Below are 68,474 nucleotides of genomic sequence, written 5' to 3'. Positions count from 1 at the left end.
GGCCCCAGAACTGGATTTCAGAGACATTCAACAAAATGAAGGAGCAACTCAAAAGCACCTTCCCCTAACACCTGAAGGGCTGTCCCATGGTTCTCTGAGGCCCTGCAGGAACCAAATCTCATCCTTGTGCTGAGGACACCCTCCGTGATGGTCCAGATCTCCCCACACCCATAAAAATCCCACAAAGAAGACAGCATCCTCTTTTTTGTTCAAACTTGCCATTTAAGCTACACAAGACTTAAAAAAAAAAAAAAAAAGGAAGCCAGTGTTGGCTGGGCCTGTGCTTATTACAAAAACCCACACAACCACTGTTTCTTAGCTCCTAGCTAGCACAGTTGATACAGAAATATAATCCGCCGGGCGCGGTGGCTCAAGCCTGTAATCCCAGCACTTTGGGAGGCCGAGGAGGGTGGATCACGAGGTCAACAGATCGAGACCATCCTGGTCAACATGGTGAAACCCCGCCTCTACTAAAACTCCGTCTCAAAAAAAAAAAAAAAAGAAAAAGAAATATAATCCTAGCACTTAGGGAGGCTGAGTGGGAAAGACTGCTAGAGCTCAAGAGTTCAAGACCAGCCTGAACAACAATGACACCTCATCTCCACAAAATAATTTTAAAAATTAGCTGGACATGGTGGTACCTGCCTGTAGTCCAAGCTACTTGACTGGCTGAAGTGTGAGAATTACTTAAGCCCAGGAGTTCGAGGTTGCAGTGAGCTGTGATCGTGCTACTGCATCCCAGCCTGGGCCACAGAGCAAGATCCTGTCTCCAATAAAAAGGCTGGGGGGCAGGAGGCAGGGGCTGGGGGGAGAAAGAAGAAAATTTTGTACAAAGCCAAGTTCCCTTTCAGAAATAATTTGACTCTGCCAATCTCTAGAACACTACTCTAAGTGTTGAAGCAATAGCATCAGTATCACCTGAAAGCCTGTCAGAAATGCTTTCTTTGAGGGGAGGGCGCAGGGAACAGTCTTGTTCTGTTACCCAGGGCTGCAGGCTAGAGTGCAGTGGCAGGAACACAGCTCACTGCAGCCTCAATCTCTCCAGCTGGGACCACAGGACCACAGGTACATGCCACCATTTTTTTTTTTTTTTTTTTTTTTGAGACGGAGTTTCACTCTTGTTACCCAGGCTGGAGTGCACTGGCGCGATCTCAGCTCACCGCAACCTCCGCCTCCTGGGTTCAGGCAATTCTCCTGCCTCAGCCTCCTGAGTAGCTGGGATTACAGGCAGGCGCCACCATGCCCAGCTAATTTTTTGTATTTTAGTAGAGACGGGGTTTCACCATGTTGACCTGGATGGTCTCGATCTCTTGACCTCGTGATCCACCCACCTCAGCCTCCCAAAGTGCTGGGATTACAGGCTTGATAATGGAGTCTCACTCTGTCAGCCAGTCTCGATAGCACGATCTTGGCTCACTGCAACCTCCAACTCGCAGGCTCAAGCAATTCTTTTGCCTCAGCCTCCCAAGTAGCTGGAATTACAGATGTGTGCCACCACACCCAGCTAATTTTTGGTTTTGGGGATTTTTTGAGATGGGGTCTTGCTCAGTAGCCCAGGCTGGAGTGCAATGGTGTTATCTCAGCTCAATGCAACCCCCAATTCCCAGGTTCAAGCAATTCTGGTGCTTCAGCCTCCCAAGTAGCTGGGATTATAGGCACCCACCACCACACCCAGCTAATCTACTTGTATTTTTAGTAGAAATGGGGTTTCACTATGTTGGTCAGGCTGGTCTCAAACTCCTGACCTCATGATCCACCCACCTCAGCCTCCCAAAATGCTGGGATTACAGGCATGAGCCACCACACCTGGCCTCTACCAAAATTCAAAAAATTAGCTTGGTGTGGTGGCTCACACCTGTAATCCCAGCACTTTGGGAGGCCGAGGCAGATGGATCACCTGAGATCAGAAGTTCAATACCAGCCTGGCCAACAGAGTGAAACCCCATCTCCACGAAAAATGCAAAAATTAGCCTGGGTATTGTGGTACATACCTATAAATCCCAGCAACTTGGGAAGCTGAGGCAGGAGAATCGCTTGAACCTAGGAGGCGGAGGTTGCAGTGAGCAGAGATCATTCCACTTCACTTCAGCCTGGGCAACAGAGCCATTCCACCTCAAAAAAAAATTTTGGTAGAGACAGGATGTTGCTGTTACCCAGGCTTGTCTCAACTCCTGGGCTCAAGTGATCCTCCCACCTCAGCCTCCCAAAGTGCTGGAATTACAGGACTGAGCCACCACACCTGGCCTGAAATGCACATCTTGGACTCCACCTGGATCTGAGTTAGAATCCATATTTCGACAAATGATAAAGTTCAATTTATAAATTCAGCACAGATTATTATACTGTACTGAAACTGCATAAGGTGAAACCATAGATAAGGGAGGACTCCTACATATATATATTTTTTTAAATGTGTGTTTATGTGTGTGTTTGTGTGTGTGTGTGTGTGTGTGTGTGTGTATTACCTGCCAAGTTACAGAGGATATGGTCCAGCAATCTCAAAAAAAAAAAAAAAAAAAAAAAAAAAAAAAAAACAGGATAGGTTAACTTTCCCTGAAATTCTGGAAAATCAAAACCAGGAAAACAAGTGTGCAAGCCTAGGGTGGAATTGCCAGGTCTCCATTATTATGGTTTTTTTTTGAGATGGAGTCTCGCTCTGTTGCCAGGCTGGAGTGTTGTGGTATGATCTCGGCTCACTGCAACCTCCACCTCCCAGGGTCAAGCGATTCTCCTGCCTCAGTCTCCCAAGTAGCTGGGATTATAGGTGCACACCACCACACTGATTTTTTTGTATTTTTAGTAGAGATGGGGTTTCACCATGTTGGCCAGGATGGTCTCAATCTCCTGCAGGTCCCTGTGGGGAACCAGCCCCCACACCCCACCTATGGGTACCCCGAGTTTGGTGACGACGAAGTGAAGAGAAAAAGATTAAGAATAAAAGTGGGAGCAGGGGACCATCCCTTGTAATGGAGGCAGTGAAGGTCCTGAGCTTAGGTTCCCCACCGTATTTGTTGGTTACACTTTGAGCAATCAGCAGATGGTGGGGTGAAGGTGAGGTGATAGTGGGGAGGGTGTGGAATAATGGTGGGGTGAATTAGTGAGCCAGAACTCAATCAGTGAGCCAGAACTGGTGCATCATTCTAAGGACTGATAACAGTGGCAGTTTGGGAGTTTCACAAAACAAGAACACGTGGTTATCTACAGATTGCATTCTAGGGCAGCAGGAGGGAGGGAGTCTCACAAGGAGCAGACAAGTCTGGTGACTTTGTAATGCTACAAAAGGGGTTTTAAGTCCTTGAGCATGTTATGTACTATAACAGAGTCAAGGTCACTCTGCACCTGGAACATGAAGGCTTAGGGAAGTTTGCTTCCCCAGAGGCCTGACACAGTTTGCCAGTTTATTGTTCCCAGTACTTGTAACCATGTTATGTAGGCACTGTAAGCCCTTCTTCCAACATGTCTTTTTTTTTTTTTTTTTTTTTTTTTTGAGACAGTCTTGCTCTGTCACCCAGGCTGTAGTGCAGTGGCACGACCTCCGCTCATGGCATCCTCCACCACTCAGATTCAAGCGATTCCCCTGTCTCAGCCTCCTGTGTAGCTGGGACTACAGGCGCACACCACCACACCCAGCTAATTGTTTTATATTTTGGTAGAGATGGAGTTTCACCAGGTTGGCCAGGATGGTCTCCATCTACTGACCTCATGATCCACCCACCTTGGCCTCCCAAAATGCTGGGATTACAGGTGTGACCACCACTCCCAGCCAGGTCCCTATTCTTAAGTACACTGCACCCAACAGCGACAAGGAATCTGTGAGACTGTGCAATACTGCCACCCCCCGGCGAGGTGGACACAGGCAGTACGTCACATGGGAACAAACTCGGTTCCTGCCCAATTCATCCAGCCATCAAGTGCCCCTCCCACCCTTGCTTGGACCCTCCTCACCGAAACACAGAGACAGCACCCTCTCACAGGGACAGCACAGTCATCTGCAATCCAACCAACTCCTTTCCTCAGCCTCTGGCCCCTACACCAGTGGCCCTCATTTCCAGTTGACAGCCCCCTCATCTCATCCTTAGAGCTAAAGCCACAGTCCAAGGAGCTGAGAGCATTAGCCACCAGCAGAGAGCAGTATTTCCTCCAGCTCCAAACTCCTGCCCTCAAGGATAATAGATATTTTAGACTTGAGAGTCTCCAAAAGCTTTTATTACAATATCTCAAGGTTGTGGACCCAATTATTTCTACAACAAAATATCCTTGTCAGATATGCTGGCAAAACCCACTTGAAAATACTTTCTCTGTATATGCTAGCACCATTGAAGATTATATTTGCATAGGAAGATGAACACAATTGTAGGAACTTTCTTCTAAGTCAAATCATTTCAAAATAGCCAGGTGCAATAGCACACCTGTAGTCTCAGTCACTCCAGAGGTTGAACGATCGCTTGAGCCCACTGAGACTAGCCAGGCCAAAAGTGAGGCCCCCAACCCCCACCATGTCTTTAAAATTTCAAGATAAAGACGAAGGAAAAGGCAGCTAGGTGCACCGGCTCACACCTGTAATCCCAGCACTTTGAAAACCTGAGGCTGGTGCGTCACAAGGTCAGGAGTTTGAGACCAGCCTGACCAACATGGAGAAACCCCGTCTCTACTAAAAATACAAATCAGCCAGGTGTGGTGGCACATGCCTGTAATCCCAGCTACTTGGGAGGCTGAGGCAGGAGAATCACTGGAACCCAGGTGGTGAAGGTTGTGGTGAGCCAAGACTGTGCCATTGTACTTCAGGGCAGCAAGAGCGAAATTCCATCTCAAAAAGGAAAGAAAAAAAAGGATGAAGAAAAGGAGGGTTTGTCAGAACTGAGGATCCAAAGGTAAAAACGGAGTCTGAGGCTACCGGGGAGGGGTGACAGCAGATAGGACCTCACATTCCATACTGAGTTTAGCCTCTCTTGTAGGCTAGGACAGGCAGTGAGATCCGGTTAGACTCCATGGTGCATGGTCAAAAGATTTTTAAAAATGTCATCTCACACCTGTTAGAATGGCTGTATAAAAAAGATGAGAGCTAACTAGCAAGGATGTGGAGGAAGGGAATCCCTGCACACCGCTGGTGTTAATGTGGACTAACGTAGCCATTACGGAAAATAGTACAAAGCCTCCTCAAGTAACTATTTTAGAAGCATCCTATGACCTAGCAATACCATTCAGGGGATACACTGAAGTTAACTGAAATCTGTACATCAGCTGCGCATGGTGGCTCACATCTGTAATCCCAACACCTTGGGAGGGTGAGGCAGGTGGATCACCTGAGGTCAGGAGTTTGAGACCAGCCTGGCCAACATGGAAAAACTCCAGTCTCTACTAAAAACACAAAAATTAGGCCATGTACAGTGGCTCACACCTGTTAATCCCAGCACTTTGGGAGGCCAACGTGGGCAGATTAGCAGAAGTCGGGAGTTAAAGACCAGCCTGACCAACTTGGAGAAACCCTCTCTACTAAAAATACAAAAATTAGCTGGGCATGGTGGCACATGCCTATAATCCCAGCTACTCAGGAGGCTGAGGCAGGAAAATCGATTGAGCTGAGGAGGAGGTTGCAATGAGCTGAGATCACACCACTGTACTCGAGCCTGGGTAACAGGAGTGAAACTCCCAAAGGTAAAAAAGTTTGAGGGAAGCACTTCCCAATTAGGGGTTCAAGCTATGCTTGTGATGGCAGCTGTCTTAAAAACCCAATTTGAGGCCGGGCGCGGTGGCTCAAGCCTGTAATCCCAGCACTTTGGGAGGCTGAGGCGGGTGGATCACAAGGTCAAGAGATCGAGACCATCTTGGTCAACATGGTGAAACTCCGTCTCTACTAAAAATACAAAAAAAAAATAGCTGGGCATGGTGGTGCGTGCCTGTAATCCCAGCTACTCAGGAGGCTGAGGCAGGAGAATTGCCTGAACCCAGGAGGCGGAGGTTGCTGTGAGCCGAGATCGCGCCATTGCACTCCAGCCTGGGTAACAAGAGTGAAACTCCGTCTCAAAAAAAAAAAAAAAAAAAAAAACCCAATTTGAAAACCCAGTTAACTGCAGGCCAGGCGCAGTGGCTCAAGTAATCCCAGCACTTTGGGAGGCCAAGAGAAACGCTCTCTACTAAAAATACAAAAAAATTAGCTGGGCATGGTGGCACATGCCTGTAGACCCAGCTGCCCAGGAGGCTGAGGCAGGAGAACTGCTTGAACCCCGGAGGCAGAGGTTGCAGTGAGCCGAGATTGCGCCATTGCACTCCAGCCTGGGTAACAAGAGCGAAACTCCGTCTCAAAAAAAAAAAAAAAAAAAAAAAAAAAGTCAAAGTTTACAAGCACATGGTAAGAGGTTGAGGGGCACTAACATTTTAACTCACTGGCCACACCCCTCCCCTCTATCACTCATTCCCTGAGGGTCTTCCACCCTCCAATTAAAAAGTCAAGCAGCGCCAGGGGCGGTGGCTCAAGCCTGTAATCCCAGCACTTTGGGAGGCCCACGTGGGTGGATCACGAGGTCAAGAGATCGAGACCATCCTGGTCAACATGGCGAAACCCCATCTCTACTAAAGATACAAAAAATTAGCTGAGCATGGTGGCGGGTGCCGGTAATCCCAGCTACTAAGGAGGCTGAGGCAGAATTGCCTGAGCCCAGGAGGTGGAGGCTGCGGTGAGCCAAGATCACGCCACTGCACTCCAGCCTGGGTAACAAGAGCGAAACCACCTCAAAAAAAAAAAAGGGGGGGGGGGCTCAAGCCTAAAACCTCAAAATGCCAGTGACGTCAAGCCCTCTGACTACTTTCAGAAAGCGACCCAGGCAGACCAGTCTCCTTATAGATTATCTACCCAGGCCCTGTCCACCAGGCCAGCTAGGAACAGGTCAACTTGGCTCCTTTAAATTTAAGCAACTACCTCCAGCTTCCCTTCCCAGAAAACCTTCCCCTTTCTCACCATCTCCATTCCCAAATCTCTTCTCTGCAGCACCATATTAAGGCCTAAGTAAACCAAAGTCTGAGATCAGAATTTGTTGGCCCCTTCAGGACCTCCTGCACCATGGTTTCAGAACGAAAAATCCCGTAAAACAGAAATGGGAGTCTGAACAAAGTAGGACTCACTTCTGGCTTTCCCATTTCCTAGTTCTGAGCCTTGTAACTCCTGTACTTCCTTCTCAGCTGTCAAGCACCCAAGGGTCTCTCAGGGTTGAGATTAGATCCTGACTCCACAAACTGCAGCACTCAGCAGGCACTGTTACTCTCCTTCCCATGAAAGACCCAGAGTGGCAAAGAGCTATCCACCATAGTCAGATTTGAATAGTGCCCCATATAAACCCAATTTATTTGAGCCTCACCATTAAAAGTGCCAAAAGAGTTAAGAGTTCTTTTAAAAAGTTAAACTGCTGCAAATAAAAACTTGAAGACCAGTATGCAAATAAATGTGGTAAAGGAAAAACTCCCCATAGCTGGGCAGATTTAGGCCGACACCCATGACATCCCATGTTCTTCATTTCTCATGTATGCATCCAAGTTTGCCGTGACAGAAAAGTTTAATCTGTGCTCTCAAAGGTATCACTTGGCCTTCTCCCCTGGAACAAACGCTGTATTCCAGTTCCTGCTGAGCAGGATGATCTGTAACAGGGAAATTCCCAACCTTCCTGACTTGGACATCACTCTTCCAGGAAAGTGAGGAGGGGGAAGAGGACAAAATTTAACTAAAATGGTCATGTTTAATGGGAACCAGAGGTATGGTTACAATTACATAGTCCAACACAAAAAACCCCCTTGGGGTGATCAGGAGTTGGAAGGTTACAAAATAACGAGGGTAACACTGGGTACAGGAAGAAAAGCTGTTCCAGAACCTGGGGAGCGAGGCTAATACGGCCTCTCCCTGCGATCCTGTCTGTGCTCACCCCTGCAAAAAAAAAAAAAAAAGGTTATCCGTTATATTTGGGTTACCAGCCTCTCCAAGTTTAGATGTAAGTCTAGATATCCTATCTGGCCCTCCTACCTAACCCAGCAAGAATGTGTTATCTCAAGTAGGTCTACAGATTCATTCTTCCTGAGTTAACTTTCCTTCCCACCCCACTACTGGTTACAGTCTCCGGTCTTTCCATCCAGTCCTCCAAATGAAACCACTTTCTCAACAAAACCTTGTTAACCTATGGCCTTCTGTTCAACTACTCTGCTTTTTTATTCTCATTTAAAGTCTTACCTGGAGTCCATCTTGCCAGGGCCAAAGCCACCTCTGTCCCCACCACCCCGGCCCCCTCGGAAGCCTCCACGGTCCCCACCACGGCCCCGGTAGCCTCCTCGATCATAGCCTCCTCTGCCACCACGACGATCATCTCCGTAGTTGCCCCCTAGTACAAAAGAAATAAGATCTATCATATACATTTCCATCCCTCTACCTTCCCAGAGCCTCCCTGCTGAAAACTTAAGAACTCAGTGGTCCCAACTCCTCGGCATCAGGTCTGCCTTTCTTACCCATATGAGAGCCGCCTGGTCCCCCTCCTGGGCCATCTGGTTTAGGAGCTTTACACTGGTTGCATTCATTCCTCCAAGAGAAGTTCATGTTCTCACAGGTGCTAAGGAGAAAGACGACAATGGAGGAATGGGGAATAGGCAAGACCCAGAATTAGGAAGAAACTACCATGACTTCTGACATACAGTGAGAAACTGAGGCCTCAGAAAAACAAAAAGGCTTGCTTCCCCCAATCAGAACCTGAACAAAAACCATTATTACTGAACCCAATCCATTACCTTTCCCATTACATCAACCTTACATACATAAGCTTTTGGCTAAATCTGACCCCAACAGTGTGGCACTGACCTTTACTTCTTTGCAAACATCCACATACCTAATTACCATAATAAAAAAGAACTAAACAAAAACTGAGTTTCACTCACGGATTAGGACACTTCCAGTCACCAGCGCGTTGCTGTCCTCCACCGCCACCACCTCCACTGGGAAATCCTCCCCGGCCGCCACCACCACTGCCACCACCTCCGTAGCCTCCACGGCCCATGGGTCCTAATGCAGATAAAACAAGTATGGGTCTGTCTGCTCCCCGCCAAGTCTGGCCAACCTAACTCGTTCCAGGCGCCTTTACCATCTTCTGCACTCTCCCAAACCCCACTTTGCAACCACTAGTAGGTAGCTCCTCACCTCCTCGCCCTCGGCCTCCACGACCATTGCCACCACCCCGATTAAAGTCTGCCCGGCGAGTAGCAAATGAGACCTTGATAGGATTTCCGGAGAATTCTTTACCTAGAGAAATAAAGAAGTATCAAGAGACTTTAGATTCAAGACACATTAATCCAAAAATTCAAGCTAAGAGAAGCATGCCTTTCCGAAATGGTTTATTATCTACTGACACGTAAGCAAAAATGAGACTATACTTGAAACCATAGCTAAAGTGTTGGAAAACTCTGAAGAATCCTCAAACTATAGCCTGCTTCCTAAGGCTTGCTGTCCTAGCCCCAGCCCCACCTCTGCCAGCCTTCTTATACATACCATCAAACCAGTCAATAGCTGCTTTAGCAGAAGGTGGGTCATCAAAAGAGACGGTTGCCTCTCCCTTCAGCTTGCCAGTTTCCCTGTCTGTGTACAAATTAATCATGGGCTGTCCCGTTTTCTTGTTTGTCTGAAGGCAAAATGAGGTAACAATTTTAGAGGCTATAGTACTCCCATCTTCTTACTCCAGAACATGAGGTTTATCATTCTCAAATTTCAGCTCCTCTCTTCCCAGTTACTTCTTCCTACCTCACATGTAAAAGTCCATTAAAGAAAACTGTTTCTCACTCCAACATTGAGAAAGAAAACTATAGAGTACAAATCTCAGAATTTAGGGCACTCTTATCAGTTATACCTTTTGTGTTAAGATAGAACTTCTTTTAGAAAACAGCAAGTGGCCAGACGCAGCGGTTCACGCCTATAATCCCAGCACTTTGGGAGGCAGGTTGATCACCTGAGGTCAGGACTTCAAGACTAGCCTGGCCTACATGGCGAAACCCCATCTCTACTGAAAATACAACACTTAGCCAGGCGTGGTGGCGGGCCTATAATCTCAGCTACTTGGAGGCTGAGGCAAGAGAATCACTTGCTACTGGGAGGCAGAGGTTACAGTGAGCTGAGATCATGCCACTGCACTCCCATCCTGGGTGACAGAGCAAGCTCCACCTCCAAAAAAAAAAAAAAAAGCACCCAGCAACTAAGGCTCCTTCCTCAACAATAAGCTAGCAACAACCATTAAGACTTTTGTTTTTACTGCTAGCAACCATTAAGACTTGCTTTTACTAATGTGGGAAATCCAAAAGCCTGCAACACTGACAGAAAGCACCCACTCCACAAGTACCTTAATAATACCAATCTGCTTGAAGTAATCAGCCACAGACTCAATTGTAACATTCTCGCCCAGGCCTTGCACAAAGATGGTGTTGTTGTCTGAATTATCCTGTTCTGCTTGTTGAACAGAGGAGAAAATGCAAATGTGAAAAAGTAAAACAAATAAAAATAAACACATAAGGAAAAACCCAAAAGCAGTACACCTAGTATCCATCAAGCAACTTGTAGGATTTAGTTCATGGAAGAAAAATGAAAAGAAACCCACATTTCCTTTTATTTTGAGTGCCTATATGCCAGCCATGCTGATAAATTTCAGGTTTGGTTTGACAGTTATCCTTTGAAACACAATACACAGTACAGAAACCAGAGCTCAGGAGTGAAATGCCCAAGACCACACAGGCAAAGGACATCAGTGTTTATCAACTTTCAGTTAAGGTTCCCAAAATTTACATTAAAATCTAGTACAAACACCAACACAATCTAAACAAGAGTGAAATGCTTTCCTTCCTGTGGTCAGGCCTTGGTTCACTAGTTTTTGTTCACCAACTTGGACACGATCCACATTTTAAAATAACCACTGCAGTATACCAAAAGTTCTGAATGGAGTCCAGATGCATCAGCTTCACTGGGGACTTGCTAGCTAGGGGGACTTGCTAGCTAGGGAGATTTTCAGGGTCATCTCAGACCTCCTAAATCGCGGGGGATGGAACCCACAAGCCAGGTATTTCTGAGAAAGACTTCATGATTACTTCTTACTGCTAACTAAGAATACACCTAACTCCCTTTCTATCTCTATATTTTTTCAGTTTCCTTTTAATAACAGTTTCAAAGAATATCCAGTCCGTCTTGATCCACTTTAGCTACTCTATTCATGCCACCACCTGTGAACTCACCGGAGTCATGACGTGATCCTTGGTCCCGAGGGCCTTAAGTGACATGGAAAAAAAGAACAAAACAAAAACAAAAACAAGGAAAGGGGAGCTGTTAGTCAACAGGAAAAAACGGACAACGAAAAAAATTAACACCAAATCCAAATTTGCAAAATATCATTAAGTGCTCACAGCCTCACTCCAAAACCCTTTCCTGGGTCACCTGCCCAGAGGAGAAAATTCTAGGCAGGCCCCTTAAGATCTGTAACTTGAGTCTCCACAGAGACAACTCCACACTTCAGAAAATGCTGCCTCCCCCAGCTCAGGCTGGGAAATGTCCTCAGCACAGACAGCAGGGGAAAGGAGACCCATTAAAGTGAACAAACCAACTCAGCTTGGCCCGGTTCTCTCACCCAAGAGAGATGGGCTCGCCACGAGCCATGCGATCATCCAGTTTCTCCCAACTTTTACCACCAAAGACACTTATCCCTTGTGGAACAATTTTTAATTTCATCTTTAGAAACCATTCTTAAAACCATGTTATGTTTCCCCAAAACCACATGAAAATAAAAACCATACATAATAGCTATTATATTTTTTAAGCATGTCCCAGGGAACAGACCAGAAATCTTATTTCCATAATGCAGCCTCTATTTTGTTTCTCCAGAGACCATCTTTGACCAATGTTTATCTGAATTCGCCATATATAAATATTGTACCCACACGCAATGACACCTAAGTCATGAACCCAAGCCTTTGGCTTTAAATGTTGAGACAAATCAAGAAACCTTTTGTTAGTTAACCAAACCAGAAAAGTTCCAGCTTACTGGGAGACTTCTCAAATTTGTCATTTTTCCATGAATTCAGTGTGTGCTGTTTTAAGACCTTCTTGGTCCATGAATTCAGTTTGTGCTGTTTAAGACCTGGTTATTTCCCATGAGCCACACATGCTTCCAAACTTTCTTGAAGTAGTGCACATGTTCCTTCCCAGAGCTAGTTTCTATTTGCCCATCTGAGTTAAGTCCATACACAGAGAATTTCATTCATTGACACCATTCCGTACTTTATATAAACGTATACCAACTTCACCATCCTCAGGTCAGGGCAATGTCACATCCCTCTTCAAGAATTAAAACATTTGGAGGTTGTCTCCCACACACACTCCCACACACACAAGCCTTGGACACAATGATCGAAAGGGTCCTAAAGCCAAGTTGGCACCACGTGTTCCAGCACACATTCTCCAGTTTCTCATGATGGTGGTCACTAAGTGCCAGGTGTGGCAACAGCCCTGTCCCAGGCCTACTAGACCCCTCTTATTAACCGGGGGCAAACCCATTTGGTAAAAGATGACTATTCAGTCTTACCCCTGCCTGCTCCAGGTTAGCACACACCAGGCAACAGGTGGCATTCTAACCTACCCCTTTTGGGAGGTGGTTCTGGACACCTCAAAACCTTTGCACTTAAATTAACAAGCTAAGACATCTGCAAATGAACAATCAGACAAAGCATTGCTGGGAGTTGGGAATTTTGGAAACTCTGTTCACTTACCACCAAATTTATTGAAGCCACCACGGTCACTTCCGCTGGAGAAGACAAGTTAGAAGAAAGGACATGAAGCTTCCAACGGCTACAAAAGGGTGTTTTTTGATTTTGTTTTAACATTCCCCAAACATGGGTAGGTGTTTTCGGAAAAAGATACAAGTGGCTACTAAAATACATCCCTTCCTGACCACCCCTTGTCTGACCTTTGAGCGTGTCACACACACGTGTGCAATTTCTCAGACACAGTTTATAAAGATTTTGATTTCCTCTGGAAAAAAAATGACCCATTTTCCTTGGTCGTTCTTCCGATGGAGCAGATGTATTTTTTTCCTCTTGTCGCAAGTGGTTGACAACCAAGTAGTTGGTTTAAAAACCCTACCCCAATTTACCCAGAAGACATTTCACACCAGGCTGGGGTAGCCCTGAACACATTTTTGTGGTTTTTGCTTTGAAAGCAGCAAGCAGACCCAACCCCATTCCATAAAAAGTCAAAACCAAAAGCAATTTCCCCTTAAAGCAAGACAAACTTAGCTAAGCCCTGTCCTAACTACTGAGCTGTTTTTATCTCCCCCAACCCCCGGGGTCACCCCTTCTACACTGCGAGAAGAGCGGAGTATTTTGCAATGTCACCTTTCATACCTGTGGCACATAAAATGCAGAGCAAGTTAACAGTCACATAACAGTTGTTTTTTCTTTTTAAAGTTTTGCATTAAACACACGCACACAATAGAGTTTTTCTTATTTTTGTTGTTTTTGAGATTGCCCCCACCCACCTCTGCATACTTACCATATCCAAACTTGTTTTAAAAATCTACTTTTTCCAAAAACAGTAACACTGACACTCCTCCCCTTTTTCAAAGGAGACAGGGTAGGGTCCCTCAAATCACATTTACCAACAGATTTGACGACTGTTTTAACATCAAATCTAAGGTTTTACTCAAATCAACTTTAACAGGAAGAAGGTCCAGTTGGACAAATTGATGATTTTTTAGTAACCAGGGGAAAGCAGACAGTGGAACAAATAGGTGGGAGACCACTGTCAAGCATATTTTTGCCCAAAAGGTCTGCACACTTCAGTCAGATGGCCCCACAAACCAAGTCACACACAAAATCACTGTCAAATTAGTGCAAATCAAGCTCGTGGATTCAAATGACTACAGAAAACAGGAAGAGTAGCCAATTCCTGGAAGCTGAAGTCAGGTTAATCATTACCAACTCCCTAGAGGACACATGGGAATACACATACCAGGTTTCCCTACTATTTCCCAGGAGTGGGATCATCGGTTTCCCTTGCAGAGAAAGAAGTCTTCACTTCCATGTTTCTTGCCTAGGGTATCAATGACTCCAATCCATACATATCTACGTATGATTTCTTTCTCTTTGGAAACAAGTGTCAATACTCAAAATCTCTATTCAGTGGTATGGATGGGAGTTTTGGCTCCCAAGTTCTCACAAAAATAAAATGGGGATGTAAAAACAACGTCACTGACCCCAAATCAAAGCCCTCACAGATCCCTAGAATACTAAACCATGCACTAGGGACTGGCTTCAGGGAAATTCATGCAATCCTCCACTCCCCACCAAAGATACTCCCTGGCTCATAAGACACCTACCCCATGCCGCCTCTGCCTCCACGGCCACCTCCACGACCTCTGGGTTCATAGCCACCACTGCTGCGGTTGTAACCACCACCGCCGCCGCCGCCGCCACCCCTGCCACGGCCTCCACGGTCCTGCTGTCCATAGCCACCACTGCCTCCACTACTCTGGTCTTGATTGCCATAACCACCACCACCGCTGCCGCCGCCACCACTGCCACTACTCATGGAGGACTGATCTTGGCTGTAGCTACCTGTGAGAAAAGGAAGGATGATTTTTAAAAAAAAAGTCTACAGCCATACCACCCTGAATGCACCCAATCTCATCTGATCTCAGAAGCTAAGCAGGGTCGGGCCTAGCTAATACCTGGACGGGAGACCGCCTGGGAATACCAGGTGCTATAGGCTTTAAGAAAAAAAAAAAAAAAAAGCCGGGCGCGGTGGCTCATGCCTGTAATCCCAGCACTTTGGGAGGCCGAGGCGGGTGGATCACGAGGTCAACAGATCAAGACCATCCTGGTCAACATGGTGAAACCCCGTCTCTACTAAAAATACAAAAAATTAGCTGGGCATGGTGGCGCGTGCCTGTAATCCCAGCTACTCGGGAGGCTGAGGCAGGAGAATTGCCTGAACCCAGGAGGTGGAGGTTGCGGTGAGCCAAGATCGCGCCATTGCACTCCAGCCTGGGTAACAAGAGCGAAACTCCGTCTCAAAAAAAAAAAAAAAAAAAAAAAAAAAAAAAAAGTAAAGTAGCACAAAAAGGTTCAACAAGTGCCAAGCAACAAAGGACAAAATAAATTCAAAAGACATCTAGGAAACAAGAAAGCAATCCCTTTAGGCCAGGGGTCCCCAAACTTTTTACACAGGGGGCCAGTTCACTGTCCCTCAGACCGTTGGAGGGCCAGACCATGCAAGGTGTAACACCCTTCACAGCCAGCGCTTATCCCAGACAGCAGTATACAGTGTCACAGGCCCAGCACCGCCTCCAGTGCTGTATACAGGGATGCCGGTGATCAGCCTGTGACACTGTGTATACAGCGTCCCGGACATCCGCAGCAGCAGTTGGCTTTTTTTTTTTTGAGACCGTTTCACTCGTTACCCAGGCTGGAGTGCAATGGCACAATCTCGGCTCACCGCAACCTCCGCCTCCTGGGTTCAGGTAATTCTCCTGCCTCAGCCTCCTGAGCAGCTGGGATTACAGGCACGCGCCACCATGCCCAAATAATTTTTTTGTCTTTTTAGTAGAGACAGGGTTTCACCATGTTGACCAGGATGGTCTTGATCTCTTGATCCACCTGCCTCGGCCTCCCAAAGTGCTGGGATTACAGGCTTGAGCCACCGCGCCCGGCCTGCAGCGGGCCTCTTCTGTGGGAAGCCCACAGCTGCATGTTTCCCCTATCATAAGACACCTCCTAAAAATAAAAGCCCCCATCTTTTGGGGGTAAAATTCATATAAGACAGGGTCTTCTAATAGGGGAAACACGGTGTGTAGTAACGTGGGGGGAGACGTTCGGGCAAAGGGAAGTTATAGGGGCCATTATGTTGTTGTACATTTGGGGAAGTATGGGGGCCACTATACTGTGCAGTAATGGTTATAGTGCTTTGCCTTTCTTCCTACTCCTATTTCACACTGCTTCCAGTGATGTGGGGTGCCGCAGCCACAGACTGGATGTGCGTCATATGACGCACTTCCAGAGCCATCACGCGTGCGTCCCGCGTCACCACAAGTAGTACTGTATGTGAGCAACGCCGCGCTTTGCGGCGCCACCACATACTGTGCTCCTCTCACTGACCACCAATGAAGAAGTGCCCCTTCCTGAAGTGCGGCAGGGGCTGGATAAATGGCCTCAGGGGGCCGCATGCAGCCTGCCGGCCATAGTTTGGGGACCCCTGCTTTAGGCTAGGAGTCAAACAGGAGAATACAAATCCTTATAGAAAACGGACTGCTGGCAAAGCTGAGGACATTCACCTCCACCCCCACCTCCACCACCGCTGCCGCTGCTGCTGCTGTTGTACTGGTTCTGCTGTCCATAGCCCTGAGGCGGATTATAGGAGCTTTGCTGCTGTCCGTAGGTTTGCTGCTGTCCACCATAGCCAGACTGCTGGCCGTAGCCGCCACTCTGGGGGGGCTGCCCGTAGCTGCTGCTCTGAGAACTGCTCCCATAACTAAGGAAAACAAATAAAAAACAAAATCATAATCCCAGCATACCCCAAACTTCATTTTTAGTGGATTCCATTCTCTGTAACCAACATAGGTTCCCCCACCCCAATTACACCTCGTAGCTGCTCCTACTCCTGGGTCCCTTTACCATTCCTCATCAATTCACCCCTCTTTTCATGCCTTCCCCTGACATCAACACCACTGTACCTTCCCGAGGTGCTGCTGGGAGCTGGCTGCTGGCCATAGCCAGGGTAAGAGGACTGCTGCCCGTAAGATGATTGGGAGCTCTGGCTACCGCCATAGCCACCAGTTGAGCCATATCCCTGGGGAGCTGACTGAGTGCCATAGCCTGCTATGAGGATAAAAAAAGGGAGTCACAAAAGCCACAAGGAAAGAGAAAATGTATGGAATGGGTTAAAGAAAACATATACGACCTAATACTCACCAATACTCAAAAAGTCAGCCTCTCAGAAGCCGTTAGTAATCTAGCAACTCACAGGCAAAAACAGTTACCACCCTCCTTCTAAAGCCTAAAGTTAACGCTCCAACTTCTACCAACTCTTTAGAACAGTTCCCATTTCACCCCACCAATCTCAACACCATCTCCAGAACCACCCTCTAATCCCAGGCCCAAGGATCCCTGTTAACAGCACTGCCATGTGCAGCTTTGTGTGCAGTTTCCGCAGGACAGCCACATTTTGGTTATGCTTCAGGACCTCGGGACAAATCCCACCTTCTTAGTTACCGTATGATTTTAATACACTTTCAAGCAAAACCATTTTCTCAATTTAAGAATCAGCCTAACATTGTTCTCCTTTCAGAAAATATGCTCTCTTTCATGCTGAGATGAAAAACAGAAGGACCAAAAAAATTAAAAGCCAAATAAAATAAATTACAAACTAATAAACATTTTTGGTTTTTTGTTTTTGAGATGGGGCCTCAATACACTGCCCAGTCTAGAATGCAGTGGCTATTCTCAGGCACAATCATAGCTCACTGCAGCCCCAAACTCCTGGGCTCAAGGGATCCTCCTTCCTCAGTAGCTGGGACTACAGGCTTGCCACAATGCCCTGTAAAGAACTCAGACTCCCAAGAGTTTTGAGAATTATACACTGGTTCAGGGAAAGGAAATACGGAACAGTTTCAACATTTCCATGCTCCTCAGGTTTAACAAAAGCAGTATTTAGAGCTGGGTGCGGTGGCTCACACCTGTAATCCCATTACTTTGGGAGGCTGAGGCGGGTAGATCATGAGGTCAAGTGTTAGAGACTAGCCTGACCAACATGGCGAAACCCTGTCTTTACTAAAGATACCCAAAAAAAAAAAATAAATAAATAAGCCAGTTGTGGTAGCACGTGCCTGTAATCCCAGTTACTCAGGAGGGTGAGGCAGGAGAATCACCTCAACCCGGAAGGCGGAAGTTGCAGTGAGCAGAAACTACGCCACTGCACTCCAGCCTGGGTAACACAGCGAGACTTCGTCTCAAAAAGAAGAAAAGCAACATTCGGAAAGAGAACGGAAGAAATGACTTGCTGAGAGAGACTCACTGTTCTGGGTCTGGCCGTAAGAAGAACCATAGCTGCCCTGGCCATAGCCTGAAGTGTCTGTGGACTGGCCGTAACCGCTGTAACTCTGCTGTCCGTAGGGCTGACTGCTCTGCTGGGAATAGCCCTGCCCGGGCTGGGTGGGGTAGGCCCCATAGCTGGAGAAAAGAAAAACCAGCGTGATCAGGAAAAGATGCCTTGACCATCCTCACCCTCTACAAACTTTGGAAACGCAAAAATAGGACTCACCTTTGGGTTGCTTGTTGAGTATAATCTGCAAAAGAAAAATACAATCACATTATCTTCAGCCAACACTCTGAAAGAGTTGAATTAAAATTAAATTCCTTAACTCAAGCACTGACGGGTAAATAGGACCACGTTGGCCAGGGACGTTTGCTCACACCTGTAACCCCAGCACTTTAGGAGGCCGAGGTGGGTGGATCACTTGAGGTCAGGAGTTCGAGACCAGCCTGACCAACATGGTGAAATCCCTAAAAATACAAAAAATTAGCCACGCATGGTGGCAGATGACTATTCCCAGGTACTCAGGAGGCTGAGGCAGGAGACTCATATGAACCTGGGAGGCAGAGGTTGCAGTGAGCTGAGATCGCACCATTGCACTCCAGCCTGGGCAACAGGGCGAGACTGTCTTTAAAAAATAAATAAATAAATAAATAAATAGGACCACGTGGCAAAAAAGGTCATACAATTCCCCCATGAGACAAGAGCAAGCTGGCATATCAGCCAACTGTTCTCACAGTAAGAAAACGCAAGTTTCTACAGAGTCCCAGAAGCCTTAACCACTGGGAAAACCAAGGTCTCGGTGGACAGCCACTTTCTGCGAGCCCAATTCATGTCAGTGACCATTGCTCTAAAACACTGCACATTACTTTCATCCATTCTATGAGAAAGGCCTTATCCCCAAGAGTCAAAATAGACTAACTTGCCCGAAATCGCAGAACTACCAACTGGCACAGGTTTGAATTCAAGCAGTGTTCAGATTGTGGCCTCCGTTCTCTCAACCCAGACCCACAAAACGAAAATGTCTCAAACGAGGCCATTCTTCACTCTGTGACCAACCCCGGAGATTAGGTGGGCTCTTTAGTGAAGTCACAGAATCAAAACCCCTCGGAATCCAAAAGGTCATCCAAGTGCTCGCTTTAGGAGGCTAAAGTCAACTGGTACTCGATTCCCAGTCCTGTCGCTCCAGATGGTTCGTTTTCTCACCTATCCTGCCTTCCCCCCGACGAACCAAAAACCAGCGAAAGCTGTTTTGAAACGCCCCACTAAAGATACACGAGCAAGATCAACTCATCCACCCAGCACGGGAAACGCAGCGCTTCCTCCGCAGGAAAAGGGAAAGGACCAGGAGAGGGAGTGGCCTCCGATGGCGGTTCTTCTCCCTCCCCGCCTCAGAAACAAGAAATTTAGGCCGGACGCGGTGGCTTACGGCTGTAATCTCAGCACTTTTGGAGGCGGTGCCTGCCAGCTACTCAGGAAGCTGAGGCAGGAGAATCACTTGAACCCAGGAGGAGGTTGCAGTGTGAACCGAGATCGTACCACAGCACTCCAGCCTGGGCAGACCCTGTCTCAAAAAAAAATTTAGGCGGGAAAAATTCTCCGGCCCGGTCACCGATACGATACGTTGGTCGATTCCCGACCACCCCCACCAAACCGTTAAGCCGGAGCGCGGCCACAATCCCGAGCCTCCGCCCCCGCCGCGTGGCAACCGAGGCGGGAACGGAACGGTCCCGCCCCTTCCCGAAGGACCCCAGAGCGACAAGGCTTACACCGGACGCCCGCCGCCGAGTCCTCCGCGAAGGGTCTCGCGACAAAAAGCTGAGCCAACAAGAGGCGGGGAAGGGGTATCAGCGCCGCGAGGGGGGAGGGGCCCGCAGAGCGCGTGCGCGCCGCGAGTGCCCGGATGCAGCACTGCGACAAAGCGGGCCCGAGCGCGGGCCGGGAGTGGGGGGAGGCGAGGCCACGGAGACCAGGCGTTTCCACCCTCACCTCACACTTCAAACCACTAAGAAGCGTCCCTCCCAACGCCCACCTCAAGCAAACGGACTGGGAAGAGAAGACTTCCCGCCTAGCGCGCTAGGCGCCAGAGGAGCGAAACAAAATGGCGACACCAGCCTCCCCCAGTCACCCCTCTCCGCGGCTTCCCGCCACAGGGGTGCGAGAGAATCCCACACGCGATCGCCGCCCTGGTCCCACAGAAAATGAAAAGCCCAGCTAGGAGGTCTCGGCTCGGAGCGCCGCTGCCGCCGCCTCGCGCCCTTACCTACCGTTTGATGCCATGTTCGCGCACGCGCGCACAGGCAAGCAAGCAACAAGATTCCAACTCCGCGGAACACCGACGCCTCGAGGACTGAGCAGCCCCGCCTCCTGCGTCGAAGCTTAAGTACGCCCTGCCGCCTACGCACTGCGCAGGCGCGCGCCAAATGCGGAGGAGCATGGGGGAGGCAGGAATGCACTCTCCCCACTTCCTAGGGTACGTAGAGGATCCGAGCAGGCAGAAGGGAAATGACGTAACTAAAGCCATGTAAATACTATACATAATCATATTTTTTGAAGAAAGACCTCTCTCTCCTCGACAGAACTAGCCCACGCTCTAACTCCACCCCCATGAAGGCACAGTGGTACGACCTGCGTGCCCGCTGGGGGCGGGGCGAGGGGCCCGGGCGGCTAGGGAGCGAACTGGAGTCGCAGCCGGGAGTCGCGGGGTGGAACCGAGATTCCTGTGGCCGGGCCTCTTTGCTGGCCCCCGCTTTCACCCACGATGACGAGTTCCTGCCCTCCGTCGCCTTGCCGCTGTGTGGGGCGCCTCGTCCTCCCGACCCCAGCCTCCCTCCTCCAGCAGCACACACTGACTCTCTCTCTCCCTTGGGCCCTGGTGTTGACTTCGTCTTCTTTCGGTGTTGCCTGGCCTTTCGGCGTTGCCTGGCCTTTTAGCCTTTCTGGGGTTCAGGCATTGTGACGTTTGACCTGAAAGACAGCAGGCATTTTGGCGGGGACCCCTGGACGCCGGGCTGGTCCAGCACTGGGCTCGCGGGAGCCGCAGGGCGGGACCGCCCAGGCCATCTTTAGGACCAGAGAGGGCGGACCTCAGGTGAAGGATCCGCAGCCTTTTCTCAGGCACCTCCTTTTTATTTTTCTGAAACCCTACCAAGGAACCAGTGGCTATCCCAGAAATAAAACGTGCACAAGGCTTAGGTGGTTTCAAAATGCACAGATAATTTATTTCTCATCACAGTCTTATGAAGGAAGTAACGATGTCTCCGTTTTCTAGATAAGAAAAGTGAGATTCAAAGACCCAAGTAATTGTGCCTGATTACAGGGCAGCTAAGAGGAGTCGTGATTTGAACTCAGGTCCTCTGACTGCAAAACATTCCTCTTTTTGGTGGCATGAATGTGTTTGGTCGCCTTTTCACTTCCTGTGAAAGCAAAAGAAAAAAAAAATTCTAATTAACTTGCAACTTGAACTTTCATCAGCCTTGCCTGGAGAAGGCAATTTGAAACTTGAACAAAACAAGACAAAGGACATAAATTCCTTTTTTTTTTTTTTTTTTTTTTTTTTGAGACGAATCTTGCTCTGTCACCAGGCGCCAGGCTGGAGTACGGTGGCGCAATCTCGGCTCACTGCAACCTCCGCCTCCTGGGCTCAGGCAATTCTCCTGTCTCAGCCTCCTGAGTAGCTGGGATTACAGGCACGCACCACCATGCCCAGCTAATTTTTATTTTTAGTAGAGACGGGGTTTCACCATGTTGACCAGGATGGTCTCGATCTCTTGACCTCGTGATCCACCCGCCTCGGCCTCCCAAAGTGCTGGGATTACAGGCTTGAGCCACCGCGCCCGGCTCCCTACAAATAATTTTCCATATAACTCATATCATTTCCTGAGACCTAGTTATAGTAAAAAAAAAAAATAAAATAAAAATAAAAATAAAAAACTCATTGTTTATCTCAAATTCAGACTAAATATTCTCTGCTTCATCAGGCACTCCAAAAGGAGTGACACCCCCTTTAAGAGTTTTACAAACCAAAATATTTGCAGTGGCTGGGGGCGGTGCTCAAGCCCATAATCCCAACTCTTTAGGAGGCTGAGACAGCTGGATCACTTGAGGTCAGGAGTTCGAGACCAGCCTGGCAAACATGATGAAACCCCATCTTTACTAAAAATACAAAAATTAGCTGGGCGTGATGGTGGGTGCCTGTAATTCCAGCTACTTGGAAGGCTGAGGCAGGAGCATCACTGGCACCCAGGAGGCAGAGGCTGCAGTGAACGGAGATCGCACTGCTGAACTCCAGCCTGGGTAACAGAGTGAGACTCCATCTCAAATGAAAAAAATAAAAATAAAATGCAGCGTTCTCTATCATGGCACCCATTCTGGTGTGCATGAGGACAGACATCCCAGATTATCTTTCGAGGAGACATGTGGCCCTCCACAGAACAGCCCTGACCAGAAGTGGAATGACTCCCAGCTTCTGGCTTCCTCTTTTCACGAGGAGATGCAGCGCTGCCGGGCTTTGCTGGTGCAGAGTGCGTGTGGCTGTGTGCTTGAGCTATGAAACAGTCTTCTGCTCCTTCTGGTCAGCAGAAGGACTTTTCCTCTGGGAAGTTTGGTGAGAGCAACAATACTGTCAAGGATTATCTAAAGAATGCCTTTTTTGGGCCGGACGCTGTGGCTTACGCCTGTAATCCCAGCACTTTGGGAGGCCAAGGCGGGTGAATCACAAGGTCAGAAGTTCAAGATCAGCCTAGTCATCACAGTGAAACCCTGTCTCTACTAAAAATACAAAAATTAGCCGGGTGTGGTGGCACATGCCTGTAATCCCAGCTTCTCAGGAGGCTGAGGCAAGAGAATCACTTGAACCCGGAAGGCAGAGGTTGGCACGAGCGGAGACCACCATTGCACTCTAGCCTGGGGGGTGACAGAGTAAGATTCTGTCTCAAAAAAAAAAAAAAAGAATGCCTTTTTCTTCTAGGTCAGTGATAATCACCCATTTTAGTGACAAAGCCAATTCAGAAAAAAGTAACCTGTTACCGAAATTCTTTAAAAGACATGATCTCTTTTATCAGGAAACGTAATATCAACATCTTTGCTTAAGCATGCTCTTCTTGTTTTCCCAAATGCCAAAGGGTTTCATTATTTCGGTAAGCTTTCAGGAACAACATCACACACGTACATGCCCTGGTGTAATCGGATGTAGAGCCGCACCTTTTCCCACCGTTTTTGGTCCAGGAAAGCAGTTTTGGAGCCAGTCATTTGGTTTTTCCTTAATTGACCCTGGAGTTTTGTCTCTTTTCATTCAGGTGGAAAAACATAGGATTAAGTTCCTTTTTTTCTTTATTCTTTTTTTTTTTTTTTTTTTTGAGACAGTCTCTCTGTCACCCAGGTTGGAGTGCAGTGGTGCAATCATAGCTCATTGCAGCCTCAACCTCCTGGGCTTAAGTGATCCTTCTACCTCAGCCTCCTGAGTAGCTGGGACTTACAGGTGTGTGCCCCATGACTGGCTAATTATTTTATTTTATTTTTGAGATGGAGTTTCACTCTCGTTGCCCAGGCTGGAGTGCAGTGGCGCAATCTCGGTTCACTGCAACCTCCTCCTCCTCCTCCTCCTCCTCCTCCTCCTCCTCCTCCTCCTCCTCCTCCTCCTCCTCCTCCTGGGTTCAAGCAATTCTCCTGTCTCAGTCTCCCAAGTAAATCTACAAATTTTTACAAATATTTTTACAAATTTTGCCCAGCTAAATTTGTATTTTTTTTTTTTTTAGTAGAGATGGGTTCACTGTGTTGGTCAGGCTGATCTTAAACTCCTGATCTCAGGTGACACACCTCCCCTCGGCCTCCAAAGTGTTGGGATTACAGGCGTGTACTTTTTTTTTGTAGAGATGGGGTCTCTTTATGCTGCTCAAGCTAGTCTCGAACTCTTGGGCCCAAGAGATTCTCCCACCTCAGCCTCTCTAGCTACGTTCGTAGAGTGTCTTGATCTGAAGAGTACAGCTCAATGAAACGCTGCATGTGTATACACCTGTGTAACCACAACCTACCTCAAGATCTAGAACTCTCTTGCACTCTAGCAAGTTCCTCTGTGCTCCTTCATACATAATACTTCCACCAGAAGCAACCGCTATTCTGATTTCTTTTTTTTTTTTTTTTTTTGAGACGGAGTCTTGCTCTGTCGCCCATGCTGGAGTGCAGTGGCACGATCTCAGCTCACTGCAACCTCCACTTCCCAGGTTCAAGCTATTTTCCAACTTCATCCTTCTGAGTAGCTGGGATTACAGGTGTGTGCCACCATCCCAGCTAATTTTTGTATTTTATTAGAGACAGGATTTTGCCATGTTGGCCAGGCTGGTCTCAAACTCCCGAACTCAAGTGATCTGCCTGCCTCGGCCTCCCAAAGTGCTGTGATTACAGGCATGAGCTACTGTGTTCAGCCACTGTTCTGACTTCTACCACTGGGGATTAGTTATGCTTGTTCCTAAATTGCATATAATTGGAATCATGCAGTATGACACATACTTGTTGAAAAAATTCTCTAAGATTCATTCGTGTTGTTGCACATATCAGTAATTCATTATTTTTTAGTGCTGCATTGTATTCCATTATAGGACTATGCTACAATCGATCAGTCTTCCTGAGGTCTGGATCTTGGGTCTTGCGTGTAGACCTTCTATGAGCGCCATGCTCTGCTTATGCCTTATGGAGCCCCCATTTCTGTTAGGTCTATACCTAGGATCTTGAAGGTTGGGTCCAAATGTAGGTATATGTTTAGCTTTCATCTTTTCTACCAGCTTTCTTTTTTTAATTCTTAGTTTTAGGACTAGAGATGAGCTTTCACTATGTTTTGCAGGCTGATCTCAAGCTCCTGAGCTCAAGTGATCCTCTCACCTCAGCCTCCCAAAGTGCTGGGATTACCAAGCATGAGCCACGGCGCTGGCTTTTTTTTTTGAAACAGAGTCTTACTCTGTTGCCCAGGCTGAAGTGTAGTGGTCCAAGTTCAGCTCACTGCAACCTCCGCCTCCTGAGTTAAAGTGATGCTCCTGCCTCAGCCTCCTGAGTATCTGGGACTACAGGCACACACCACCATGATTAGTTAAGTTTTGTATTTCCGGTACAGATGGGGTTTTGCTATGTTGGCCATTCTGAGGCAGGAGCATCGCTTGAACCTGGGAGGCAGAGGTGGCAGTGAGCAGAAATTGAGCCACTGCACCCAGCCTGGGTGACAGAGGGAGACTCCATTTAAAAAAAATAGCTGGGGGCCGGGCACGGTGGCTCAAGCCTGTAATCCCAGCACTTTGGGAGACCGAGGCGGGTGGATCAAGAGATCAAGAGATCGAGACCATCCTGGTCAACATGGTGAAACCCCATCTCTACTAAAAATAAAAATTAGCTGGGCATGGTGGTGCGTGCCTGTAATCCCAGCTACTCAGGAGGCTGAGACAGAATTGCCTGAGCCCAGGAGGCGGAGGTTGCGGTGAGCCGAGATCGCGCCATTGCACTCCAGCCTAGGTAACAAGAGCAAAACTCCGTCTCAAAAAAAAAAAAAGGCCGGGCACAGTGGCTCAAGCCTGTAATCCCAGCACTTTGGGAGGCCGAGGCGGGTGGATCACGAGGTCAAGAGATCGAGACCATCCTGGTCAACATGGTGAAACCCCGTCTCTACTAAAAATACAAAAAATTAGCTGGGCATGGTGGTGCGTGCCTGTAATCCCAGCTACTCAGGAGGCTGAGGCAGGAGAATTGCTTGAACCCAGGAGGCGGAGGTTGCGGTGAGCCGAGATCGCACCATCGCACTCCAGCCTGGGTAACAAGAGTGAAACTCCGTCTCAAAAAAATAAATAAATAAAAATAAAAATAAAAAAAAATTGTTGGGATTACAGGCATGAGCCGCGGCACCCAGCTACCACTCACTTTCAAATACAAGATTTTCACCAGCTTTTTTCATTTTTTGGCTGCAGGCAAAACTAGTATAAACTTTCATTCATATGAATAATGAATATGAATATTTCATATGAATATGAACTTTTATTGATAAATAAACATCAGTACTTATTTTCACATATGTACATTAGCTGTTGCACAAACCATCCCTCTGCCCCCATCCACAATGCCCAATTTCCATTTATTTATTTATTTTTGAGACAGACTCTCCTCTGTCACCCAGGCTGAAGTACAGTGGTATGATCTCAGCTCACTGCAACCTCCGCCTCCCAAGTTCGAGCAATTCCCGTGACTCAGCCTCGTGAGTAGCTGGGACTATAGGTGCCCACCACCGTGCCCGGCTAATTTTTGTATTTTTTGTAGAGATGGGGTTTGAACATGTGGGCCAGGCTGGTTTCGAACCCCTGGCCATCTTGTGAACTGCCCACCTTGGCTGGAATTACGAAGTGCTAGAATTACAGGCATGAGCCACTGTACCCAGCCCTTGTTTTGTTTTTAGATACTGGGTCTCACTCTGTCGCCTGGGCTGGAGTGCAGTAACATGATCATAGCTAACTGCAGCCTTGAACTCCTGGGCTCAAGCAATTGTGAATCCTTAAAATCAGAGAACCTTTCCTGGTTTTGGTCAGAAGGAAAGATAGAAATATAGAAAATGGTTCAGCAAAAAAGAAGCAAGGAAGCTCTAAAGACGGAGGAAGGGGAACAGGAGCCAAGGAATAAGCAAGCTCTAGAGCCTGCAAAGGCACAGATGGCCTCTCTCCTAGAGCATCCCAGAAAGTCCACAGACACCTTGATTTTAACCCAGCAAGACCCGTGCCAGACTTTTTTTTTTTTTTTTTTTTTTTTTAAGGCAGGGCCTCACGCTGTCCCCAGGCTGGAGTGCAGTGATGTGATCTTGGCTCACTTCAACCTCCACCTCCCAGGTTCAAGTGATCCTCTAGCATTAGCCTCCCGAGTAGCTGGGATTACAGGCACCTGCCACCACACCCAGCTAGTTTTTGTATTTTCAGTAGAGATGGAGTTTCACTGTGTTGGTCAGGCTGGTCTCGAACTCCTGACCTCAAGTGATCCACTGCATCGGGCTCCCAAAGTGCTGGGATGGATTACAAACATGAGCCACCGTGCCCCACCCCATGACAGACTTCTAATCTTTGAAATTGTAAAATAACAAGTTGGTGGTGGTGTTTTAATCCACTAAGTGTATGGGAATTTGTTACATCAGCATGGAAAACTAATAAACTATTTTACGTATCATTTCTCCTTCCACTAGTCAGACCAGCAGAGAACTGTGTATGTATCGCCTTTCTTACCCAGAGGCACCACTGTGTATCCTTATTTTATTGACTGTGGTTTGTTTATGGTGTCATAGGCTGAAAGTAAGCAGCACTATAAAAATCAACCTTAGGGCTGGGCACGGTGGCTCACGCCTATAATCCCAGCACTTCGGGAGGCCAAGACAGGCAGATCACCTAAGGTCAGGAGTTTGAGACCAGCCTGACCAACATGATGAAAACCCGTTTCTACTAAAAATACAAAATAAGCCAGGTGTGGTGGTGTATGCCTATAATCCCAGCTACTTGGGAGGCAGAGGCAGAAGAATCAATTGAACCCGGGAGGTGGAGGTTGCAATGAGCCAAGATCATACCATTGCACTCCAGCCTGGCCTAAAAGAGAGAAACTCCATCTCAAAAAAAAAAATCTTTTGGGCCAGGCATGGTGGCTCAAGCCTGTAATCCTGGTCAACAAGGTGAAACCCCGTCTCTACTAAAAATACAAAAATTAGCAGGGCATGGTGGCGCACACCTGTAATCCCAGCTACTCGGGACACTGAGGCAGGAGAATCGCCTGAACCCAGGAGGCAGAGGTTGCGGTGAGCCGGGATCAGGCCATTGCACTCCAGCCTGGGTAACAAGAGCGAAACTTCGTCTCAAAAAAAATTTTTTTTGGTTTCTTTAGGTGGTTTTTATTTTAGGAAATGAAAAAAAAAATTTTTTTTTTTTTTTTTTTTTTTGAGACGGAATTTCGCTCTTGTTACCCGGGCTGGAGTGCAATGGCGCAATCTTGGCTCACCGCAGCCTCCGCCTCCTGGGTTCAAGCAATTCTCCTGCCTCAGCCTCCTGAGGAGCTGGGATTACAGACACGCGCCACCATACCCAGCTAATTTTTCGTATTTTTAGTAGAGACGGGGTTTCACCATGTTGACCAGGATGGTCTCGATCTCTTGACCTCGTGATCCACCCACCTCGGCCTCCCAAAGTGCTGGGATTACAGGCTTGAGCCACCGTGCCCGGCCAAAATTTTTTTTTAATCTTATGAAACTATTTGCTGCTTTTGACATAATGAAGTTTTGTTTTGTTTTGATTTTTTGTTGTTGTTTGTTTTTTTTGAGATGAAGTTTCACTCTTGTTGCCCAGGCTGGAATGCAGTGGCACGATCTCAGCTCACAGAAACCTCAGCCTCCCCAGTTCAAGTGATTCACAGTTCTCCTGCCTCAGTCGAGTGGCTGGGATTACAGGCATGTGCCACCACACGCAGATAATTTTGTATTTTTTTTAGTAGAGATAGGGTTTCTCCATATTGGTCAGGCTGGTCTCAAACTCCTGACCTCAAGTGACTCGCCTGCCTTGGCCTCCCAAAGTTCTGGGATTACAGGTATGAGCCACTGCTCCCGGCCATAATGACGCTGTTAAGGAAGATTTTATTATACCCAATTAAAGAGACATGAGCTTCCAACGTATGTTGAGCAGACTGGACTAGAATTCCTGGGCCCAAGGGATCCCCCGACTTCAGCCTCCAGAGTAGCAGGGACTACAAATGAGCACTGGCACACCTGGCTCCGAAGAGAAATTTACTTTCTGTCCTTGAACCTGGGAGACAGAGACTCCCGTGTGGGTTTCCCTCCTTACCTTGCTAGTTACAATCAAGGGCATCTTAGAGTGATGAAACTTCCAGAATCACCTGGGCAGCTTTTGCAAACTGCACTTGCTCCCTTAGAAATTCCAATCTGTCGGCCGGGCGCGGTGGCTCAAGCCTGTAATCCCAGCACTTTGGGAGGCCGAGGCGGGTGGATCACGAGGTCAAGAGATCGAGACCATCCTGGTCAACATGGTGAAACCCCGTCTCTACTAAAAATACAAAAAATTAGCTGGGCATGGTGGCGCGTGCCTGTAATCCCAGCTACTCAGGAGGCTGAGGCAGGAGAATTGCCTGAACCCAGGAGGCGGAGGTTGCGGTGAGCCGAGATCGCGCCATTGCACTCCAGCCTGGGTAACAAGAGCGAAACTCCGTCTCAAAAAAAAAAAAAAAAAAAAGAAATTCCAATCTGTCTCCCTAGAGAAAAATGTTCTCCTTCCTCCCACATGATCCATTGCTTTCTTGAGCCTCTGTACTATTTATTTTTTTAATTTTTATTTATTTATTTTTGAGACAGAGTTTCACTCGTTTCCCAGGCTAGAATTCAATGGTGCAATCTCGGCTCACTGCAACCTTCGCCTCCCAAATTCAAGTGATTCTCCTGGTTTAGCCTCCCAAGTAGCTGGGATTACAAGCACCTACCACCACACCCGGTTAATTTTTTGTATTTTTAGTAGAGACAGGGGTTCTCCATGTTGGCCAGGCTGGTCTCGAACTCCTGACCTGAGGTGATACACCTACCTCGGCCTCCCAAAGTGCTGGGACTACAGGCAGGAGCCACCACGTCTGGACAACCTCTGTGCTATTTAGAAGAGCAAGTCCTACTTCTCGTATCTGTTGGGTTGGGGAAAGGGTTAAGAATCATTGTCTTGGCCTGGCATGGTGGCTCATGCCTGTAATCCCAGCAATTTGGGAGGCAGAGCCGGGCAGATCACTTGAGGCTTGTCAGAAGTTCCAGACAAGCCTGGCTAACATGGCAAAATCCCATATCTATTAAAAACACAAAAATTGGCTGGGCGCAGTGGCTCACGCCTGTAATCCCAGCACTTTGGGAGGCCAAGGTAGGTGGATCACTTGAGGCCAGGAGTTCGAGACTAGCCTGGCCAACATGGTGAAACCCTGTATCTAAAAAATTAAAAAATAATAATAAAAAACACACAAAAATTAGCTGGGCCTGGTGACAGGCACCAGCAGGCTGAAGCCTGAGAATTGCTGGAACCCAGGAGGCGGAGATCCCACCACTGCAGTCCAGCCTGGGTGACAGAGTGAGACTCTGTCTCAAAAAAAAAAAAAAAAAAAGAAAAGAAAAGAAACCCCATCTCTACTAAAAACATATAAATTGGCCACGTGTGGTGGCAGGTACCTGTAATCCCAGCTACTCAAGAGGCTGAAGCAAGAGAATTGCTTGAACCTGGGAAGCAGAGGTTGCAGTGAGCCAAGATTGTATCATTGCACTCCAGCCTGGGCAACAAGAGCAAAATTCTGTCTCAGGAAAAAAAAAATGCTATTTATATTAGCATATAATGGACTTAACTATTTCTTAAATGAATTAATAAGTATTTTAAGTGTTTCTCAGTTTTAATGTGAGCAAATATTGATAGGTATAACCTACATAAGCAAAAGCTCTTTGGATTCCTCAACAAGATTGAAGTGTAGCCGGGCGCAGTGGCTCGTGCCTATAATCCCAGGACTATTGAGCCTCTGCACTTGGCCTTTGGGAGGCCAAGGCCAGTAGATCACCTGAGGTCAGGAGTTCAAGATCAGCCTGACCAACTTGGAGAAACCCTGTCTCTCCTAAAAATACAAAAATTAGCCAGGCATGGTGGTGCATGCCTGTAATTCCAGCTACTCAGCAGGCTGAGGCAGGAGAATCACTTGAACCCAGGAGGCCGAGGTTGAGGTGAGTCGAGATCGTGCCATTGCACTACAGCCTGGGCAAAAAGAGCGAAACTCCATCTCAAAATAAATAAATAAATAAATAGGGCCGGGCGCGGTGGCTCACACCTGCAATCCCAGCACTTTGGGAGACTGAAGCAGGCAGATCATAAGGTCAGGAGTTCAAGACCAGTCTGGCCAATATAGTGAACCCCCATCTCTACTGAAAATACAGAAAATTAGCTGGGTGTGGTGGCACGTGCCTGTAATCCCAGCTACTCAGGAGGCTGAAGCAGGAGAATTGCATGAACCCAGGAGGCAGAGGTTGCAGTGAGCCAAGATCGCGCCATTGCACTCCAGCCTGGGCAACAGTGTGAGACACCATATCAAAAATAAATAAATAAATAAATAAAATTGAAGTGTAAGGGGATCCTGAAGCCAAAATGTTTGTTTATTGATGTATTTATTTGAGACAGGGTGTTGCTCTGTCACCCAGGCTGGAGTGCAGTAATGCAATCAATCATAGCTCACTCTAACCAAATTCCTGGGCTCAAGCAATCCTTGGACCTCAGCCTCCTGGGCAGCTGGGACTACAGGTACACACCACCACACACAGGATCTCGCTCTGCTGCCCAGGTTGGTCTTGAACTCCTGGCCTCCAGCAATCCTCCCATGTTGGTCACCCAAAGTGCTGGTACACACTTGAGCCACTGCACCTGGTCCCAAAATGTTTATTAAGCACTGAACTCGAGGCAGCACTCTATCAGTGAGGGTCTTCAGGGCATTCGTGTTTGGCATTCGTGACACCCACACTCTTCTTTCCTACCTTTGCCCATTACTTTATTTTTCTGCGTCTTTGTTAAGTGATTGGTTCCTTATCCTTTGAGGGGCAAATAGCTACCCAAGCGGCAAGTTAAACAAATGGCTGAGAAGATTCTGTTTATTTATATTTTTATTATGTTTATATTTACATTTTTTGAGATGGAGTTTTGCTCCCCAGGCTGGAGTGCAATGGCACAATCTCGGCTCACAGCAACCTCCTCCTCCTGGGTTCAAGTGATTCTCCTGCCTCAGCCACCCGAGTAGCTGGGACTACAGGCGTAAGCCACCACACCAGGCTAATTTTGTATTTTTAGTAGAGACGGGGTTTCTCCATGTTGGTCAGGCTGGTCTCTAACTCCCGACCTCAGGTGATCCATGCCCCCCGTCGGCCTCCTAAAGTGCTAGGATTACAGATGTGAGTCACCATGCCTGGCAAGAGACTCTGACTGTTAACAAGCCTGAAATTGATACTCAGTTTACCTCCATCGTTTCCTGTGGACAAACTAAGGCAAGCAGGATTATCAGTTGAGTCCAGTCCATTGTTGGGTGGCTGGATTTGCATTTTCCCTCTTCCTGCTCACTTCTCATTTTCCCTCACTCTTGCCACCCTGGAATTGCACCTCCCAATTAAGCACAAACATGCAGGCTTTGCCTAGGCCTGTTTTCTACGGCAACTAGACTCATAGATCAATATTATTATTAGCTGATATTATTGGTAAGAAGATAGATATGTGTGTGTGAATATTCTTGGTTGACCCTGCATTTCTGCTTTCCACCCTGATTTCTTCCCCAAGAATGACCTTTATGGGGCATATAATGGGCTCCCTTGCACTCAGGCCTCTGGGAGATTTCAGACAATGAGAGGAGCTGGCGAGTGATCAGAGGACGGGAGGATCCCAGGACTTTTGGAAGGCTGAAGCAGCAAGATAGCTTGAGACGGGAGTTTGAGACCAGCCTGGGCAGCATAGCAAGACCCCATCTCTGTAAAAATAAAAAACTTAAGCCCAGGAATTCGAGGTTACAGTAAGCTATAATTACACCACTGCACTCCAGTCTAAAGTGACAGAGAACATGTCTCTAGGCCGGGCATGGTGGCTCATGCCTGTAATCCAAGCACTTTGGAGGCCAAGGTGGGCGGATCACCTGAGGTTGGGAGTTCAAGACCAACCTGACCAACATGGTGAAACCCCATCTTAAAAAAAAAAAAGAGAACATGTCTCTAAAAATTTTTTTTTTTTTTTTTTTTTGAGACGGAGTTTCGCTCTTGTTACCCAGGCTGGAGTGCAATGGCCCGATCTCGGCTCACCGCAACCTCCGCCTCCTGGGTTCAGGCAATTCTCCTGCCTCAGCCTCCTGAGTAGCTGGGATTACAGGCACGCGCCACCATGCCCAGCTAATTTTTTGTATTTTTAGTAGAGACGGGGTTTCACCATGTTGACGAGGATGGTCTCGATCTCCTGACCTTGTGATCCACCCGCCTCGGCCTCCCAAAGTGCTGGGATTACAGGCTTGAGCCACCGCGCCCGGCCCTCTAAAAATTTTTAATTGGTTTAATTAAAAATAAAATAGGATGAGAGGAGAGTGAGATGGGGATTTTTCATTCGCAGCTCCCTCTCTGCTGTTAAAGGCTGCATTTCTCTATTGAAGGCCACGGCTCCTAACAGCTTGCTCTCCCACAGCTGCAGCTCTTGCCGGTTTCCAGTAACCACTCTCTCTCTGCCTCTTCAGGCCAGCAGGTAGCAAGGGCTCTCCATTATTGCTGGCCCCGGGGTGTGTTATCATCCCTCTTTGGTTTCCTTTTTTTGTTGTTGAGATGGAGTTTTGCTCTTGTCACCCAGGCTGGAGTGCAAGGGCACAATCTTGGCTTGCTGCAACCTCCACCTCCTGGGTTCAAGCAATTCTCCTGCCTCAGCCTCCCGACTAGCTGGGATTACAGGTGTGTGCCACCACACCCATCTAATTTTTGTATTTTTGGTAGAGACCGGGTTTTGCCATGTTAGCCAGGCTGGTCTTGAACTCCTGACCTCAGGTGATCTGCCCACCTCAGCCTCCCAAAGTCCTGGGAGGACCCGTGCCTGGACTCTTGGGTTTCCCTTGACCCTGCCTACACCTCTATAGTTTCTTCCTTAAACTGTCCTCAATTCCTCTTTGAAGAGCCATATGTTTCTTTCTTTTCTTTTCTTTCTTTTTCTTTTTTTTTTTTTTTTTGTTGTTGTTGTTGTTGAGACAGGGTCTTGCTTTGTCACGCAGGCTGGAGTGCAGTGGCACAATCATAGCTCACTACAACCTCAACCTCCTGGGCTCAAGCAACCCTCCCACATCATCTCCCAAGTAGCTGGGACAGGACTACAGGCAGGCACCACCATGCCCTGCGATGAATAATTTTTGTATTTTTGTATTTTTTGTAGAGATGGGGTCTTGCTGGTCTTGAACTCTGGTCTTGAACCCAAGCTGGTCTTGAACTCTTAGCCTCAAGTAATCCTTCAGCCTCAGTCTCCCAGAATGTTAGAATCACAGGAGTGAGCCACCATGCTGGGCCAGGTCGTATGTCTGTTAAATGGGCTCTTACTGATACACATCCAGAGGTTGGGTAACTTTCCCAAAGTCACACAGAGTAAGTGACAGGGTAGCTGAGAGCATTGTCACTGGAACACAGAACAGGGTGGAGGCTTTTTCAGCCTCGCCAGCCTGCCCAGCCTCCTCCCAGGTCCCTATGGCCTGCCCAACCTGTCGGAATCTGTGATCCTTTTGTTGGGATGGGATTGAATTCCCTAGGGCTCCTGCCCTGGACCTGGCCAACGGCTCCAGTAACCAGAGCTGTGTGAGAAGAAAAGGCCAAGCCCCTGGGGCAGCCGCACCCCAAACAGAGGTGAGGTCTCCGGTGAGTCATGCCCGTGAGGGGTCACTTCCCTGTCCTATGGGCCACTGCTCACCATGGACCCACCCAGCCCCTGGCGGTCCTCCTCTTTTGGCCTTTGCCTACAGTGTTCTTCATCCCTCCCTTTCCCACCCAACAGGTGCCCTGGAGCTAGGACATCTGTCCCCCACCCCCACCTGGGCTTCCAGAGACGTGAGATGTGCGCAGGGCTCTGGGTGGGGCCTTCAGGCTCCCCAACTTCCCCCTTCCAGCCCCAGATCCTCTCAGATTCCCAGAGATGGGCTCCAGCCAGGGAGGGTGGGGCTGCCCTTGGGACCATTGGGAGTCACGGGCTGCCTGGGCAGGGACAGAGCCCTGCAGGAATCAGATCTTCACTCGGCTGTGCTTCCACTGACTCTAGCCCCATGGCCCGGCACCTGCTCCTCCCTCTTGTGATGCTTGGTAACCTCAGGGGACAGGGGCGACTGCATAGGGCCTGGGTCCTAGCATCTGGGGGGCTGCAGAGCAGTATTCCTGGGCTCTGTGTGGGGAGCAGGGTGTCAGAGGGAAGAAAGTGAGGCAGAAAAAGAGGAGGGTGTATCAGAGGAGGGAGAGGGAGTCCTGGGTACCCTAGGGAGATGAGGCTGGGAGGAGGGAGTCAGGAAGGCACATGCAGAGTACGGGGTCCCAGCCTCTTCCTGCCTGCCTCTGTCTTCCCAGGCATCAGTCCCATCCCAGGAGCCTTCCAGGACTCAGGTAAGGCAGCTGGACTGGGGGAAGTCACATGCAGAGACAGAAAAGACACGAGGACTGGCACGAATGATGGCAGGGGGTGCTAAATGGACAGGGAATTGGGAAGATGGGGTCGGACTTGGAGAGCAGGAAGTGGGGCTGGGCAGTGCAGGCCTGGAAGTCACAAGTGTCCTCCTCTCTTTACTCTCTGGCTCCAGAGCTCAGTCCGACCCAGGAAGAACCTGAAGATCTGGGTAAGAAAGAGGCCTTGGCACTCTCAGACCTTAAAGGAGGCTAAGGCCGGTCAGGGCATGAGAGGGAGGTGGAAAAGACCAGAAACCTAGAAGAGCCTGGGTCCTCGGTGTTCTTTGTTCAGAGCGGCAAACGATAGCGGGTGGAGGACGGGGCTTTGTCCTGAGTTACGTGGGCTTCTGAAGTGGGGAACCCGAGGCAGGCTTTGGCTTCCACGGCTCCCCATTGCAGACTGCGGGCGCCCTGAGCCCTCGGCCCGCATCGTGGGGGGCTCAGACGCGCAGCCGGGCACCTGGCCTTGGCAGGTGAGCCTGCACCATGGGGGTGGCCACATCTGCGGGGGCTCCCTCATCGCCCCCTCCTGGGTCCTCTCCGCTGCTCACTGCTTCATAACGTGAGTATTCGCCCCGGCCCCGGCCCCTCTCCGCCAAAGGCCAGCCCCGCCCCCGCAGCTGATCCCCTCCTGCCGCCCCACTTCCGCCCTCGTGGATAATTGGAAGTCGAGCTGTCCCCAAGGCGAGGTGCTCTTCAAGGCATCATGGTTCCGAGTGCGGCGAGGACGCCGGACTGGTCCCACCATCCCACTGAATATCCCGGTCTGAATCCCATCTTTCCAATGCTCTCCCCCGTCCCCCGTCCCCCCCCGGCTCCGCCACCACCTCCAGATCGGATTTGCCCTTCCCCTTTGAGGAGTATCAGCCCCAAATCTGGATCGGACCCCACCTGCCCTCCTGGCTCTGAGCCCCGGGCCCCCAACGAGGGTCTGCCACCTCTACACGGTCGACCTAACCTTCTCCCGCCCCGTCCGGGCGCAGGAACGGGACGCTGGAGCCGGCGGCCGAGTGGTCGGTACTGCTGGGCGTGCACTCCCAGGACGGGCCCCTGGACGGCGCGCACGCCCGAGCAGTGGCAGCCATCGTGGTGCCAGCCAACTACAGCCAAGTGGAGCTGGGCGCCGACCTGGCCCTGCTGCGCCTGGCCTCACCCGCCAGGCTGGGCCCCGCCGTGCGGCCCGTCTGCCTGCCCCGCGCCTCACACCGCTTCGCGCACGGCACCGCCTGCTGGGCCACAGGCTGGGGAGACGTTCAGGAGGCAGGTGAGTGGGACGGGACAGGAAAGGGGCTTCGGGCAGGTGGGGTCCCTAGGGCGGGGCCTCGGGAGGTGGGGTTGCTAGGGCGGGACCTCGGGAGGTGAGGTTCCCATAGAGGGGGGTCCTCGGGAGGTGGGACCCTGGAGTGCAGCCCCGTGGGGAGCCTCGGAAGGTAGGTTTCTGCGGGTCGGTAGGTGACTCCCACCGATCGTCATGTAGCCTCCTCCCCTCAAGGATTCTCAAACTAAGACCACGCAATCACCCACACGCACCCCATTCCCTCAGCTTTCCTTCCAGTTTTTTCTTTCCTGGATTTAGGATCCGACTAGGGTTCCCATCCCAGCTCTGCCATGTCAGACAAAGCACTTCGCCCAGTATATTTCCTCCTCTGTAACACGAGGAAAATAGCCGTGACCTCAAGGGGTGGTTGGGTGGATTAAATGAGAAAATCCATGTAGAGTCCACGTACAGTGCCTGGCATAGCAGTAACCAACGCACTTGAGACATTTCACCTCAGGTAATCTATGGTAAAGCACTAAAGCCCAGCGCTGGGCTATAATAGATGTTCGGCAAATGCCAGTCTGTGCCTCCCTCCCTCTGCCTTCCTCCCATCCCATCCTCCGCCCCACTCATCTCTCTACTCCCCACCTCCTCTCTTCTCCCTACCCACCCTCATTCATTCGGCCATTCTTTCACACAAGATATCCCTTGAGCACCTTCTACATGCCAGGCACTGTGTTAGGCATTAGAGAGACACCAGTGAACATAAAAAGCCAAAATCCGGGCTTTTCAGAGTTTACGTCCTAGCAGACAGACAAGCCACAAATTCAATAAATAAGCACACATTATGTTAGAAGGTGGGGGGAACAGGCCACTTCTCCACCCCCATCATCCCCATCGCCGGAGCTTTCCATGCTCCCAGGACCCCCAACAAATATTCCAAACCGGTGCTGGTCAGACTTGTGCCCATGCTGAAGGCACAAGGTGCTGCATGGGGAGATGCCACAACCTCTGCTTGTGGAGGTCCCATCAGGGCAGGAGGTGACGAGGAAGCATCACTATGAGCCCTGGGAAGTCTGTGTGAAGGGACTAGGCCATCTTGACAATGGGCACCCAGAGAGGGTGCATTGCAGGAAGACGGGAGGAGATGAAAGCCAATCTGGGCACCCAGGCGAGGCCTATTATATGAAGAAGGGCCAGGAGGCCAGGCTGGAGTGAGGGAGGGTCAGGCACCTGGGCTGCAAAGGCTGCTGAGGCCCGACTATGAAGGTCTTAGGGTCAGACCGAGAGCCAGAGCACCCTACCAGCTCCAGGGACACCCGGGACAATCCCCAACTTCCCCGGTGAGCCCCAAATACAGCTTCAGCTGTCACGTGGCCTCAGATTCTAAGGAAGCTGGGGAAGGAGTTCTGTCTGTACTTCCCCCACCTCCTGCTTCTTTCTGGATCCTGAAGCTGTTTCCATGAAACGCAGGATGGGGTTGTGGCACCAGGTTTAGACAGTGGGATCTATTTATTTTTCTTGATGAGATCAGAGCTGACCTTGAATGTTACTCAGCAATGAACAACATTCAGGGGAACAGGCTGGCCAGAAGGCTGGGTCAGTTATCCAGACCCACAGCTATGCAGCCTCAACTAAAGTAGTTGGTGAGAATGCCAGGAAGTCACAGATGAGAGGTTTTCATGAATTGGGAACTGACTGGGGGAGAGGAGTTGAGAGAGGAAGCAGGGATGATACCGGGATTCCATACTTAGCAACTCAGGACAGGCCCACATAGAGTCCATATGGCATCTTTGTGAAAAGGGTAACCTCTCTAGACCAACACAACGCCACGTGTGGGCTCAGAACTTAATGATTTTAGTGCCTACATTTCATCCATTGTTGCAGTGCACAACCTGTACAACCATGCATAGTAGCTCGCCCTAAGAGTTTCACGGAACCATTCCTGAGCTGAAGAAGTAGAAAGAGGCCGGGTATGGTGGCTCATGCCTGTAATCCCAGCACTTTGGGAGGCCAAGGCAGGCACATCACCTGAGGTCAGGAGATGGAGATCATCCTGGCTAACATGGTGAAACCTCGTCTCTACTAAAAATACAAAAAATTAGCTGGACATGGTGGCACATGCCTGTAGTCCCAGCTACTCGGGAGGGTGATGAAGGGGAATCACTTGAACCCAGGAGGCGGAGGTTGCAGTGAGCCGACATCACACCACTGCATTCCAGTCTGGGCAACAGAACGAGACTCTACCTCAAAAAAAAAAAAAAAAAAAAAAGTAGAAAGAACAAATAGGAGCAGGAGGAGACGTGGTGAATGTGGTAGGCTGAGGGGCTATGCAGCATCTAGCTGATGACCAAGAAGCAGCTGGAGGGGGCAAACCTGAGTCCTGGGAGCTGGGGACTCCATACCTGCCTCACAGCACCTGCTCTCTGGTTCTGCCCCAGATCCTCTGCCTCTCCCCTGGGTGCTACAGGAAGTGGAGCTAAGGCTGCTGGGCGAGGCTGCCTGTCAGTGTCTCTACAGCCGGCCCGGTCCCTTCAACCTCACTCTCCAGCTTTTGCCAGGGATGCTGTGTGCTGGTTACCCGGAGGGCCGCAGGGACACTTGCCAGGTGAGGGGAGACCCCTGCACCTGCCTGGCTGGGCCAGAGTCCTAGCCAGTGAGAAATAGATAAATGCCATCTCTCCAAACCTTATGTGCAAAAGGAGGGCAAGATTGCTAATGGATGGGGTTGATGTCAAGTCATTTGTTTGTTTAGAGACAGAGCCTCGCTTTGTCGCCCAGGCTGGACTGCAGTGGCATAATCTCAGCTCACTGCAACCTCCACGTCCCGAGCTCAAGTGACTCTTGTGCTTCAGCCTCCCGAGTAGCTGAGATTACAGGCATTCGCCACCACAGCCAGCTAATTTTGTATGCAGTTATGCCCAGCCAAGTGAATTGATTGATTGAGATGGAGTTTTGCTCTTGTCACCCAGGCTGGATTGCAATGGCACGATCTCAGCTCACTGCAACCTCCACCTCCTGAATTCAAGCGATTCTCCTACCTCAGCCTCCTAAGAAGCTGGGATTACAGGTGTGAGCCACCGTGTCTGGCCAAGCCTGAATGAATTTTGAAACCAAAGGCAGCATAGCCAGGAGCAGTAGCTCATGCTTCTAATCCCAGCTAATCAGAAAATTGAGGCTGGAGAATCACTTCAACCCGGGAGTCTGAGACCAGCCTGAGCAACAGAAAGATACCTCGTCTCAAAGAAAGAGAAAAAGAAAAGAAGAAGCTCAGTGCAGTGGCTCACACCTGTAATCCTAGCACTTTGGGAGGCTGAGGCAGGCGGATTACTTGAGGTTGGGAGTTTGAGACTAGCCTGGACAATATGGTGAAAACCCTCTCCACTAAAAATAGAAAAATGGCCGGGCGTAGTGGCTCATGCCTGTAATCCAAGCACTTTGGAGGCCAAGGCGGGTGGATCATCTGAGGTCGGGAGTTCAAGACCAGCCTGACCAACATGGTGAAACCCCGTCTTTAAAAAAAAAAAAAAAAGCCGGGCGCGGTGGCTCAAGCCTGTAATCCTAGCACTTTGGGAGGCCGAGGCGGGTGGATCACGAGGTCGAGAGATCGAGACCATTCTGGTCAACATGGTGAAACCCCGTCTCTACTAAAGATACAAAAAAATTAGCTGGGCATGGTGGCACGTGCCTGTAATCCCAGCTACTCAGGAGGCTGAGGCAGGAGAATTGCTTGAACCCAGGAGGCGGAGGTTGCGGTGAGCCGAGATCGCGCCATTGCACTCCAGCCTGGGTAACAAGAGCAAAACTCCGTCTCAAAAAAAAAAAAAAAAAAAGAACAAAAAATTAGCTGGCTGTGGTGGTGCACACCTGTAGTCCCAGGTACTCAGGAGGCTGAGGCAGGAGAATCACTTGAACCCAGGAGGCAGAGGTTGCAGTGAGCCGAGATTGTGCCACTGCATTCCAGCCTGGGCAACAGAGCAAGACTTTGTCTCAAAAAAGAAAAGAAAAACAGAAAAAAGAAGGGAAGGAAAGAAGAAAGGAAGGGAGGAACGGAAATTATTTGAACTAGACACTGGACAAGAATCACTTGGCTCTGATGATGCCTGCAGGGTTCTCTTGCATGGCCTTGAATGGACTTGCCTGGTGCTCTTGGCTCTGGCTGCCACCGGCCTTCTGCTTACAGGGCTTGCTTCTGTTTATAGAGCCCCAGGGAATGCAGAGGACTAGGCCCAGCCAAGGAGGGTTTCTAGGAGAAGGGAGAAAGTGGCTGTATGTTGGGGCCAAAGGAGGTGCAGGACCTTCTTGAGGAGGCCAGAATAAAAGGGTAGGTCCCTGGGCTGACCCCCTGACATGCAGTCATCTGTCACTAGGGTGACTCTGGGGGGCCCCTGGTCTGTGAGGAAGGCGGCCGCTGGTTCCAGGCAGGAATCACCAGCTTTGGCTTCGGCTGCGGACGGAGAAACCGCCCTGGAGTTTTCACTGCCGTGGCTTCCTATGAGGCATGGATACGGGAACAGGTTATGGGTTCAGAGCCTGGACCTGCCTTTCCCATCCAGTCCCAGAAGCCCCAGTCAGATCCCCAGGAGCTCAGGGAGAACTGCACCATTGCCCTGCCTGGTGAGTGGGCGACACCCCTGGATATGAGCGGGATACAGGAGATTTGAGTTGGGATGGAGGCTGCTGGGAGTGATGGGGTGCAGGACGCCCCCTGACCCAGGCCTCTCACCCCTCAGAGTGTGGGAAGGCCCCACGGCCAGGGGCCTGGCCCTGGGAGGCCCGGGTGATGGTGCCAGGATCCAGACCCTGCTATGGAGCGCTGGTGTCTGAAAGTTGGGTCTTGGCACCTGCCAGCTGCTTTCTGGAGTGAGTGAGAATCCACGTTTCAGGCCAATCCTTGCTCCTCCCCACAACAGCCTGAGACCGACACCATCTACATGGCCCCAGCCCCTCCCCTGAGGGGCATCGGGAGTGCGGGGTCCCATTCGGAGGTGTAGGATCCAGCACAAAAAGAGAGGTCCTGGACTGGCAGGGGTGGGTAGAGGCGTGGTAGAAGTCCGATCCCGGAGGCAGGGGTGTAAGTAAGCCGTTGAAATGGGGGTGGGGTGGGAATCCCACCAGGGATGCAGGATCCTCTCCTGGAGAGTCTAAGCCAGAGGTGCGAGGTTTTCAGCCACGTGTGCGGGATTCGGCCCACGTCCCTCACCCCCCATCCCGCAGCCGAAGCAGCTCGGACGGCCCGCCCCGCGACCTCGACACCTGGCGAGTGCTGCTGCCCTCGGGCCCGCGCGCAGAGCGGGTGGCGCGCCTGGTGCCCCACGAGAACGCCACGTGGGACGACGCCTCCGACCTGGCGCTGCTGCAGCTGGGCGCGCCCGTGAACCTGAGCGTGGCCCCGCGGCCCGTGTGCCTACCCCACCCGGAACACTACTTCCTGCCCGGGAGCCGCTGCCGCCTGGCCCGCTGGGGCCGCGGGGGTGAGTTGGGGTCCGGCGCTGGGCAGAACGGCGCCTGGCGGGGCAGGGGCCATCTGGGCCGCAGCACGGGCTCCCTGCCTTTTCCCTCCCAGAACCCGCGCCTGGGCCAGGCGCGCTGCTGGAAGCGGAGTTGTTGGGCGGGTGGTGGTGCCACTGCCTGTACGGCCGCCAGGGGGCGGCAGTGCCGCTGCCGGGAGACCCGCCGCACGCCTTATGCCCCGCCTACCGGGAGGAGGAGGAAGCGGGCCGCTGCTGGGTAAGCGGCGGGGACAGCGCCTAGGCTGGTCTGAGAGTGCTCTAGGGAGAGGGCGGGGCCTGCGGAAGGCGGGTCCGAGTGGGCTCCAGGGAGGGGCGGGGCCTGCGGAACCAGGATTGGGGCGGAGCCGGAGCGGAGGCGGGGCCAGATGGGCTGGGGGCAGGGCCTGGCCCTAGAGAACTTGTGGGAGGGATTGAGGCGGGCTCTGAGGCGGGGATTGCTGTGGTTTCTAACCCTAGATATAAGGAGAAAGCTGAATTCTTACACAAATTAGTATTTGGAGTCTGATTTGGAGAAGGCAGAACTTGATATTTCCGCAAACGGAAAAATCTGGGTTCCTGGAAAGCCCCAGGAGCGCTGATGTTCTCTGCGCACGCGCAGAGGCAAGTAACACACGCACTTTGTTGCAGAATGACTCGTGTTGGAGCCTTTTGTGCCAGGAGGAGGGGACCTGGTTTCTGGCTGGAATCAGAGACTTCCCCAGTGGCTGCCTACGTCCCCGAGCCTTCTTCCCTCTGCAGACTCATGGCCCATGGATCAGCCATGTGACTCGGGGAGCCTACCTGGAGGACCAGCTAGCCTGGGATTGGGGCCCTGATGGGGAAGAGACTGAGACACAGACTTGTCCCCCTCACACAGAGTATGGTGGTGAGCAGGACACCTTTGGGGCCTAGGGACCCCTGGGGGCACATAGGCCCATGGCAGGGGCTCAGGGGTCAGCCACGGGGCCCCAGATGAGGTGGCCATCTCCTCTCCCTAGCCTGTGGCCTGAGGCCGGAGGCTGCTCCAATGGGGTTCCTGTGGCCCTGGCTAGCAGAGGTGCATGTGGCTGGCGATCGAGTCTGCACCGGGATCCTCCTGGCTCCAGGCTGGGTCTTGGTAGCCACTCACTGTGTCCTCAGGTGGGTCTCACTCATTCACTCATCTCCTAGGCTAGAGGCTGGAGGGGAGAATGGGACAAAGCAAAATGACTTGTTTTTGTTGTTTGTTTTTAAAAAAATTAACGATGGGATCTCACTGTGTTGCCCAGGCCGGCCTCAAGCAGTCCTCCTGTCTTGACCAATGTGTTATGATTACAAGCATGAGCTACTGTGCCTGACCCAAAGAACTCTTAAAATAGTGAGATATTCCCCTTCAAGCATCTTACAGTCAGGTGCAGTGGCTCATGCCTATAACCCCAGCACTTTGAGAGGCCGAGGCAGGTGGATCACGAGGTCAGGAGTTCAAGACCAACCTGGCCAACATGGTAAAACCCCATCTCTACTAAAAATACAAAAATTAGTCCGTCATGGTGGCAGGTGCCTGTAATTGGGAGGCTGAGGCAGGAGAATCCCTTGAACCCAGAAGGCAGAGGCTGCAGTGAGCCAAGATTGTGCCACTGCACTCAAGCCTGGGTGACAGAGCCAGACTCCGTCTGGAGTGGGTGGGGAAGGGGAAAGGATCTTACAGCACTGGGAGATGTTTTGACCCAGAAGGAGATCTGGAAGGAGGGGTGACAGAAGTGAGTGGCATGACCCCAGAGAGTCATCCTTCCCTTGGGCTGGGAAGGACTTTGTCAGCAATAGGAGGAGCAGAAGGTGACATTGGGCCTTGTTCCAACAGGCCAGGCTCTACAACAGTGCCTTACATTGAAGTGTATCTGGGCCGGGCAGGGGCCAGCCCCCTCCCACAGGGCCACCAGGTATCCCGCTTGGTCATCAGCATCCGGCTGCCCCGGCACCTGGGACTCAGGCCCCCCCTGGCCCTCCTTGAGCTGAGCTCCCGGGTGGAGCCCTCCCCATCAGCCCTGCCCATCTGTCTCCACCCGGCCGGTGTCCCCCCGGGAGCCAGCTGCTGGGTGTTGGGCTGGAAAGACCCCCGGGACCGAGGTGAGTGCCCTGTGTCATGGGAACGAGGAGTGGCTGGAGACCAGAGCGCTGCAACAACTCTGTCTCTTCTCCCCAGTCCCTGTGGCTGCCGCTGTCTCCATCTTGACACCACGAATCTGCCACTGCCTTTATCAGGGCATCCTGCCCCCTGGAACCCTCTGTGTCTTGTATGCAGAGGGACAGGAGGATAGGTGTGAGGTACAGGGGCCTGGGTGTCCTTGGGGAGGCAGGGGAGAAGCAGTGTTGAACTGCTGGACCTGGATTGGAATTCTTTTTTTTTTTTTTCGAGACGGAGTCTCACTCTGTCACCCAGGCTGGAGTGCAGTGGCTTGATCTCGGCTCACTGCAACCATCACCTCCCAGGTTCAAGCTATTCTCTTGCCTCAGCCTCCCTAGTAACTGGGCACGCCTGGTTGATTTTTGTATTTTTGGTAGAGACAGGGTTTCACCATGTTGGCCAGGCTGGTCTCGAACTTCTGACCTCAGGTAATCCGCCCACTTTGGCCTCCCAAAGTGCTGGGATTACGAGCACCAGCGCCTGGCCAGGATTGGAATTCTTGGGTGTTGAGCCTCAAAAGGGACCCTGGCTGGACTCCGGAGAGAAACTAGGGACCCGGATGTCTACGGATGCAGACCAGAGTGCTTCGTGGCCAGACCCTGGGGAAAGGGTCAGGGGACCAAAAGTAAGGACAGCAGACCCATGTGACCTCCCTCCAACTACAGATGAGCTCAGCACCGCCCCTCCTGTGCCAGACGACGGAAGGCTCCTGGGTCCTCGTGGGCGTGGCTGTTCAAGGAAGCCGGGAGCTATTTGCCGCCATTGGCCCTGAAGAGGCCTGGATCTCCCAGACAGTGGGAGAGGCCCACTTCCTGCCCCCCAGTGGCTCCCCATACTGGCCCACTGGAGGCAGCAACCTCTGCCCCCCAGAACTGGCCGGGGCCTCGGGCTCCCCACACGCGATCCACTTCCTGCTGCTGCTGACTCTCCTGATCCAGAGCTGAGGGGCTGGGGTTCCAGTGCCACTTCCCTCTTCTCTGCCCTCTACTTCCCACCCAGTGGGGCTGGAATGTGGCCCAGCCGGCTGGCACCTCGAGGGCCCCACCCACCTAGATTGCAGCGGCTCTGGCTAATTGGGCCTCAGTGCCCGGGCTATTTTGAGCCCAGGAATCCTTGGGGGTGGTGGGAGGAGCAGACAATAAAGGTGTAAACACAGGCACCTGTGTGGCCTTGTGGCATCGCTGTGGGCAGGCTGGGAGGCTGGGCATCAGAGGCTAAGCGGGAAGCCCAAGTGGGAGGTCCTCTGCCTCCTCCCGCCTCTGAGTCAGGCCTTGGGCTCTCAGGAAATGTATCCTGATAACCTGGCAGCTATTCCTTCATTCCGGCCGCAGGGCGGGGAGGTCGTCGGGTGGCCAGCCAGTTGTGTGTCACCTGCCTAGTGGAGTCAGCACCCTCAGCACCTGCTAGACATCTCGCCCCCAGATCAGATCTGCTGCCCTTGCTGCCCGCCATAGACACAGCTCGATGTGTGATGCTCCGATGTGTCCCCGGCACACTAAGACCCTTCAAGGGCCTGCCGCTTTTACGTTCTGCCCAGAACTTGGGTCCCTTGTATGTGAATCCCACTCCCTCACCCATCGCTTACCTGCACCTCCCTGCATTCATTCAACCTGTGTTCCCTGCTAGCTGCTAAATTGTGCCACAATTAAGATCTGATATATAAGCCCACAAAGTGCTCCCAATCTAGTGAGGACACATGTGGACACCCCTGGCTGAGGATCGAGAAGAGGTCGTAGAAGTGATGTTTGAGCACAGAAAAAGGACAGGTGTTTTCCAGCCAATGAATCTACAATTAAAAATTAAATCGAAACCTGACAGGGTGTGGTGCCTCACGTCTATAATCCCAGCACTTTGGGAGGCTCAGGTGGGAGGATCACTTGAGGCCAGAAGTTCGAGACCAGCCTGGGCAAAAAAACCAAGATCCCCCATCTCCACTTTTTTTTTTTTTTTTTTGAGACAGTCTCACTCTGATGCTAAGACTGGAGTGCAGTAGCAAGATCTTGACTCACTGCAACCTCTGCCTCCTGGGTTCAAGCGATCCTCCTGCCTCAGCCTCAAGTAGCTAGGATTGCAGACTCAAGCCACCACGCCCAGCTAATTTTTGTATTTTGTTTATTTATTTTTTTATTTTTATTTTTTGAGATGGAGTTTCCCTCGTTGTCGCCCAGGCTGGAGTGCAGTGGCACGATGTCAGCTTACTGTAACCTCTATCTCCTGGGTTCAAGTGATTCTCCTGTCTCAGACTCCTGAGTAGCTGGGATTACAGGTGCCCACCACCATGCCGGGCTAATTTTTGTATTTTTGTTTTTCCATATTGGCCAGGCTGGTCTTGAACACCTGACCTCAGGTGATCCGTCTGCCTCGGCCTCCCAAAGTACTGGGATTGCAGGCATGAGCCACCACATTTGGCGTATTTATTTATTTGTTTTGAGACAGAATCTCCCTCTGTTGCCCAGGCTGGAGTGTAGTGGCGAAATCTTGGCCTCCCAGTTCAAGTGATTCTCCTGCCTCAGCCTCCTGAGTAGCTGAGATTACAGGTATGTATGCACTGCCATGCCTGGATAATTTTTTAGTAGAGATGGAGTTTTACCACGTTGGCCAGACTGGTCTCAAACTCCTGACCTTGAGTGACCTTGAATGATCTCCTGCCTTGGCCTCCCAAAGTGCTGGGATTGTAGGTGTGAGCCACCACATCCAGCTCCACAATTTTTTTTTTTCTAATTAGCTAGGCATGGTAGCACACACCTGTAGTCCCAACTACTTAGGAGACTGAGGCAAGAGCAGCACTTGAGCCCAGGGGTTCAAGGTGACAGTGAGCTATGTTTGTACCACTAAACTCCAGCCTGGGCAACAGAGTGAGACCCTGTCTCAAAAAGGGACAGCTGGGCGCGGTGGCTCACACCTGTAATCCCGGCACTTTGGGAGGCCGAGGCAGAAGGATCACAAGGTCAGGAGTTTAAGACCAGCCTGGCCAAGATGGTGAAACCTGTCTCTACTAAAAATACAACAGCTAGCTGGGTGCCTGTAATCCCAGCTACTGGGGAGGCTGAGGCAGAAGAATCACTTGAACCCAGGAGACAGAGGTTACAGTAAGCTGAGATCGTGCCACTGCACTCCAGCCTGGGTGACAGAGTGAGGTTCCGTCTCCAAAAAAAAAAAGGACTAATGGGGTAAGAGTAGGTTTTGGAGTGAAAGCCAGCTGATGAGGATGGTAAAGGGGTCGCCTCTAGGGCTGGGCACAATCCCTGGCTTGAGAAGGAAGAGGACGAAGATAAAAGACCTAGAGAGAAGCTGGAAGTTTTCACTGAGAGGCTGAGAAAAAGGCCAGAGGTTCTTATAAGGCCAGGCTTAGCCTTAGCACCTATATGCCAGCTAGAATAATCCCCAGGATCTTCACAGTGTGTACATCCCCACCTGCTCCCATTCCCAGCCAGTCACCCCATGCCATTCCCACAAACACTACACATACCCCATCCTCTGCCGAAACCCACCTATCAGGCCACGTATCTTGCCCCCTCTTCCCAGCTAAGACCCCTTCCAGTCAGGCCCTTTCCCCTCACCTACCAGAGGAATCATCTGACCTCCAGCCTGGGCCCCAGACAGCTGATCTCTGGAAAGCACGTGGGGACACGAGGCTCTGCTTTTCCTGAAGCTCAGACCCAACAAGTGTTGTTTGGTTTTTGTCTGAGACAGAGTCTTGCTCTGTCACCCAGGCTGAAGTGCAGTGGCGGGATCTTGGCTCACTGTAATCTCTGCCTCCCTTGTTTAAGTGATTGTCCTGCGTCAGCCTCCCCAGTAGCTAGGATTACAGGCATGTGCCACCATGCCCAGGTAATTTTTTTATAGTTTTAGTAGAGACAGGGTTTCACCATGTTGGCCAGGTTGGTCTCGAACTGCTGACCTCAGGTGATCCTCCCACCTCAGCCTCCCAAAGTGCTAGGATTGCAGGCGTGAGCCACCACACCGAGCTTCAACAGGTGTTTTGAATGACCAGAGGTCCCCACCGGAGGACATGCCTCACCCCCACTGCAGCCACACGGCGGGCCTTCTTTCCCTGAGCCTCTGCCCTCTCCACTCCGTCCTCCCATCTTCACCTTACCGCCTTTCATAACCTCTTTCAGTCTTAGCTCTCAAGGCAGTTCATTCATCAAGGACCCTTTCACGATGCCAGCCTTTGCCAGGCTGTGGTTCGATCATGCCATTCTCTTTCATCACTCTTTCTAGCTTGAAATTATTGTGTACTTTATATATATATATATATATATATATATATATATATTTTTTTTTTTTTTTTTTTTGAGACAGAGTCTTGCTCTGTCACCCAGGCTAGAGTGAAGTGGCACAATCTTGGCTCACTGCAACCTCTGCCTCCTGGGTTTAAGCAAATCTCATGCCTCAGCCTCCTGAGTAGCTGGGACTACAGGTGCCCACCACCACGCCCAGCTAATTTTTTGTATTTTTAGTAGAGACAGGGTTTCACCATGTTGGTCAGACTGGTCTCCAACTCCTGCCCTCATGATTCACCCACCTTGGCCTTCCAAAGTGCTGGTATAGCAGGCATACGCCACCATGCCCGGTGTGTTTTTGGTTGTGTTTTTGTTTTTGTTTTTGTTTGAGATAGGGTCTCCCTCTGTTGCCCAGGCTGGACTACAGTGGTGCGATCATAACTCAATGCTGCATTAAACTCCTAGGCTCAAGCAATGCTCCTGCCTCAGCCTCCCAAGTAGCTGGGACCATAGGCATGTGCCATCACACCTGCCTATTTTTTATATTTTTTTGTAGAGATGAGGCCTCACTATGTTGCCCAGGCTGGTCTGGAACTCTTGGGTGTCAAGCGATGCTCCAGCGTCAGCCTCCCAAAGCAGATTAGCCAGCTCGCCTGCCTGAGTGTAATATTTGTCACCCCTACTTCACCATGAGCTCAGGGCTCAGCGGGGATGGGGCTGGTGCCTGTTTTGTCCTGGACACCTGGGAACATCATAGGCACTCAGGAAATGTCTGCGGGATGATTGGCGCTGCTGTACAAGCTCGCTACCACCCACGAGGTGCTGGCTTTGCAGAAAGAGCCTGATGGAAAACAGATCCTGGTGTCTTAAGCTCCCATACCTGGCCTAAGAAGGGAGGGAGACCCTGGAGGGCATAACTGGCCTGAAATACCTTAAAGACGTGAGGCGAAGGAGAGTCACATTCCAGGGAGGCCGCACACACACACACACACACACACACACCACACACATGCATATACACACAAGACACACTACATACACAAGGACACACACGACCTACACACCTGCACACACACGCACCCCACCACATACACATACCATACAAGGGACACACACAGCCTACACAGGCATACACACACATCACACCTCATACTACACACCGGAACACATACACACACGGACACACACACAGACACACAGGCACACACAGGCGGGCCTGGGGCTCTGGAAGGACTCTTGACGGGCGGCAGGAGGAGCCAGAGGGCGGGGCCAGGGGAGGGGCGGGCAGGTAAGTGCAGCCACTCCTGGGAGGACCCTGCGTGGCCAGACTGTGCCAGTGACTCGTCCACACTGCTCGCTGAGGAGACTCCAGGCGTCTCCTGCTGTGGCCGCTCCCTGCCTTAGAGGCCAGCCTTGGACACCTGCTGCCCCTTCCCAGCCCGAATTCTGGTATCCTTCCTTCTGAGCCAACATCTGGGTCCTGCCTTCAACACCACCCCTAGCTTCCTACCTTGCACTCCTGGAGTCTGCCCCAGGGGCCCTTGTCCTGGGCCATGGCCCAGAAGGGGGTCCTGGGGCCTGAGCAGCCGGGGGCTGTGGCCATTCTGCTCTATCTTGGATTATTCCAGTTGGGAACAGGTAAGTGAGGATGTGGGGGCGGAGCGGGGACCATGCGCTGGAAAGGAGCCGGGGTGATCATTTTCTGGAGTGCGCCCTTGTCCGGGGCCCAAGAAAACCCCCGGCTTCCCTAGCTCTTGGCTTCCTGCTCCCACCTTGGCTCTGCCAGGGAAGGAGCCAGCCCTCTGGAGCAGTGGTCGGTGCTGAGGGGTCAGGAAACCCGTCTTCCTCTACTCATCTCTCCCTCTTTCTCTTGTTTTCCAGGAGCGGAAGGGACAGAAGGTGAGGCTTTTCTCAGAGAGAGACGGGGGAGGGGGATGGACTTGGATCGGATTCCCCTGGGGTTTAACCAGTGCCTGGCCCTTGGCTGGGCTGCCCTCCCACTGTATTCTCTTAGGGCTCCCAAGGAGGGGGGAGGTTGTAGCCCTCACCTTATGGACAGAGGTTCCGAGGTGCTGAGGTGCAGAGAAGCAGGAACTTGCCCAGGGCACAGTGCCAGTGAGGGTGCAGCTGGGATTCAGACTGTCTGACTCCCAAAGTGGGGCAATTGAGATGGTTTGTTTGGTTTTGTCTTTTGAGACAGGGTCTGGGTCTGTCATCATCCAGGCTAGAGTGCAGTGGTGCGATCACAGCTCACTGCAGCCTCAACCTCCCAGGCTCATGTGATCCTCCCCCGTCAGCCTCCCTAGTAGCTGGGACTACAGGTGCATGCCACCACACCTAGCTAGTTGGTTGTTTTTGTTTTGTTTTGGTGGAGATGCGGGCCTCACTATGTTGGGCAGGCAGGTCTTGAACTCCTGGATTCAAGCTATCCTCCTGCCTCCACCTTCCAAAGTGCTGGGATTACAGGTGTGAGCCACTGTTCCCATCCTCGAGGTGGTTTTGAGGGAACCAAACGAAGGTTCTCCTCTCTTGGAAGGCACACAACCCGGCTCTGAGTCAGACCGGCTTCCAATCCCGGCTTCGCTGTACACTGGCTGTGTGTCACTGGCCACGTCCTCTACCTTTCTAAGCCCTTAGACTCCTCGACTCTAAAATGAAGCTGCTCATGTTCGTCTCCTGGGGCTGTGGAGAGAAGGCAGGGAGACGAGGAGGTGAAAAGCCCTTCCCGGGGCTGGCATAGCCGCTGGGCTCTCTAAATAGTGGCTGTTGTCGGGCTGCAGTTTTCTCTGCTCCTGGATGACTTTGTGAAGAGCAGTTGGGCCCCATCCAAACAGCAGCCTCAGTGCAGGTGGGGTTGGGGCTGTCCTGGAAACTAAGACATTCACGTCACGGGATCCCAGTTCTGCCATTCATGTCCACAACACCATGGGCACTGCAGACATGGGAATCTGCCCCTAGAGAACGCCCAGGTTGGTGTGGTGAAACAGACACAGTTGTGGACTCTGGAACAGCTGTCAGACTGGGCAGCTTGGGGAACATGAGGCTGTGGGGGTCGGGGGCCTGGGCTCTGAGGCAATGCCCAACTCGGCCAGCAGGAGCCCGCCAGGCTACGGAGGGGCTGCCATTCCAATCAAGCATCCACAGGTAGAGGGAAGTTTGCCAGACAGTAAGGATGAGGAAGGGCACTCCAGGTAGAGTGACCTGGATCAGCCAAGGTACCGGGTAGACAAGTGTGTGGCCTGATGTACACAACTGCAGGGTCCAGAGGGGATGGCTGCGGCCGAGGGCAGTGCCATGGCCGCCTGGAAGGTACCTTAAGGGCAGCGTAGAGCCAGGGAAGGGTTTAAGCAGGGCTGTGGCCTGGTCAGATTGGGGGCTTATGTAAATCTTGTAAGAGGCGGGATGGACGGAAGGCTTGCAAGGAGGGAGGCTGCTATGAGACCTGAATTGGGTAATGGGTAGTGGACAGAAGGGGCAGAACTGCCCATGCCTAGGAGGCGACAAAGGGTACCGACTCCTATGAACCTACTTCGCAAGCTCTGTATCAGAGCTCCTGGGCTGCGCAGGAGTGGCCGGGCTAACAACCTGACCCCTTCCCTTCCTCCCCGGCAGCCCCCTGCGGTGTGGCCTCCCAAGCACGCATCACAGGTGGCAGCAGTGCAGACCCCGGGCAGTGGCCCTGGCAGGTCAGCATCACCCACGACGGCGTCCATGTGTGTGGCGGCTCTCTCGTGTCTGAGCAGTGGGTGCTGTCAGCTGCTCACTGCTTCCCCAGGTACCGTGGAAGTCAAAAATGGGCTGGAGTTTCAAGTTCATGGGTCAATCCAGGTCAAAGGCTGGGGTTCTTGGGTTGGCTTTGAGAGTGTCAGTTAAGTCTGGAAGGGCCAGTTAGGAGTGAAGAGGAGGGATCAGAGGTTACAGGATAAAACTAAGGTGCAGTTTGAGACCTAAAAGGGGCTGATTGGAATCAGGGGTTGAATGCTACAAAGCAGCGAGGGTTGGGGAACAAGGAGAGGTCTCCTGGGTCCCAGCCTTTGCCCCGTGCCTGCAGCGAGCACCACAAGCAAGACTATGAGGTCACGCTGGGGGCCCACCAGCTGCTCTACTCCCCGGACGCCAAGGTCAGCACCGTGAAGGAAATCTTCACCCACCCCAGCTACCTCCAGGAGGGCTCCCAGGGTGACATCGCACTCCTCCAACTTAACAGCCCCGTCAGTTTCTCCCGCTACATCCGGCCCATCTGCCTCCCTGCAGCCAATGCCTCCTTCCCCAATGGCCTCCACTGCACTGTCACTGGCTGGGGCCACACGGCCCCCTCAGGTGAGGCGCGACACGGGATGCCTAGAGGCATGGAGGGCCACCTGACTGGGGTAGGGTCCTGGGTAAGCGTCTTTTGCCCCCACAGTGAGCCTCCAGGCCCCCAAGCCACTGCAGCAACTCGAGGTGCCTCTGATCAGTCGTGAGACGTGTAACTGCCTGTACAACATCGATGCCAAGCCCGAGGAGCCGCACTTTGTCCAGGAGGACATGGTATGTGCCGGCTACGTGGAGGGGGGCAAGGACGCCTGCCAGGTAAGCGCGGGTCCAGGGAGGTAGATGACCAGGGCAGCTTGGGAGAGGAGACCTGGTCCGGTCCTGACGGCTGCTGTGTGGCTTCTCTCCTCAGGGTGACTCTGGGGGGCCGCTCTCCTGCCCCGTGGAGGGTATCTGGTACTTGACAGGCATTGTGAGCTGGGGCGATGCCTGTGGGGCCCGCAACAGGCCTGGTGTGTACACTCTGGCCTCCAGCTATGCCTCCTGGATTCACAGCAAGGTGCCAGAACTTCAGCCTCGTGTGGTGCCCCAAACCCAGGAGTCCCAGCCTGACATCAACCTCTGTGGCAGCCACCTGGCATTCAGCTCTGCCCCCTCAGCCCAGGGCTTGCTGAAGCCCATTCTTCTCCTGCCTCTGGGCCTGGCTCTGGGCCTCCTCTGCCCATGGCTCAGCAAGCACTGAGCTGGCCCTGCTTCCAGGATGGATGCGTCACACTCAAGGACAGGAGACTGGTCCCTCCCTGATGGCCTTTGGACACCGGGCCTGGCTTGGACCGCTCCTTCTTCCAGGACTCTGCAGGAGGCTGGGGCCCCATCTTGATCTTTGAGCCCATTCTTCTGGGTGTGCTCTTTGGGACCATAACCGACAGTCACAAGTTGTATTGCCTGTGACAATGGTCAGCCGTTGGCCCCTAACCCGTCATGGACCGGCCAGTGGACCAGCCCATTGGCTGGGCTCCTATGGAGCTCCTGGGACCCTTGGCTATGCAAATGAGCCCTGGCTCCCACCTGTTTCCAGAAGACTGCTCCCATGCCCGCCTGCCAGCCTGATGAGCACATCTCTCTGCCCTCTCCCTGTGTTCTGGGCTGGGGCCACCTTCGTGCAGCTTCTTTTCAAGGACAGGAAAGGTCCCAATCTTGCCCACTGGCCACTGAGTGCCCCTGAGCCCTGACTCCTGGACTCCGGAGGACTGAGCCCCCACCGGAACTGGGCTGGTGCTTGGATCTGGGGTGGGGGTAACAGGGCAGGAAGGAGTCAAATGTTTGAGCACAACTCGCCATGTACGTGTGAAGTGAAATGAAGAACATCGGTTCTTGGCCTCTCCCTCCCATCTCCAAAGTCCAGGGCCACCAGCAGAATGGACTTTAATAAAAAAATGACAAAACGGGTCTGTACATATTTACAGGCTGGGGGCCAGGAGGCACGGGTCCAACGACGGGGGCCAGGCCGCTCACTTCTTGGAGAGCTTGACTTGTTTGTGCTTGGGGGGTGCCCACTTGAGGCAGACGGAGTCCACTGTGGGAAGAAGGGGTGGGAGGCAGGGCTGGGCCTGGGCCAGGCCAGCTCACACTCGGCTGCCCTACTCTGGGCTCAGGCCAGGTTTCACCTCCTCCAGGTGAGTACAAAAGGGCAGGCTGTGCTGGGGAGGGGCAGCAAAGCCCAGGAATGAGAGGCCTGCCTGGGCTCCATCCAGGGAGCTGGTCTGACTGGTTTGGGATCATGTGACAGCAATAAGGAGGCCTTGACTCCTAGCAGTCCATATACCTACCCCCAACTCCTTCCCCCACCACACACACACACACACACACACACACACACACACACACGACAGTCCCCTACCCACCTGTGATGGGTGGTTTCTTATACTGTGCACTTTTGAGGTGCTCCTCCACCAGCTTGGGTGTGACACAGATCACATGCTGGCCCTTCCAGTACTTGACCATGTTGAGGGACTGCAGAGTACTGATGATGTCATTCTGGGTGATGCTGGTCATCTGGCTGCAAAAAGGGATGTGAGCAAATGCCAGACACAGTGCCCTTGCGGGTTCTGGCCGAGAGGGCAACAGGGAACAAAGAGACGGGATCGTGGCCCATCTCAGGACAAGCCCTGCCCTCAGGGTCCGGGAAGCCCCACTACCTGAGGTTCTTGATGGACACTGTGCCCCAGAGGCTCCCTCACCTGAGGTCCTTGATGGACAGCGTGCCCCGGAAGTCCCGCAGGATCTCCAGCAGCACCCAGGACCAGTAGCTGCGGTAGCTGAGCTTGCCCAGGTCAGACAGCGGTTTCTCTGGGGAGCCGACCGTGCTCTCCAGCTTGGATAGCTCATAACCTGGCAGCAGTACCAAGAGGAACCTAGGATTCAGCCTGCCCTGGCACCCTTGCCCCACGGCTGTCCCCCTCCCAGACAGGCCAGGAGCCACTCACTGAAAGCAATGAGGAACTTCCCGTAGCCTCGGCGTTGGTAGGGGGGCAAGGTCAGGATGCAGGCCACATTGTTCCCATCTGGGGACTCCTTCTCCTGTAGGGGGCAGGTGCTCAGGGCCGCTGGGGAGGCTCTGTCTCCACTCCATTCATACCTACCCTCGCCCTCCCTACCCTCAGCTTCCCGACCCAGCACCTTGGAGAAGTAGCCGACAATGTGGGCCCCCTGCCTGTCCACCTCGGTCAGGATGTAAAAGACGAATGGCTCCACATCAAAATACAGTGTCTTGTGGTCCAGGAAAAGCTTGGCCAGCAGACACAGGTTCTGACAGTAAATCTGGGGGCAAGGAGGGGGAGACAGGCTCAGGGGGCAGGCACATCACCCACCCAGCTGGCCTCCAGGAGCCAGCACCGGCACGTGGCAAGTGGGTGCCTCGCCAGGCCAGACAGATTTAACACTGGAAGGAGTCTTCAGTCAGCCTCTGCCAGACAGGGAACTGAAAATCAGAGGGCAACCGCTCCAGAGGCACCAGCAGAGCTGGACGAAACCCGGCCACCCCTTCTGAGTGCCAAATATGGGGTGGATGCCTTCCATGCGGGATCTAGTTCGGTCTTCACAGACATTAACTGTCACTGTTTCAGCTTGGGAAACTGAGGCTCCGAGGCAGGAATTGAGACTTTCCTGTTCATGACTACGTCCCCAGTGCCCAGCACGCAGCGCGGCTACGTATGAAGCTGGGTGCCTGGTAAATGTCTGCTGAATGGAGGAGCCTCAAGCTAGAGCTCCAGCCTGTCTGCCCACTTGGCCGCACTCCAGCAGGGGACAATGGGACCGAGTTTGGCTTCATGGCACATACTAAGGGGCTCCCTGGTCTATGACACCACAGCCACTCTCTCATCCAACCCGGCAGCAGTGCAAGCCCAGCACTGCCAGGCCCATCTCACTCAGGAGGAAGCTGAAGCTCCCAGAGTGGAAGTGCTTGCCCAGGGCCTCAGAGCTGGCAGAGGGCAGAGCTGGAAAGCACCCCCTCATCTCCAGCAGGGGCCCTTCTGCCATTCCACCCAGTCATGCTCAGGAAGGCAAAGCAGGGACAAGGGCCGGGCCCAGCCTGAGTCCAGGGCTAACCAAGCCTCAAGAGGCCAGTGATAATACCAAGGCCGTGTTAATTAAGCACTTACTAGCGCCAAGCACTGCACGGAGCACTTGACATTTGCTGTCTCATTTATTCCACTAACAACACAGCTAGGTAAATATTATGACTCCTGTCTTACAGACGAGGAAACAGGAACAAACTATGTTAAGTCACTTGTCTGTGGTCAGTGAGGAAGTGACAGGGCAATGTGAGCCACCCTGAAGTGAGTGGGGCCACTCTGAAGCCTGCCCTCTGCCCTCTGCCCTCTCCGTCCTATGCTGTATGGCCTGTCTACGGGAAATTAGGACACTTGGGGAGACCCTCGCAGACTGCCAAGGCAAAGGCAAAGTTCTCCACAACAGCAGAGTAGGTCCCAAAGGCCCCAACCGGCCCTGCTGAAGTCATTCAGGGCCAGGAACAAGGAACTCAGCCCTTGACAGCCACAGAGCTCTCAGCAGGAAATTTCACACAAAGCGGTCCCCTCCCAGCAAAAATAAACACCTTTCTTTCCAACGCAAGGAGAAAGCGCTTCTAAAAGCAGCCTAAGGCAAGACAATCTCCACTCGGTTCCAGAATGACCCAAGCTTGAACCTAATCCCACCAGCAAAAGAGTCCTGGGGCCACAGGGCCCTGCATTTCCTGTGTGCCAACCATAGGCCTAGTGCCAGGCTAGGAGGCCCTCAGAGGTCTTCTTTTTTTTTTTTTTTTTGAGACAGATCTTCACTCATCACCCAGGCTGGAGTGCAGTGGTACAACCTTGGCTCACTGCAATCTCCACCTCCCAGATTCAAGCAATTCTGGTGCCTCAGCCTCCCGAGTAGCTGGGGTTACAGGTGCGCACCATCACACTGGCTAGAGATGGGGGTTTCACCATGTTGCCCAGGCTACTGTCCAACTCCTGAGCTTAGGCAGTCGGCCCACCTTGGCCTCCCAAAGTGCTAGGATTGCAGATGAGCTGCCATGCTTGGCCCCTCAGAGGACTTCTGCCAACAGAAGCTCACGCTAAGGCTGCTCCCTCCCCTTTGGTGGTGACAAGGATCATCTGAGAGGTGCCCAGGACCTCCCAGCCTCCCCTAGCCCCTGGCCACCCACTCACCTTATGGTCTTTGCCATCGACTTCGTACACAGAGATGTTGCTCTTGCGGTAGATCTCCTTCCCCGGGGGCTGCCGCCACTGGCATTGGCCCTGGTGGGGGAACATGAGAACAGGCTTGCTGCCCATAGGTTCTCTGCTAGGTGGCCCCCACCCACCACTGTGTGCCTTGGAGCAAGTCTCTGCCTCTGTTTCCCCTCAGCACTTCACCTGCATCCAGCAATCCTCCCGGCAGCCTTAGGAGGGCGATCCTTCTTTACAGACCAAGGCCCAGGCACAGAGATGCAAACATCACACAGCGGGGTGGGGTCCGTGGGCCTGGCTCTGGAGGCACCGGTCCATGACCATGCCCTCCCTAAACCACACCTATTCGCCTCAGGTTCCACACTTTGGGAAGCAGCCCACTGTGCCATGATAAGAGCGCCCCCTTCCTGACAGCCCCCAATTTCATCCACACCTTAAGGTCCCACTGCCAGGGGCTATGTGTGCTTCCTAGGACGGGACTGGCCTTGGCAAAAGACCTGAAGGGAGTGAGTTACTGTCCCCATTCCAGAGAAGAGGAAGCTGAGGTCTGGAGTCGGCAAGGTCACCCTGCCAGCAAAGGCAAAGCCAGGCCTGGAATCCAGGCCTCCTGACACCCAGCAGCTCTTCCCTGTACTCGCTCCTCTGGGCCCTGGAGCTGCCTATGCAGCCGCGTTCAGCCTCCATGCCGGCCTCTGTCTCTACCAGGCCCCTGCCCCGCTCTGCCCGGCCAGCCCAGCCTCACCAGGTGGAAGCGGTAGGTCTTCTCGTATTTCATGTACTTGAGGCAGTACTCGCAGAGCCAGAGCTTGGGCTGTTTCCCATAGTCTTCGGGGAACGGTGAGAAGTACCAGGCATCAATTTCATAGTTCCCGATGTGGATCTTGTCCACGTACTTCACCTTGGTGATCTGCAGGTGGGGGTGGGGCACAGCGCACGGCTCAGCAGGGGCTCCTCAGCAAGGGAAGATGGGGGACCTGCAGGCAACTCCCCACCCCGCTTACCGCCTCGTGCTCCTTCTCCAAGGCTGCCGTGGTGGGATCCATCTCTGCATAAGTCTGAGCCAGGACAGAAAAGTGGGCAGGGGTGAACAGAAGTGGTGACAAGGTTGTCCCTTCCCATCCAGGACCCACAAGCCTTCCCTGCCGCTGTCTTCCAGACCTCACTCCCTGGATGGCAATAGTAACCACACAAGTAGCTGACCTGTCTGACTCAGTTCTGAAGCTGGCCAGTCCAGGCTCCTCTCGCATCCACCCGCCCCATCCCCCGGATATCCCAGACATCCCTGATGCCCAAGTTTGGATCTTTTGCCAGACGAACAGGGTTAGGATCAGGACAGGGGCTTTGGCTGCATGATGGGGGTAATCCAGCTCTGCCGAAGTTGTGAGCCTCACATGAAATAACGATCTGGCTTTCCAGGCCCACCGGAGGAACTGTCACTACCTCCCGATGCGCCTGGACCCCTTTCCTGAACACTAGACCCCACCTGCCCATGGGACTGCCCCAGAGGTCCCTCCCACAGGGACAGCAGACTCAAGATGTGCAGAAAGGACCTCAACACTCCTCCCTGCAAACCTGCAGCTCCTCCTGAGTTGCTCATTTCACTGGGAACATCACCCTCAGTCCCACCATCCAAGACCTGTAACTAGGCCTGCCTCGGACTCCTCCCTCTCCCTCAGCCTGGTCAAGTCCTAATACAGTGGATGTAGACTCTACCTCTTGACATCTCTGGAATTGGGCCCTCTCTGGAATTCTCTCTGTCCTGCTCCAAGTAGTCATGGCCCCATCTCAGGTCTAGACAATTGGTTAGGCCTCCTCAAATTCCCAGCTTCCAGCCCCAGCCTCCTCATTGCTATCAGCAGCCCCCTTTATGCGGCCTTCATGCTTTTGCACAAACAGCTCCTTCCACCTGGAAAACGCCCTTCCTTCTCTCACTGCCAGCAGAAAACGATTCCTCAGCCTGGCATGGAGCGCATGAGTCAGGTGAGTCTGTGATGCTTTGTGACCTATCCTGTGTCACTGTTGTTATCGTGCTCTTTCGTGTCCTTCAAGGCTCAAGATTCTTCCCACCCACTCCAGGGGGCCTGACTGGATTCTTCCCATGCAGAAAACATTCCCTAGTTCCCAAGTGTGGTGAGAAGTGGTCAACAGCGCAACATCTTCCAAGTATGCCCACCCGGGTTCCCCTATTTTCCAAGTCCTCAGAAAGCAGAGACTAAGAGTGATGGTACACTCACAGCATGTCCCACTCTTAGGCCAGACTCTGTGGGAGGAACGGAGTACAGCCTGGCAACGGAGGAGGGACCCAAGACAGCCCGTGACCTACACAGGGCAGACGAGGCCCTGCCCCATAGCTGAGAAGGGAGGAAGGAGCCAGCGCTTTACCCAGAACCGCTCTCCACAAAGCACTGTGCTTTCCTGGCCTCATCTAATCCTTTCAGTAATCCCAGAGTGGTTTTTTTGTTTTTTTTTTTTTGAGATGGAGTCACTCTGTCGCTCAGGCTGGAATGCAGTGGCACCACCTCGGGTCACCGCAACCTCTGCCTCCTGGGCTCAAGCAATTCTCCTGCCTCAGCCTCCTGAGTAGCTGGGATTACAGGTGCACGCCACCATGTCTGGGTAACTTTTGTATTTTTAGTAGTGACAGGCAAGGTGAGGTCCCTTGCCCTCCGGGACTAGCAAGCTGCCATTTATTCCAAGTGGTAAGCATGGCATAGACATTCTTTCTTTTTCTGAGAGTTTCTCGCTCTCACCCAGGCTAGAGTACAGTGGCAACATCTCGGCTCACTGCAATCTCCCGCCCCTGGGCTTGAGTGATTCTCCTGCCTCAGCCTTCCAAGTGGCTGAGACTACATGCACGTGCTACCACAGCCAGCCTTTTTTTTTTTGAGATGAAGTTTCGCTCCAGTCCAGGCTGGAGTGCAGTGATGTCATCTCGGCTCATTACAACCTCCACCTCCCAAGTTCAAGTGATCCTCCCACCTCAGCCTCCCAAGTAGCAGGGATTACAGGTGCCCACCAGTATTCTCCACTCATTTTTTTGTATTTTTAGTAGAGATGGGGTTTCACCATGTTGGCCAGGCTGATCTTGAACTCCTTATCTTCAAATGATCCACCTGCCTCAGCATCCCAAAGTGCTGGGATTACTGGTATGAGCCACAGCACCCCACCTTTTTTTGTATTTTTAGTACAGATGGGCTTTCACCATAATGGCCAGGTTGGTCTCGAACTCCTGACCTCAAATGGTCCAATCATCTCAGCCTCCCAGAGTGCTGCAATTACAGGCATGAGCCACTGCACCCAGATGACATTATTCCATTTCGTCCTTACAATAAGCCTTTGAAACAAGAGTGCTCATTGTGCCTATTGTACAAAACAGGAAACTGAGGCCACAAAGATGTGAGGTCACTTGCCCAAGGTCACAGAACTGGTACTCAGCAAAGACAGGCGTGGGTCCCTGATCTGTCCAATTCTGAACATAGCCACTGTAAAGATGAGCAAGAAACATTTTTCTCCTCACACATCTCTTGTAAGACACATTCCCCAATTCTCACAAAATACAGTCCTCTTCTGCAAATGCAATAAAGAACTACAAAAACACTACTTTTCTTAATTGTTGCAATTTATTTAGAATTAAACATTAATTAGGCTCTGAAGAACCATGCTATTATTAACTGGATGATTGTTTCATTACCTATTCTTTGATTTTTATCACCACTGGCCCGTTATCCACCCTGCTGGTTGCCAGCTCAGAGGCATGTCTTTGTTCAGTGCACACAAGTTGGGGAATTAATCTTAGATCTATGCTTTCCAATAGCCACTTGTCACATAGGGCTATTTAAAATTATACTCAGCCAAGCATGGTGGCCCATGCCTGTAATCCCAGCACTTTGGGAGGGTGAGGTGGGAGGATCACTTGAGGGCAGGAGTTATAGTCCAGTCTGGCAAACATGGCGAAACCCTGTCTCTACCAAAAATTTAAAAAATGAGCTGGGTACAGTGGCATGTGCCTGTAATCCCAGCTACTTGGGAGGCTGAGGCATGACAATCGCTTAAGCCAGGAAGACAGAGGTTGCAGTAACCGGAGATCTCACCACTGCACTCCAGCCTAGGTGACAGAGTAAGATTCTGTCTCAAAAAATGAAAATTTTGGCTGGGCACGGTGGCTCAGACCTGTAATCCCAGCACTTTGGGAGGCTGAGGTGGGCAAATCACTTGAGGTCAGGAGTTTGAGGCCAAACATGGTGAAACCCCATCTCTACTAAAAATACAACAATGAGTTGGACATGGTGGTGCATGCCTGTAATCCCAGCTACTCAGGAGGTTGAGGCAGGAGACTCACTTGAACCCAGGAGGCAGAGGTTGCAGTGAGCTGAGACTGCGCCACTGCACTCCACCCTGGGCAACAGAGCAAAACTCCGTCTCAAAAACATGAAAATAAATAAAAAATTTTTTAAAATCATTAATTCAAAAAAAAAATTCTTTTGAGATAGTTTTGCTCTGTTACCCAGGCTGGATAAAGTACAGTGGCACGATCTTGGCTCGCTGCAACCTCCACATCTCCTGGGTTCAAGCGATTCTCCTGCCTCAGCCTCCTAAGTAGCCAGGATTACAGGTGTGCACTACCCCAACTGGCTAATTTTTGTATTTTTAGTAGAGACAGGGTTTTGCCATGTTGGCCAGGCTGGTCTCGAACTCTTGACTTCAAGTGATCCATCCACCTCAGCCTCTCAAAGTGCTGGGATTACAGGCATGAGCCACTGCACCTGACCATAATTTTAAAATTCTTAATTCTTAGTCACACTGGACACATTTCAAGTGCTCAACAGCCATATGTGGCCAGTGGCTACAGTACTGGATAGTACAGCTAAAGAACATTTCCATTACAATAGGAAGTTCAATTGGGCAGTGCTGCATTAGACCTTGAGGGGTTCTTCCAGTTTAGGGTATTTCCTTTTTTTTTTTTTTGAGACAGAGTTTCGCTCTTGTTACCCAGGCTGGAGTGCAATGGCGCGATCTCGGCTCACCGCAACCTCCGCCTCCTGGGTTCAGGCAATTCTCCTGCCTCAGCCTCCCGAGTAGCTGGGATTACAGGCACGTGCCACCATACCCAGCTAATTTTTTTTATTTTTCGTAGAGATGGGGTTTTACCATGTTGACCAGGATGGTCTTGATCTCTCGACCTCGTGATCCACCCGCCTTGGCCTCCCAAAGTGCTGGGATTACAGGCTTGAGCCACTGCGCCCGGCGGGTATTTCCATTTTTTAAATCACACCACAGTAGGAAGTACATTTGGCACTATAAACCTGTTGACATGTCTATATATACACACACACGTGTGTGCTGGGATCATCAGGAAGGCTGGAACAAGAGGAATCCTGCACTTTTATTGAGTGTGAAATAAAAGCTTCTCAAAACAATACTTGCCCTTAGTAAAGTGCAACACCCTGATTCTTCTATCTTACCCACTTTCTTTCTTCCACTTAAATTACATGCTGGGCTTGCCCACTGAACTCATGTACTCAGAAGGATGAAACTGTAATGGCTGAAAGTAACAAATGTCTAGGTATCTTGAGACTTTGACAAATCTTGCTCTGGTTTGCACTCCTCATTTAAATTAAGAAACTGAGACATGGCGAGGCGCAGTAGCTCACACCTGTAATCCCGGCACTTTGGGAGGCTAAGGCAGGAGGATCGCTTGAGACCAGGAGTTTGAAACCAGTGTGGGCAACATAGCAATACCCTGTCTCTACAAAACAATCAAAAATTAGTCAGGTATGGTGACACGTTTCTGTGGTCTCGGCTACGCAGGAGGCTGAGGCAGGAGGATTGCTGAGCCCAGCAGGCCGAGGCCGCAGTGAGTGATGATTGTACCACTGCGCTCAGCCTAGATGATAGAGTGAGACCCCATCTCAAAAAACATAGCAATAATATGTACAACTGTTGTATATCGACACAAGAGAAAATGAAGGCAGATGCAGCGATGTGTACCTGTGGTCCTAGCTATTTAGGAGGCTGAGGCAGGAAGAACGTTTGAGCCCAGGAGTTCAAGTCCAGCCCAAGCAACACAGCAAGACTCCTCTCTCTCAAGAAAAAAACAAAATCATGGCTAAGGCCTCTAGCTCTGAGGTAGCACAATCTAGCTGATAGATCTAATTCCTTGTCTGGGTCCCTAAACCTATCTGTAGCTCTTCTGCAAATTGGGAATAATAATAATGCTTACCTCACAGGCTTGCTGTGAAATGTCAGTGAGGTCATATGTTAAAACACTGAGTTTAATGCTTCGGCTGACTGGCTAAAAAGTGTTTGGCATCATTATACTCAGCCCACCCTTTTACTAGCTGTGTGACCTTGGGCATGTAACTCAATCTCTCTGAGCCTGCTTCCTCACCTACCAGAAATGTAACTATTTCTGTGTGCTGAAGTGTTGGGAAGGATTTGAGGAGCTTATACATATACAGGACTTGGCAGGGTGCTTGGCTATAGCAACTGCCCAATAACATTCTCATCTTTCCCACTGCACTTCAAGTCATTTTGTCTACTAAGTCACAGCCACTAGGAGACATGAGGCTATTGGTCAGCCGGGCATGATCGCTCATGCCTAGAATCCCAGTACTTTGGGAGGCTGAGGCGGGTGGATCACCTGAGGTCAGGAGTTCAAGAGCAGCCTGACCAACATGGAGACACCCTGTCTCTACTAAAAATACAAAACTAGCTGGGCATGGTGGCGCACGCCTGTAATCCAAGCTACTCTAGAGGCTGAGGCAGGAGAATCGTTTGAACCCGGCGGGCTGGGGTGGCATGGCGGTTTCAGCAAGCTGAGATAGCGCCATTGCACTCCAGCCTGGGAAACGAGATCGAAACTCCTTCTCAGAAAAAAAAAAAAAAAAAAAAAAAAAAAAAAAAAAAAAAAAAAAAAAAAAAGGCTACTGGTGCAAGAGGCCTGAATTCTAGTCCCAGCTGTACCATTTCCTTGCTGTGAGAATGTAGCCAAGCCCTTACCCTCTCTGGGCCTGTTTTCTTACCTATGAAAAGTAAGAGAAAGTAGATAAAGTCCCTGACACACTACAGGAGCTTAAGAAACAGGATTTGCCATGGTTTTGGCACTGGGGCCCAAGAGACCCAAGAGAGCCAGCAGAGGCAGCTGGGCCTCCTGGGCCTGGGGACAGGAAGGGACCCAGACCTTCTGCACATGGTTGATCTCATCATGCTTGCGCTTTTGGTTGCGAGTGATCTTGCGCTCAGGCTGTTCGGCGAGCTCGCTCAGGTACTTCTCTGAGTTCTTCTGCACAGCATCCTTCACCGTCTTGGTCAGTGCCAGCCGGTTCTTGTCTACCCACTCATCCAGCCGCCGATTAACTGTAAGGATGGGCCATGAGAGCGCTGCCAGGGCACCCCACGCCCCGCACCCAGGCCCAGATGCACCATGCCACTCACAGCCCACGTAGTGTACATAGAATTCCTCTCGGCCCTCCTGGTCATTCACCCGAGACTGGATCACTTCAGCAGAATCTGAGATGGGGAAAAAGGCTAGGATCATTGGGAAGGTAAGGCTGGAACGAGAGGAGTCCTGCACACTGAGGGGTGGTGTCCAGAGTCAGTGGCCACACATGAGCTAAACTCGCTGGTCTACCTCTGCCATTCTGCTCTATCACTGCTACAACTGTGACGTGGACCAGGTTGGGGCTGTTATTCCTATTTATGGAAGAGAAAAAAACTGGTTGGGTGTGATGTTTCACACCTGTAATGCCAAACACTTTGGGAGGCTGAGACAGGCAGATCACTTGAGGCCAGGAGTTTGAGACCAGCCTGGCCAACCTGGCAAAATCCCATCTCTACTAAAAATACACACACACACACACACACACACACACACACACACACACACACACAAAAGAGCAGAGAGTGGTAGCACATGCCTGTAATCCCAGCTACTTAGGAGGCTGAGGCAAGAGAATTGGTTGAACCGGTGAGGCGAATGTTGCAGTGAGCCACTGCACTCCAGCCTGGGTGACAAGAGTGAGACTCTGTCTCAAAAAAAAACCCCAAAAAACAAAACAACAACAACAACAAAAACAAGAAACAAAAAACAAAACAAAACAAAACAAAACTGAGGATTACCAGGGTCACAGATTTGAAAAATAATAGCTAATACTTAACTGAATTTAAGTCTGACCCTAAATTCTGAGCTCATTTTACCATATACCCTCAGTCATTCATTTGTTCAGGGATCATGAAGGTTGGCTCTGGATTAAGACACCCTAATTAGGCCGGGAACAATGGTTCACGCCTGTAATTCCAGCACTTTGGGAAGCTGAAGCAGGCAGAACATGAGGTCCAGAGATCAAAACCATCCTGGCCAATATGGTGAAATTCCGTCTCTACTAAAAACACAAAACTTAGCTGGGCGTGGTGGTGCATGCCTGTAGTCCCAGCTATTCAGGAGGCTGAGACAGGAGATTGCTTGAACCCAGAAAGCAGAGGTTGCAGTGAGCCGAGAAGGAACCACTGCATTCCAGCCTGGCGACAGAGCAAGACTCCATCTCAAACCAAACAAACAAAATAGCCTACGTTAATATATAATTCCAGCTCCCTACTTCTTAGCAATGTGTGACTGAGCAAGTTATTCCATCTTTCTGAGCCTTAGTCTCTTCATCTGTAGAAGAGGGATAACAGCCAGGCACAGTGGCTCCCCCAGTAATCCCAGCACTTTGAGAGGCTGAGGTGGGAGGATCACCTGAGCCCAGGAGGTCTAGGCTGCAGTGACCTGTCAACGCGCCACTGCACTCCCACCTGGGTGACAGAGTGAGATCTTGTCTAAAAAAAAAAAGAAATGAAAAAAGGGGTAATAGCGCCAACCTTAGAAGGTGAGTAAATGCCTCCAAAATTTTTAGCACAGCACCTGACAATTAGCAGACCATTCAATAAATGAGTAAGGCAACCACTATGTGCCTGGCCGTATGCTACGTTGTTGCCGGGTACAGAGGACACAGTGATGACTCACAAGAAGTCCCGCCCTCCAGAAATTCCCAGTATGATGGAGGAAGACAGAGAGAAAATTACAACATAATGGTACAAAAACTATGACAGAGGTATGAAACAAATGTTGCAGGAACACAGAGAAGGGAACAACTCACTTTGCCTGAAGGGGAATCAAGGATGATATCACAAAGGATACTAAGCTAAAAAGCTGAGTAGGAGCTAGACAGGCGAACAAGAAGAGAAAGAAAAGACATTCCAAGCAGAGGGCACAGGTGGTAAAAAGCCGTGTGGTCATCAGAGGACACAGTGTGTTCATCAGAGGACACAGTGTGTTCTGGCCTGGAAATGGCCTCCACTAGGGTTGGCTAGAAACTGGAGAGGTTTAAAAACCGGGTGCAGTGGCTCACGCCTGTAATTCTAGCACTTTGGGAGGCCGAGCTGGGTGGATCACCAGGTCAGGAGTTCAAGACCAACTTGACCAACATGGTGAAACTCCATCTCTACTAAAAATACAAAAATTAGCTGGGCGTGGTGATGAGTGCCTGCAGTCCCAGCTTTGGGAGGCTGAGGCAGGAGAATCGCTTGAACCCCGGAGGCGGAGGTTGCAGTGAGCCGAGATCGTGCCACTGCGCTCCAGCCTGAGCGACAGAGCAACACTGTCTCCAAAGAAGGAAAGAAACTGGAGAGGTCACAAAAACCAATGACATACGAAGGAATTTGAAATTAATTTCAAAATAAGAGAAGGCAGCAGAACATTACGGAAGGGGAGCCTTTTGTTTTTCTGGAAGATATTCTCTCTGCGGCCGGCTGCCAGGGACAAATGGAAGGAGAAGACGCAGAGACAAGACGGGTGAAGAAGCAGCGTTGGCAAGAAGAGAATGAAACCTAAGCCTGGGCAAGGAAGTGGAATGGGAAGAATCCTGGTGACGCCCTGAGTGGGTGGGTTTGCAGGCGTCGCTCGGCAAAATCCGAGGACGACAGTCTCCTAGAACTGGGCTGCTATCTCAGCGCCTGGAACTCAGCATTCTTTCCTCAAGCCCGGTCCCCGCTCCTCCCCACTCCCAGCCCCAGTCTCTCGGCCTCAAGGAGGAGTTCTCAGACCCCGCCCCCAGGCCCTGGGCCCCGCCCTCACGCCAGGTGCTATCCGGCCGCCGGCACAGGTACGTTTCTCCAATCTCCACCGTGACTTCCGGCTCGCCGCGTGCCGGGGTCGGCGGAGAGACGCGACCCGGGGATGGGGCGGCCCCCTCAGCGGCCGCATTCTCCCCATGCCCGGGCTCGCCCTCCCCCGCGACCCCTGAAGTAGCGGCTGCAACCGCCGTAGCAGCTCCCTGTGCCGCCATTGCGGGAAAGGAAGTGACGCCAGAGTCGGGCGCCACGCGGCCCTTTTGGCTCCGGGTCAGCAGTGCGTGGGGTGGGCTCCTCAGGCTTGAGGGCAGGATTTGTGACGTAACTGGAGCCTATTGGCTTCTGTGGCCGTCCCCGCGGCCCCGCGAAAAGCGGGTTGTTGACTGTGCAGCGGTCCTGGAGCTCCCGGCTTTCCGCGCGGAGTTGTGGCTACAGCCTGTGGTTAAGGAGAAGAGACAGACTTCCCTTATGCGGTGACTCAGCTCAACACTCAACTTTTTTTTTTTTTTGAGATGGAGCGTCGCTCTGTCGCCAGACTGGATTGCAGTGGTGCGATCTTGGCTCACTGCAACCTCCTCCTCCTGGGTTCAAGCGATTCTCCTGCCTCAGCCTCCCAAGTAGCTGAGACTACAGGCGCGCATCACCACGCCCAGCTAATTTTTGTATTTTTAGCAGAGACGGGATTTCACCATGTTAGCCAGGATGGTCTCGACCTCCTGATGCGCCCAGTTCGGCCTCCCAAAGTGCTGGGATTGCAGCTATGAGCCACCTCGCCCGGCTTTTTTTTTTTTTTTTTTTTTTTTTTTTTTTTTTGAGACGGAGTCTCGCTCTGTAGCCAGGCTGAAGTGCAGTGGCGCGATCTTGGCTTATCGCAACCTCCGCCTCCTGAGTTCTAGCGATTCTCCTGCCTCAGCCTCCCGAGTAGCTGGGACTACTACAGGCAAGT

The 68,474-nt window shown here is 51.3% G+C and overlaps 4 protein-coding genes and 1 pseudogene across 8 annotated transcripts; 3 read left to right on the top strand and 2 right to left on the bottom strand.

Moving 5' to 3' along the window:
* Window positions 1-7,707: 7,707 nt before the first annotated feature.
* On the bottom strand, window positions 7,708-20,439 carry FUS (FUS RNA binding protein). 3 transcript variants are annotated; one of them, XM_074382041.1, is made up of 15 exons: window positions 20,350-20,439; window positions 18,311-18,335; window positions 18,065-18,219; window positions 16,725-16,869; window positions 16,326-16,522; window positions 14,373-14,610; window positions 12,766-12,800; window positions 11,239-11,271; window positions 10,356-10,459; window positions 9,515-9,644; window positions 9,167-9,268; window positions 8,908-9,031; window positions 8,485-8,585; window positions 8,213-8,360; window positions 7,708-7,912 (listed from the first exon to the last, which is right to left on the bottom strand). In XM_074382041.1, exons 1-15 carry the CDS (start codon window positions 20,360-20,362, stop codon window positions 7,873-7,875), a joined length of 1,590 nt encoding a protein of 529 aa, XP_074238142.1. In that variant the 5' UTR covers window positions 20,363-20,439; the 3' UTR covers window positions 7,708-7,872. The 3 variants fall into 3 exon arrangements, with proteins under 3 accessions (XP_074238142.1, XP_010338959.2, XP_074238143.1); XM_010340657.3 differs by having other exon boundaries at window positions 16,338-16,522; XM_074382042.1 differs by having other exon boundaries at window positions 16,725-16,866.
* LOC120367510 (5S ribosomal RNA) lies at window positions 14,646-14,764 on the top strand (annotated as a pseudogene).
* Window positions 20,440-34,872: 14,433 nt separating the features above from the next.
* On the top strand, window positions 34,873-45,917 carry PRSS36 (serine protease 36). 3 transcript variants are annotated; one of them, XM_010340658.3, is made up of 15 exons: window positions 34,873-34,940; window positions 35,199-35,234; window positions 35,429-35,464; window positions 35,694-35,856; window positions 36,278-36,558; window positions 38,994-39,160; window positions 40,923-41,169; window positions 41,286-41,415; window positions 41,770-42,026; window positions 42,119-42,267; window positions 42,693-42,930; window positions 43,043-43,184; window positions 43,885-44,150; window positions 44,227-44,348; window positions 44,874-45,917. In XM_010340658.3, the coding sequence occupies exons 1-15, from the start codon at window positions 34,904-34,906 to the stop codon at window positions 45,150-45,152; spliced, it is 2,550 nt and encodes an 849-aa protein (XP_010338960.2). In that variant the 5' UTR covers window positions 34,873-34,903; the 3' UTR covers window positions 45,153-45,917. The 3 variants fall into 3 exon arrangements, with proteins under 3 accessions (XP_010338960.2, XP_003930089.2, XP_003930090.2); XM_003930040.3 differs by having other exon boundaries at window positions 42,119-42,282; XM_003930041.3 differs by lacking the exon at window positions 44,227-44,348 and having other exon boundaries at window positions 42,119-42,282; window positions 43,885-43,963.
* Window positions 45,918-49,735: 3,818 nt separating this feature from the next.
* Window positions 49,736-54,133, top strand: PRSS8 (serine protease 8). The gene is made up of 6 exons (XM_003930042.4): window positions 49,736-50,072; window positions 50,316-50,333; window positions 52,047-52,209; window positions 52,486-52,754; window positions 52,840-53,006; window positions 53,101-54,133. The coding sequence occupies exons 1-6, from the start codon at window positions 49,988-49,990 to the stop codon at window positions 53,428-53,430; spliced, it is 1,032 nt and encodes a 343-aa protein (XP_003930091.1). The 5' UTR covers window positions 49,736-49,987; the 3' UTR covers window positions 53,431-54,133.
* KAT8 (lysine acetyltransferase 8) lies at window positions 54,097-68,159 on the bottom strand. Its single transcript, XM_003930044.4, has 11 exons — window positions 67,533-68,159; window positions 64,856-64,930; window positions 64,602-64,777; window positions 58,423-58,476; window positions 58,164-58,328; window positions 57,401-57,490; window positions 55,368-55,508; window positions 55,175-55,268; window positions 54,929-55,079; window positions 54,593-54,747; window positions 54,097-54,264 (listed from the first exon to the last, which is right to left on the bottom strand). The coding sequence occupies exons 1-11, from the start codon at window positions 67,741-67,743 to the stop codon at window positions 54,200-54,202; spliced, it is 1,377 nt and encodes a 458-aa protein (XP_003930093.1). The 5' UTR covers window positions 67,744-68,159; the 3' UTR covers window positions 54,097-54,199.
* Between the last annotated feature and the right edge of the window lie 315 nt (window positions 68,160-68,474).

Source organism: Saimiri boliviensis, chromosome 12 (genome assembly GCF_048565385.1).
Source record: "Saimiri boliviensis isolate mSaiBol1 chromosome 12, mSaiBol1.pri, whole genome shotgun sequence".
In the NCBI taxonomy this organism is placed as follows: domain Eukaryota; kingdom Metazoa; phylum Chordata; class Mammalia; order Primates; family Cebidae; genus Saimiri; species Saimiri boliviensis.
Note: the sequence above shows the minus strand (reverse complement) of the source record. Positions and strands in the feature narration are given on the sequence as shown.

Excerpts from the sequence above, each read along its gene's own strand:
- FUS (XM_074382041.1), bottom strand. Across the intron at positions 16,523-16,724 it reads CCCAGCAGCACCTCGGGAAG|TTATGGGAGCAGTTCTCAGA; the intron begins GTACAGTGGTGT and ends TGTTTTCCTTAG. Across the intron at positions 14,611-16,325 it reads TGGTGGAGGTGGGGGTGGAG|GTAGCTACAGCCAAGATCAG; the intron begins GTGAATGTCCTC and ends CTTTTCTCACAG.
- KAT8 (XM_003930044.4), bottom strand. The coding sequence starts at position 67,743 with ATGGCGGCACAGGGAGCTGCTACGGCGGTTGCAGCCGCTACTTCAGGG. Across the intron at positions 55,269-55,367 it reads TTGTCGGCTACTTCTCCAAG|GAGAAGGAGTCCCCAGATGG; the intron begins GTGCTGGGTCGG and ends TGCCCCCTACAG. Across the intron at positions 55,080-55,174 it reads GAAGTTCCTCATTGCTTTCA|GTTATGAGCTATCCAAGCTG; the intron begins GTGAGTGGCTCC and ends TACTGCTGCCAG.
- PRSS36 (XM_003930040.3), top strand. The coding sequence starts at position 34,904 with ATGGCCCGGCACCTGCTCCTCCCTCTTGTGATGCTTG. Across the intron at positions 35,235-35,428 it reads AGGAGCCTTCCAGGACTCAG|AGCTCAGTCCGACCCAGGAA; the intron begins GTAAGGCAGCTG and ends CTCTGGCTCCAG. Across the intron at positions 42,931-43,042 it reads CCCTCACACAGAGTATGGTG|CCTGTGGCCTGAGGCCGGAG; the intron begins GTGAGCAGGACA and ends TCCTCTCCCTAG.
- PRSS8 (XM_003930042.4), top strand. The coding sequence starts at position 49,988 with ATGGCCCAGAAGGGGGTCCTGGGGCCTGAGCAGCCGGGGGCTGTGGCC. Across the intron at positions 52,210-52,485 it reads GCTGCTCACTGCTTCCCCAG|CGAGCACCACAAGCAAGACT; the intron begins GTACCGTGGAAG and ends CCGTGCCTGCAG. Across the intron at positions 52,755-52,839 it reads GGGCCACACGGCCCCCTCAG|TGAGCCTCCAGGCCCCCAAG; the intron begins GTGAGGCGCGAC and ends TTGCCCCCACAG.